The 72,089-nt window shown below is 36.7% G+C and overlaps 1 long non-coding RNA gene across 1 annotated transcript; it reads right to left on the bottom strand.

The window, feature by feature from the left end:
* Nucleotides 1–25,921: 25,921 nt before the first annotated feature.
* On the bottom strand, nucleotides 25,922–51,716 carry LOC141555624 (uncharacterized). The gene is made up of 3 exons (XR_012486289.1): nucleotides 51,438–51,716; nucleotides 49,901–49,970; nucleotides 25,922–26,300 (listed from the first exon to the last, which is right to left on the bottom strand). It is a non-coding gene; the product is annotated as an uncharacterized LOC141555624 (long non-coding RNA).
* Between the last annotated feature and the right edge of the window lie 20,373 nt (nucleotides 51,717–72,089).

Below are 72,089 nucleotides of genomic sequence, written 5' to 3'. Positions count from 1 at the left end.
TTGGTTTGCTTTTAGCCAAGGTATTTTCTAAGAAGGTGTAATAAGAACAATTGATATTAATAAAAATTATTGGTATTATCACAAAAGCCTGAAATATATTCTACCACAAATACACAAAGGACCATGGGAAATATAGGCTCAAACTTAGTATAAAATGCATAGTAAGGCATATTTGTTGAATTCATGTGGGACAAAAGGTCACATAGTAACCCAGTAAGTTCTCTTTCCCTTCAAATGAGATATTTATAATGTGCTTAGCACAGAATCTGGCACATAATAGATACTGAATAAATGTTTGTTTTCCTCCACTCTCATAGAATCCTCACAGAGATTCCTTTGAATGTGGCTCTCTCCTTGGAGAGCCACTCAACTGGGCTCCAAGGATTTGATTTGCTCCTTTCTTGAGCTCTTGTCTTGCCTTCTCTCTTCCCTCAAGGGATCTTTTCCCTGGAGTTGTCTTCTTCCTTGGATGAAAGATTCCCAGGAGAGTTTATCTTTGTACAGGGGATTTTGCCACTTATTTGGGAAACAATGGAGGAGAATATGAGCATACTCAACTCTTTTCTCAAGCTTCTTGTCTTATATACAAAGATACAAAGTTTTTACTTTGTATCTTCCCCAATACTTAATATTGTGCTCCACAGTGGTTTAAGTTTGTTATTGTTACTAAAAATTGATGTTTCTTTTCTTAGGGTGGTGAGAACAGAAGCCATGCTTCAGATAGTTGAGGAATGAGTAGTTCATGAAGCCACAGAAGAGTATAGACTCATTGAAGTTTTATGCGAACTAGGATGATATTTAAAGAGAAGACATTTTTAAGATGAGGGGGTCTGATCATGTTTTAAGCATAAAGGAAGAAAGAAGAGATTGAATATGATGGTAGTGGGAGCTACAAATAGACCCAGAGTTTAGAAGACCATGAAGAGGATGGTAGCAAGGACATAGATTAGCTTTAGCAAGAAGGACCACTTCCTAACTCAAATTGCTAGTGGATGGACTAGAGTCCATCAATGGGGATCTGTGAATTTTCTTTTCCAGCATAGCATGCTCTATTATAATTGTTTCTCTCATAGGATATTCAGGGCCCTTTCAGTAATCCATGCTGTCTCCAGGAATTGTACTCTCAGAACTTTCTCCACGCCCACTTAAAACCACATAATACTCTGAATCCATCTGGGACTATCTACCTGTGCAAACAGTTACTATCCAGGTCACCAGGGCAAACACCAGTAAAATTACCTTAGAGAGTTGCTTATTAACAAATATGACAATGGTCAAAAGCTTAGATAGGAAAAATGTAATCCCACCTTCAATATGGTCCAACAGTAGACCAACCTGCATTTTGTCTGTACCAGAACATGCTCCTTTAGAAGCTAAGAACAGGACAACTGGTGAGCTTTGAGATTTCTATGCCAAACTGGCAAATAGGATTACATTCTGGTCACACAGATGGCACAGCAGCAAGGGGGGAGAGGCACTGAGGGAGAACAGCAAGAGGAGAGGAAATGAGAACTGAGTCCTATTAATCAGGTCCCGGTGACAGTAATAGATGTGCATTCTGGAGTGACCAATGTGTTACTATAATTAAAGCTCTAACAAATACACTGAAGACTCTGAGAGCTGAAGGCACCACCGGCTTAAGCTGCTGATTCTGCAGTGAGGGCCGCCCTTCAGAACAGTAAAGGGACCTGAAAGGAAAGGAAGGATCTTACCTGTAACATTTGAGCTCCTTCAATAATTTCATAATATTTATGCAATAAAGTATATAGTCTGAATCTATCTAATCGAAACAAGTCAACTTTTCAGAGTAGAGATAATTAAACTTATTTACAATTGTTTAAACCAATTCATCACTTACATATTTTGAAATAAATTTCTCTTGGCTAGTAATCACATCCTTCTTCCAAAAATTCTGTCCTGAACCTCCAACATTAGGCTTCATTTACTTCAAGGAGCCAGTCCAGTACCAAAGACATTTGGCTCCAAGATCTCACTTAAAGAAAAGCTTTGGGATTGTAGAAAGTGTACTGGTACTAAATTCAGAAGAGCTGGTTTCAAATATTGCCTCTGATACTATCAATAACATTGAACAAATCACCATGACTCTTTCCACATCTGTAAAATGGGATAGGAGATGGTATAGTAGAGCATTTCCCCTCCTCCTCCCCCCCAAAGAAAACCTTGGAATCAGGAAGTCTGGAGGTCAAATCCAGTATCAGACAGTTACTACACATCTGACACTGGGCAAATCACTTAACCTCTATTTGCCTCGGTTTCCCCTACTGTAAAATGGGGATAATAATAATAGCACCTACCTTACAGGATTATTGTGAGGTTCTCTAGAGATAATATTTATAAAAGTACTTAACACAGTGCCTGACACATAGTGGGCAGCATATAAATGTTTATCCCTCTCTCTTCCCTAGTTAGACTCAGTTACTCAGTAACTTTAAAAGCCAGCCTGAAATTACCCATATTAATTCCAGAATATAAAACACTTTTTCTTCCTCTCAATGAAAAAACCAGAGCAGGGGAAGAGGATGGGGAAAGGGAGGAGGGGGCAATATAAGGAGAATTTTGATGCCTGAGGCAAAATATGCTGACAGAGTCAGTGGCTTTATTAGGCAGTTCAATTTGATTTTATGACAAGAGGGTTCTAGGTATGGGAAGGGTATATCAGGAAAAGAATATGAGGTAAAAAACATGAAGACATCAAAAAATTACTTTTAAAATCCAGGCAAAGAAGTTTGCTTTCCTGTGTCCTAATATATCAAGTCTCTAAAACATTTTTGAGAAGGATCAGGAAGGAGGAAGGGTTAGTATAACAGAGCTATGCAAGATAGATGAGAGATCAAAAGAACCTAAAAGTAGAAATACCCATCAGGACAATGCTGCAATAATGAGGCCCCAGATAACAGAGGTGGACCGAAGCAGGAGTACTTGAAATAGAGAGGGAGGAAGGAATTGGAGACATTCATCAGCAAGAATTGGCAAGAATAGGGATAATGAAAAAATGGAGTGAATCAAAGGCATTAAGAACAATGACTAGAAAAGGTGGTGTCATTAATAGAGATAGGGAAGTTGGAAAGAGGAGCAGCTTTCAAGCTAAGTTTTGGATATGCTGAGTTTCAGTTGATGGCAAAGACATCCAAATGGAAATGTTTAATGTGTACTTGGAGATAGGAAACTACCTGGGTAGAGAACAGATCTGGAAATATACATTTGGCAATCATCAGCAGAGAGTTAATAACTGAAGTCAGTAATAATGATAGTGATGATGATGATATAATGATAATTCCCTTTTGATTTATGAATACAATTTGTAATGTAACTTTCTCTCCCCCTCCTTTTCCTCCTCCCCATTAAGCAGGTTTTACCTATCTCTGTTAGCAAGTTCTCCCCAAACTTACTAAAGTTCAGATATATCAAATCTATGATGTCTCCTTGACCTACCAGATTAGTAGAGTTTTTTTAAAATACTTTTTAAAATTGGGTTAATTATGTGAAGTTGCTTGCCTTCTCAGTGAGGGGGAGGGGAAGGAAAGAAATAATTTAGAACTAAAAACTTCTTTTAAAAAATGAATGTTAATATTTAACATGTATTGGTCAACCTGCCATCTGGGGGGAAAGGAGGGGAAAAATTAGAACAAAAGGTTTGGCAATTGTCAATGCTGTCAAATTACCCATGCATATATCTGGTAAATTAAAACTATAAATAAATAAATAAAATTAAGAAATGAATATTAAAAAATTTTACATGTAATTGGGAAAGTATTTTAATGTAAAGGGTTACTATTTGGAAGAGAAAAGAAAAAGAAAAAAATGGGTGAACCAGAAAGAATTCTATCACAGGATATTTAGACTCAATAAGAAAATTTTGAAGCCTTCATTGGATTTTTAAGTATGAAAAATGACAAATGGTAATACAAAAAAAATCCATATTAGCTTAGAATTAAAAATCTACAATGGGGGTGTGTTTGAAATAAGACTATAGCAATAATAAAATAAGTAAATATTAGGCTCCCAATGTGGACTCGGGGCTCCTCTCTCTCTCTCTCTCTCTCTCTCTCTCTCTCTCTCTCTCTCTCTCTCTCTCTCTCTCTCTCTCTCCTTCTCTCTCTCTCTCTCTCCTTCACCTCTCTCTCTCTCTCTCTCTCTCTCCTTCACCTCTATCTCTCTCTCCCTCCCTTTCCCCCTTTCTCTGTCTCTTTCTTTCTTTATCTCTGTCTCTCTCTGTGTTTCTGTTTCTCTCTGTCACTGTTTCTGTCTCTTTGTCTCTGTCTCTCTGTTTCTCTCCCTCCCTCCCTCCTTCCTTCCCTCTATCTCTCCCTTATTTCTCCCTCCTTTCTTCTCTTCCTCTCTCCCTCTCACTCTTCTCCTTAAAAAGGAAACAGCCTCACAAGCAAAAATAATCTGCTAATGTCAGGGGCAGAGTTTGGGGCAAACAGGCTAACTATGACATAAACATCAAATAAAACTTATGGAGGAAAAAGTAGCCCCCAAAATGGTAAGATTTGGTCAGGACACAATCTTGGTGTTTAAATTCAGAGTGTCCCAAAAGTCTGTTAAAGCTAGAGAAGCTTACAATTGCACTAAGACTTTGGGGATACATTGTATGTGAAAGGCTGTTAAATGAAAGAAGAATCATATTCTTCTGGACCCCAGAAGCAGATCTAAGAAGAATGGATAGATGGTGAAGAGGAGCAGATTTTATACTCTGTAAAGAAAAAAGAAATTCTTAACAATCAAAGCAATCCGAAATTAAAATAGGCTTTGGGAAGCAACATGAAGACCCCTCCACTAGAGGTTTTACAGTGAAGACTGGATGACAATTTGTTGGAATATTGCATTGGAGGTTCCTGCACAGGTAAAGGGTAAACTCTGGGGGATCAGAATGAATTACACATCAAAAGATAAAAGTGATATTACCTACCAGATGATTATTAATTTGAGTTTGAGAGAAGAAAGAACAGCTCATTTCATTTTTCTACAGATTTTTCATTTGAAAATATTAAGGACGTCCTTAGAGGGCCTGCTATTTTAAACAGGCTGGTTTAAATGGGCCATCTTGTTTCAGAGAAAATACTAGTAAGAAGAAACAATGAGGTTTGCACTGGCCTGAGGTTTGTGTTACTGGCAAAGATACAAAATAAAAGCAGTATGTGGAAAGGAGGAAAGCTTGTTATTATTCCTATTCAATTGTATTTAAGTTATCAGTTAAAGGAGATCTCAGAATTAAGGAAGAGCTTCATTGCCCTTGCTTTTACAGAGATCCTTTTAGTTTTGGCAAAATAGTATTCCCATTAGGAAGAAGTTGCAACTTCTTAAACTTAAACTATATAGTTATCTGGACACATGAATTTTGAATTAGCATTAGACAGAGACAATCAAAAGAATATACTAGCTTAGCCTGTGTTACTCTTGAGTGGCTTTTGTTAGCAGCCCTTAGCTGGGTGTAGTGGCCCATAGTCTCAACTATGATAAGTAAAGAGCTATTAATCTTTACTTATAAAGAGAGGCTTTCTAATCATTGTATCTTAACAGCTAAGAGTAAAGAATCCAACAGAAAACTGAAAAGCTGCCGATCAAAAGATGGTAGCAGAAAAAATCTCAGTGTTAACTAGGCCAGCAGCAACACCCAATAGAAATAATATGATCTAGTAAAAAGTAGAGATAGCTAAGAGCAGAATAGCAGAATGACTCTCAGAGAAGAGCACTATATCACTGAAGGCATAGATGGACTAAACACATACACATACGTGTATGTATATGTGTGTATATATACAGATATAGTATATATATATGTATATATATATAATTTTTTGTGTGTATACACACACAATCAGAGAGGTCTCATAGACTCCTCACATGTGCTACTTTGAGCACACGTGTTCTCTATGTATGTTTTCTCCTCCCGGTATGAGAGAGTGTACCCCATGTGTTCATGGGAAAGGAATCTTTCCTAATGACTTTACCTGCTACACTAGTTGATAAAAAATTAACTGTTTTCAACCAATGTATTCTTTGTCTGGTTGATAAAAATAAACATATCGGGGAAAACTGTTAATTATGCCTTTGAATAGGTAGAGATCCAGAAAGTGATTCAAATCTGGGAAAGTTGTTCTGGAGACCCACATATGAGAGGAGATGCTTCACAGGTTAGATTACAAGAATATTGTACTATTTTGTAGCTTCACTTGTCAGGCATAATGAATGCTATGTCAATGTACAAAGACAAATCATTGGGTCCTTTGCTCAGTTCCAAAAGAGGAGAAGGCAAGTAAATAGAGAAACTACCATATATCTTAAAGCAGTCTTGAAGATGAACTTAAAAACTCAATTATTTTGTAAAGCATTTATGCCAGCATATCACATTTCCCCAGTGTTTCCTATGCTTTCTGCATTCTGGTACTGCGTTTAATGGTAATGAACACCAGAAGATGAGAAAAGGCCAGTACCAGTATTTTCCCATTTTGTATTATGATGCCCATTTGCTCACAGTCTGTTTTCATTTAAAGCCTGGCTGATTTCTTTCAAGCTTTGCACTTAGGGGCCCATGCTAATTTAAACAACTATTTTAAAGAAAGTCCCAAATTGGTTTTCCTCTTCAGAATTCTTTAATTCTATGCTTGAGACAGGGAAGACTTCTTATCTAAAAGCAGACTCCTAATTTTTTTAGATTTTAAGAGATAATTTCAGTTCAAGAGGTACTTTCTAATGTCCTCCCTCCTTTTAGCCTTTGAATAAAAATAGGAGTTCTAGATTTTTTTAAATTTTTGGTTGCTAATATTCATGTTCATAGGGATAAAATTTTGAATTCAATTCAATAGGTACTTACTTTACATATATTATTCTGAGAAATGATTATTAATAACCAATTCTTGTCAGACCTGCCCAAATTCTTCCAAAGTCTGACTTTAAGCCATTTCTCTTGAAGCACATAATGTATAATGCATATTGCATTGACTCTCCTCATCTTGGCCTTTGCAAGGAACTTGCAAGGAATTTAATCTAGAATGGGGAAGCCCACTGTGTTTTGCTCAGGCTTGGGTGAAGAATACATTCTTTGAATTGATAGCCTAAAACTATAGATCGTATGCTATATAGTAGGGCTTCTTAAACTTTTCCCACTTGGGATCCTTTTTGCCTGAGAAATTTTTACTTTTATGCAACCCTGGATAGATAGATATATAAAATATGTATACATATCAAAACTTACTGAGAAGAAATCATAATTTTCAGCCTCCACATGCAGTTATGAAACCTTGGTGGGATCACAAACCATAATTTAAGAAGCTGAGGTATTGAGATAACTTCCCTCTCTAAGATCCATCTATCCCTATCCTACAGCTCTTCATTTTAATTTAGCCCAGAATGTGTAATCACTTAACCAATTAGATTTGACTGCTGTTTGATGGACTACCTACTGTTTTAAAGGGTGTATAAATTAGGAGTCCTAGCTGCTGTCTTTGGTCCAAGAGAGATGGCCAAATGACCATCCTTTTATTAATAACCTGAGTGCCTCAATCAAATTGAGACCTGTTAAAGACCTTATCTTTAAAAGGCCATGGTTTCCATTTCATCCAAGGCCATCTCTAGTTCTCCTGATCTATATCTGGCCACTGAACCATATGGCTCTGGAGGAGAAAGTGAGATAGCCTTCCCTCACTTAAAGCCAATTCACTTGCATATCATAGCATCACCTCCCTGACATCATAGTAGTCTTTGAGTATGAAGAACAAATAGCAACAGCTCAATTTACTAATAAAATGATTAAATTATCCAGAAATTATTTAATTGTCACACTATACATTAGGACTAAATATATAAAGACAAAGCAAAACAGTCCCAGACCTCAGAAGCTAACATTCTCTGGGGGAGAATGCAGTGTATGGGTATGACAATATCAAATTTAAGTAAATGTAAAACATATGCAAACTATAAGTTAATAAAGTGCTGGACCTGGAGTAAGGAAAAATAGGTCAAATCCAGACACTTAGGAACCTGGGCGAATCATTTGATTTCTATTTGCTTCAGTTTCCTCTTCAATGAAACAGAAATAATAAGAGCACCTATCTCCCAACTTTGTTGTGAGGATCAAATGAGATATTTGTAAAATATTTACTTCCTGGTACATACTGAATACTTTTACATTCTTGTTCCATTTTCTTCCTTTTCCCTTACTTAGAATATGAAAATACAAAAGAAATGGTAGTCATTATGATTATGATAAATATAAGGTATTAAGACATTTTCCTGAAACCCACAATATGTGAAGCAATTCTTAATGAATTTGAGTAGATTACAGGGGGTTAGCTGTTGGACAGGTGTGACTGATCACCCAAGGATGATATGAATGAGTATCTTGTGGTTGTCAGAGAGAATCAACCACACTACTTGGACCTAAAATAAATAAGCCACTCAACAGATGAGGAGTTTTAATTTGAGTTTTGAAGATATACCCAAGAACAGTAAGGAGGAGAGAATGTTTTCTTCCTCACTTTCCATCAGTTATCTCTTTAGAACTATTGGTCTAGTGGAAGGTACATCATCCAGTTGGGAGCAAAGACAATCACCCAAAGACAGGACCACAGAGAAATATTCAACTCAGGGAGAAAGCTACTTCAGGAAACATGATCCTTCCCAGCAGAAGGGAAAGCTGATGGATTCAAGAAAGCAGCAAACCCTGGAGGCTTAGCTGAGTGGCCTGCCCAGAAAAAATGCTGAATTCACAAGGAGCTTCATAAGGACTCTATGAAGAAAGAAACAACAATGCCATTTCTAGTTGTCGTGATCTATATCTGGCCACTGGACCCAGATGGCTCTGGAAGGAAAAGTGAGGCAGGTGACCTTGCACAGCTCTTCCTCACTTCAATCCAATTCACTTGCAAGTCGTGGCATCAGCTCTCTGATAAAGTTTAGAAGGACTTCTAAACTACAGTACTAGGAATTATTAGTTATCATTGTTCCATGTGAATCTTGCCCTCATTATAATTGTATTCTGAATTTGAGCCCACTTTCCCCTAGAAACTGTGTGTATTCAGGAAAAGTATGCTTCAGGTTTATGTGAAAAAAAAGGTTTGTTTTTTTTTCTTTTTTTAGCCTTCATTCATATTCTTCAAACTGAGTACATTGACTGATGTAGTAAGTGCTTAATAAATGCTTGTTGACTGATTGACAATACTTACCATAGAATTACAGAAGATATCTTTACTAAGAATTGCTTAATTTTACTATCACTGTGTACACTGTGTACACTATACTGAAGTACACTGATGGGGACTTGTGAGCTACAGTAGTAGTCACCCACAAGACTGTGCCTAAAATCCAAAGTAACAAACAGCCTTTGAGAACTCAACCTTTAAGTGCAAATTAGAAAAATTATTCAAAGGAAGTGTTATACCTTTTTTATGTATGTGTCATCCCCTCCTTTAAAATGTGCTTGGCACAGTGACTGAAACATAGTAAGCACTTAATAAATGCTTGGTGATTTGTTAAAAGTGACAAATATCCTCCCTAATGACATACTCAAAACTTATTTTCTCTTAATAAATCATGGATTTATTTAACTTAGACACTTTTAGAATGTATTTGTATTCACCTCTTGGAGTTACAGATTCATAAATTTCCTTGCTTATTCTGTAATAAATACTTTAGAGAATTAGCTTGGGAACAGTGGAAAACAATAGATTTGTAGTCAGAATTGGATTTGAACATCAACTCTATTCATTATTGAAACTGGGAGCAACATCTTCCCCTATGAATATTGGTTGACCAACAAAGGAGAGAATTGAACTAAATGATCTCTGATTTTACAGGTATAGTAGAAAGAGCACTGTTTCTCTGCCATTAACCTGCTATCTGAGACTGGACAACTTAATTGTTTTTGGTCTCTCTTTTTCCATCCATAAAAGGAGGGAATTTATATATATATATATATTCTAACACATGGTCACTCTGAGAATCAAAGGATATAATGGATAGGAAAAGCCTTTGAAAAGCATAAAATGCTACATATGTGACATTTTTACTTCTTTTTATTCGTACTAAATTTGTCTCTTTTGAATTTAAAAGGGTTTTTTTTGTAGTTCTCATATAAAGGGTTAGTGAACAAAATCTCTTTACATACCCTCATTTTTTTCATATCTTTAAACATTAAAGATTTTATTCATTTTTTTCTTGGTCTTAATCTTATAATTAACAAAAGATAAAAGGATCCCTTCTGAAATTTTTCCAGAGGGATTAGGGAGTGAGATACAAATTTAAATGTAGATAACCATCATCTAATCTGCTTAGGTCATGCTGACTTCGATAAACCCAAGATGATAATTCAAAGAAGGACAATTCCAGGACTCATTGAACTATAAATCTATCAACTAAACTGAAAACTCTAGCCCCTTGGTACCAGACACATTTTTCAATCAATTAGGTTAGACATTTTTTGAAAGAATATTCTAAAGCTAATGAATTGTCTTCATCTATTACATTCTATTTTAATCACTACTTCTTAATACCATTTCCATTTTATAGATGGGCAAAATGAATCTCCAAAACTAAAAGAGTATCCTTAAAAGTTCTTAAAACAAAGACAGAACTAAAAAATAGAACTCAGGAGGCAGGCTCCTAGGATCTGATTTAATCCTATTTACCCTTATTTGGAGATAAATGCTAAACCCAAAAACCTTGTCTCCCTATTAGTATGTTTACAAAGTATTTTTTGGATGAAAAATCACCACAAATGTAATTTCATTAATTATTAAATAATAAAATGAATTGGATTATTTATCTCAGGCATCTTTCCATTTTTAAGAACAATGAGTTCAAAAAAGGACAGGGAACAGTACAGATAAAGTACACACTCAGCTGGCCTGGGAGATAGGGACCAGAAAGGGGTTTGCTGACAGTTTTCCCCTCAACCTCTGGCAACCTACCCAGCCTGGAATCATGCATCAAGAGAACAACAACGCCATCTGGTGAATTGATCTGTTGTTGAAAAAAATTCAACAGAGAGCAAATGGAGAAAGACAATTGTATCCAGAGATGTAGTTTAAATACTGACAAAGATAAGATGCAATGTAACAGACACATTGACCACAATGCTAGAAAGTTACACAGATAAATCCAAAAATTAACCAAAAAGAGTTTACCAATTAGGTCTCCCAGACACTTTGTTAATTAATAGGGTTACAAAGGCAACAATGAAACATTTATTCCCTGTTCTCAAGGAGTTGATCTTCTTAAGGGGGAGAAAACAAGTATATAAGAATTAGAGGGCTTTGGGGACACTAGCAATTAAATCAAAGGAAGTAAAGAATTCTAAAACAGAAGTGAAGAGGCAGTGCCTTCCAGGCCTGGGGGCAGCCAGGCTACAGGCAGAGAGCAGAAGATGAAAAATGCCCTGAGTGGTGGAAAGCCAGAAGACCAGTTTGGCTGGATTGGAGAGTGTGGGAAAGCAAAGTAAGGTATAATGAGACCAGAAAAGGAGGTTATGTCTTGAAGGGCTTCAAATGCTAAAGAAAGGAGTTTACATTTTATTTTCCAGGGTAATAAAGAACCACTAGAGAGAAGTTTTAGCAGTCATAGATGACCCAAGCTTGTCTAAGACTTCATGGCTGGTTCAAATTCTATGTTTGCTATTTATTAGCTTTGAGACCTTGATCTAGTCATTTAATCTGTATGCCTTCATTTCTACATTTGAAAAATGAGTGAGTGGGACTAGATTATCTTTATAATATTTTCCAGCTCTCAATCCTGTGAATAAACTAGGATCCAGAGAAGTTAAATGACCTGTGTGCTCAGGGCTATATAGCAAATTGTTGCAAGGCCAGTACTAGAATCCCAGGTCCCTTGACTCCTGACAAATATCATCAAATGAAATAATATCTATAAAGCACTTAGCATAATGCCTGGTCCTTGGCAAGTGTTTGGTAAGTGCCTGGTCCTTCCTGTCCTCCCCTTCTCCCTTTACCTCTTAGCTCATAGCAACTAGAAATTATGGGGATCCCATGTAGATTCTTTTTGTGGAATAGCATTAACAAGTAGACATAGCGTGCTATTCCAAACTCAATATCTCCATATAACTCTAGCCTTCTAAGGCAAGGCTACAGGATACTGCTTGAGTAAATAGAAGACAAATTGGTTTAAAGTGATGAATCCTTCCTCTCTGCCTCTCTCATCTTTATAAAATGCCCAGAGATCCCCCAGCTACTAAAAGTGCTAAACCCCTGCCTGGCAACCATGTTAATAACACTAGGTAAATAATTCTACATAGTTGATGATAGATGGCTCAATACACACACACACACACACACACACACACACACACACATATATATATGTGTGTGTGTGTGTATGTGTGTGTATGTGCCCATATATATGTCTATATGAGTAAACACATATGTATACAGAATAAGCAATAAGTACTGTGCTTGATGGTTAAATATACATGCACATATATGTGTATATATAGATGCCTGCATACACACACATGTGTATATTTACTTTGGACCAAAAGTCAAGCTCTGAGGAATCCTCATATAGATCCTGCCCCAAATTTACTATATGCAGAGTCTCCATAGGTTTCATTTATTGTGGGCAATAAAAATACCAATCCTACCTCCTTCACAGGATTACTATAAAAATTAAAAGAGTTAATGGATATTAAAGTTCTCCATAAAAGTATAATGGGCTCCAAAACATTGTTATTACTAACAACAATGACAAAATTGGGACCATTCTGATGATGGTGATTATAATTATGATGTTTCTCACCGCAATAAAAAATGCTTCATCCCAAATGGCGGTCTGAATTTCCCGGATTCATGGGAGAGAGGGTGCTATTGAATTATTAGGGTCAACAAAGCTTGGCCTCTGATTTCCTGTAGCAAGGACTATCCCCAAGGAGCAAGGAAATGATTGCTACCTTCTTGTAGTCAAGCTATAGAAAGAGTCCTAGAATTTCTTGTGCTATAGTTATGAAGGCAAACTGAGGGAAGAAAGTTACACATGAATTAGAAGCGGTTGCATAAGAAGGTGCTTAGAGAATCAAGAATCCTTGATCATTTCAGCTGAAAATAGTCTCTTCCCTCAATAAAATTCTTTAAGAGAATTTTGTTCTCAAGATTCCCTTATAAGGGTCTACTCTTTTTTTTAAATAGTTTTTATTTACCAGATATTTGTATGGGTAATTTTACAACGTTGTTCCAATTTTTCCCCTCCTTCCCCCCCCCCAGATGGCAGGTCGACCAATACATGTTAAATATGTTAGAATATAAATTAAATACAATATATGTATAGATGATGGTCTGCCCTTTAGATCACCACCCTGACACTCCCAGCTTAGGTACCAACTCATTCATGCTGCCTTTCTTGACTTCCCCTAACTGAAACTGTTCCTTCCTTCCTCTCTTCTTTTCTTCCCTCCCTCTTTCTCTCCCCCGCCTTCCCTCTCCTTCTCCCCTTTTCTCTCTCTCTCTTCTTTCCTCCCTTCCCCCTCTCTCATTTTGTCCTGATTTTTCAATCTCACCCTATCTACCAAACTTGTATCTTACATGTATATGTAATGGGGGCCTGATGGTGTCTTAATGTGAAGGATGCTAGGGAGTTGCTTCTGGGAGAATCATGAGGACATGTAAGGAAAGGGCCTTGGAGAGGCTGAGAAGCATGTGTAAACTTGTGTAACTGGTTCTGATTTCTGGCTGGCTAACCACATGGTTGGGAGGATCCTTTATCAATTGGCTATATAATGAGACTTGTCAGTATCTTCCAAAGATTATGAGTCAGCTGCTTTGGTTTCTTTTTGCTCTATTCATGCTGAGGAAGCATGGTGACTCCTACACTCAAAAGGTTCAATGCTATAGTGAGGTCTCAGGCCTTTCTTCCCCTCTGAGGCAATATGATCCCCAAGAAATAGAGCCGTATGGGCCTTTTTATTCATTCTCTTCCATTCTAGGGACAGAGAACGGAGTTTCTGACTATAGGGATTTCAGAATTGAAGTCCAGACCAGACTGCATCCAGCCCAGCAATGATGCCCTGGGTAGGAAGGAACAATCTTTGAAGTAATATTTGGGACCTCAGTCTAGCAGAAGGCTTGTCCAGCCATGATATCACATTGGGACATAAACTTGGTAGAATCAATGCTATGTCAGAGTGAAACTTAGTTAAGAGTCTAATCTAACCACTCCCAGCACTGGGTGATATGTGGGGGATGGGGGAGTACTTATACTTATTCTTTCATATCTGTGAATTAAATATCCTTTTGTAAAAACTAAATGTAGCTAAATAGAACTAGGATATCAGTAACTTCACCCCTAACAAATGAAAGTGAGCTAGACAGTGGGAGCTTGTGCCAATGGCAGTAGAGGAAAAAATACTTCGAATCCCCTCGGAATCCATAAAAATCTTGTGGGGACATTAATAGACCTAGCCCTGAGAGAGTAGGGCCAGAATACATTTATGTAAACTCCTGGAAGGTGAAGAGTAAAGGATCTTTTACCTCTTTGTAATACCAAATATAAGGTCCTGCACACAGCAATCATTTAAAGAATATTTGTTGAATTTGTTTTTAAATGTTGCAATTCTTAATACAATGCTTCCTCATATGTGTGTACACGTGTATGTATGTGTGAGTATGTATAATGGGGAGAGAGAGAGAGAGAGAGAGAGAGAGAGAGAGAGAGAGAGAGAGAGAGAGCAGGCAGAGGCTTCTTTAATAGCTTTGAGGGTTCTGCAGTGCAACACAAAATCCAAAACTATATAGTAAACTACCCCAGCATTACATTCCTGTCCAAGATCCTCATATCCAGATTAATCCTTTAAAATCCCCTAGCCTGATTAGGCTCATTATTCACAATGTCCTGTGGGCATCCCTGGAACTACACAGAAGGAGCCTAGTATGGAAGCATAAAGAAAAGGGGCCCTGCATCTTCCCTCTCTGAACATGAATGACTCCATCTTTAACCTACTCTTTATCTTAGTGTTAATGAGCAGTCACATCCACCACCAAACCTTTGTATTTAGGTTTTCTCTCTACCCCAGATCCTGTTCAAAGCTAATCAAAGAGAAAATCAGAGTCTTCCATTCTGAGCACCTGAGGGCTGTTTTTGTGTGTTTTCCACTATCGAAGTCTTAGTTCCTTTTCCATGAACACAACATACTGCTTCGTCCCAGGGCTAGATTAAGGCAACTTGTAATTGAGACTATTTTATTCTTTTTTTGTTCATACTCTATATTCTGATGAGAAATGGACCATGTGGAAATCCTACTTAGTACTCTCTCTTTAGTCACCTGGTTGGTCTCCTTGCCACATGCAATACCATGCAATATCAACATTTTTAAATTATAGCTTTTTATTTACAAGATATATGCATGGGTAATTTTTCAGCATTGACCCTTGCAAAATCTTCTGTTCCAACTTTTCCCCTCATTCCTCCCACCCCCCCCCAGATGGCAGATAGGCCAATACATGTTAAATATGTTAAAGTATATGTTAAATATTATATATGTATACATATCCATACGGTTATTTTGCTACACAAGAAAAATTGGACATAGAAATAAGGTAAAAATAACCTGAGAAGGAAATAAAAAATGCAAGTGGACAAAAACAAAGGGAATGGAAATGCTATGTTATGGTTCATACTCATTTCTCAGAGTTCTTTAGCTAGATATAGCTGGTTCTCTTCATTATTGAACAAATGGAACTGATTTGGTTCATCTCATTGATCAACAACATTTATTAGTGTTCTTTTTAACCCTGACACTAGATAAAACTGAAATATGACAGATACAAAGAACTCTTTGGTCAGATGGATCTTGAGGAGGAGGAATGGAAATAGCAAAGTGGAATCCTCCTGGGAATCACAAGTCTCACTTTAAAAGCCTTTCACAGCCTTTCATAATCACAATCATTCAACAGATTTTCCAGGATGAAAAACCCTCACCACACACACACACACACACACACACACACACACACACACACACACACACACACACACTATCGCTTCAGGAAGAAGTATAGATCTAACATTCAACTATCACCAAGTACAGACAAACCTCCTTATAATGATGTTGTTAACAGTATGTAAGAAAAAGGTCTGTCTTTACTGTTTCTCTGTTATTTGTTAGTAAAATATATTCAAAATTTGGGGAAATTTTTACTTTTCTTAGGAGTGAGGGATGTATGCATATGAAAAGAGTTTCACTTAACCTCTACTTTCTTCAGTTTCCTCAATTATAAAATGGGACTCATAACAGCACCCACCCCCTCCTCATAATTTGTGAGTATTAAAAAATTAGTATTTGTAAATTAGCATATTGCTTGGAACATAGTAGATTTCTTGTCTGCTTCCTTATTTCCTACAGTTTATAAGGCTTTGTTTGGACTCTGTTCACATTAATTAGAGATGAATTAATTGGCTCAGATTGTTGAAGGTTAAAAAATAATCCTTTGGACTGAACCTACAAAGAATCATACTTTTTTGCCCATTTTTCCCCTTTTCTGAGCACAAGTCGAAAACCAAAAATCTGAGAATCTATTTGTGGGGTTAACAATATGGGAGGAGATTTTTACATTTTAGGCACCCACCAACCATCTCAATGCAAGGGGCCAGATGACAACACATAGGACAGCTGTGAAGAATTGAGAATTCAGGAATTCTGCATACCTCAACCTAAAACTGGAGAAGCAATATCAGAGACACATGACAACTATGTATTCTCAACTATATGGTTCTATGATAAGGGAAACACAAGGTCAAGTAGTGAGAGTTCCCTAATCCCAGTCCTCTAAAGAGAGAAAAGGGAATTCCTAGGCAGCACTAGTCTCTTAAAAGGAAATAGCATTGAATGCATGGTCCACAGAGAGTTTCAAAGGACTAAAGCTACAACAAGGAAGCAAAAGATCTGGACTTTGTCCAACAATAAATATTACTCTGCCTTATCTAAAAAGCATGGGTCCAATGGAAACCTCCAAATCAATTTCTCTTCTTTGGAAATCAAGCCTTTTGGGTTAGTAACATAAAGTATGATGCCCCCAAAATCCCTGGAATGAAAGCTTAACTCACCAGAATATGGGGGTACCTGTCTTTGCAACCCTAAGTTTGCAAGTCAAATTTTTCAGATGAAGAAAACAAAGCTGTCTACAATTATATATCTTATGATGAAAAATGCTATCTATCGCCAAAAAAAGAACTGATGAAGTCTGAATATAGATCGAAGCAAACTTTTTAAATTTTATTTTTCTGGGGTTGTTTTTTTTTTGTTTTTGTTTGTGGTCTGTGTTTTCTTTTACAACATGAGTAATATATAAATATGTTTTGCATGATTGCACATACATAACTTGTATCAAATTGCTTGTCTTCTTAATGAAGGGGAGGATGGGCAAAAGGGAGAGAATCGGAACTCAATTTTTTTGGAATAAGATTTTATTTTTTACTCAATTACATATTAAGACTCTTTAAACATTCATCTTAAAAAATTTTGAGATCCAAATTTTCTCCTTCTCTTCCTCCTCTCTCTCTCCCTGAGATGGTAAGCAATTTGAGATAGGTATACATGTTCAATCATGAAAACATATCATATGAGTCATTTGAAAGATGATACAAACCCAAAGAGGGGAAAAATCACGCAGAAAATAGTAAAGTGAAAAATAGCATTCTTTAATCTTTATTCAGACTTTATAGTTGTTTTTTTCTGGACATGGACATTATTCATGATAAGTTTAATGTAATTATCTTGGCTTATTGTATTGCTGAGAAGAGCTGTCATTCACAATTATATTATATATATTATGTCTAGTATTGCTGTTACTATGTATAATGTTCTCTTGATTCTGTTCACTTTATAGCAATTCATGTTGTCTTTCTATGTTTTTCTGAAATCAGCCTACCGATCATTTCTTTTAATACAGTTATAGTCCATTATAGTCACATACCACAAGTTGTTCAGCCATCTCTCATTTCATGAGCATCCAGTCAATTTCTAATAATGTGCTTTGATCTACATTCAAAGTCTATAATTCTCTCTCTGGAATCAGATAGCATTTTTCATCATGAGTCCTTTGGAAATATCTTTAATCACTGTATTGCTGAGAATAGTTGTCATTTGCAGTTGATCATTATATAGTATTGCTGTTACTATGTACAATTTTCTCCTGGTTCTATTCACTTCACTTTGCAGCAATTCATATTAAGTCTTTTCAAGTTCTTCTGAAATTGGCCTGCTCATCATTTCTTATAATACAGTATTATTCCATTACAATTATATACCACAACTTATTCAGTCATCCCCCAATTGGTGATTATCCCCCCAATTTTCAATTCTTTGACACTAGAAAAAGAGCTTCTATAAATATTTTTTCAAAAATAAGTCCTTCTTCTCTCTCCCATTTTTTATAAATATCTTGATGATACAGACCTAGTAGAGGTATGGCCAGATTAAAAGATATGCACAGTTTTATAGCCCTTTGGGCATAGTGGAACTCAAAAAATTTTAAATGAATATTAAAAATTGTTTCCATTTCATTGAAAAAAATAACATTTAGAAAAAATTTAAAAGAGAAGCCAAATAACAGGGTGATGGTATAAGTTTATGGAATTATAACAGATCCTGAGGAAGATAAGACTTTCAAGAGATGATAGAGAATTGTATTGATTGTTTTGTACTCTTGATATTGTTCTTAATGTATATGAAATAAAGGCTAAACTGTTTCCTGTACCTGATATACATTGTTACCCAATATGCCTGCATGAGAGCTGAAGACCTATGGAAATCTAGACATTACTTACAAAAGGGTTACGGGGGGCGGCAAAATGATCCAAAGACTTATGACTTGTGGAGTGTACTCCAAGACTGAAACTAGTCTGTGAAAGTCCAGAGACTAGGGCCCTGAGCCATGGGTTACATTTAACTCTTATTTTAAAGACTTAATACATTTCCCCCCTATAGAAATCCTCTTTCCTTTCAGATGATCTGGGAAGTACAAGTACTTATTAAAAAACTACTCTCTTTAGGATACCATTCTGGGTAAAAGGAGAAATACAAAATTTACATAAGACAAAGGAACTTGCTCTCAAGTTTACAGTATGGTAGGACAGCTAAATGGCACAGAATGCTAGGCCTAGAGTCAGGAAGACCTGAGTTCAAATACAACCTCAGAGCTGTATGATCCTGGTTAAGTTACCTAACCCTGTTTGCCTTGGTTTCGTCATCTGTCAAAGGAGCTGGAGAAGGAAATGACAAACTAGTTCAGTATCTTTGCAAGAAAACTCCAAATGATGCCTCCACAACAACAGAGATATGACACCCAACTACAAATAATACAAAAAATTGCACTAGTACAGTAAAGGACTACAGAACAAAACACAGTGAGACAGATCATTATCAAGTTGGGAACAGAAATCAAGATAAAGGTCCCAGAGATGACATTTGAACTATGTTTTAAAAACTGGTCAGGAATTCAACAGGCAAAGTGGGATGGAGACAGGAAGAATTTTGACAAATGGCTTTTTAGAGCAGATGTACCCATGATATAATTTTACGTTTAATCTGCATTATTAACATTTTATCCATAACTTTCTTACGTCTAGAAAAGCAACCATAAATAATATATCAACCTTGATTGATAGTATTTGCTTATTTCAGAGGTGTAAAGACTCATACTGAAAATTTGATTATCCACTCTCCAGAGCCTGTTTGAGCTGGCTCCAGCATATTCCTGGATAAAGGATATTCAAGACATCATAATGTGAGCAAAAACACAAAGGTGAGCATAGCACATGTCCATGGGGGAAGACCTGTCCACTTTAATTCCAACATAAAATGCATAAAAAGAAAATAGAAATTAAGGTTGGTAAAGAAATTATCATAATATCATTTATTGGGGGAGAAATGTATTTCACTAAGATGAAAAACAACAAACAAACACAGAAATCAAGTGAGAAGTGTGTTAACAGCATCCTCCGAAGCAACTTTACTTTCATAAGTGATGACCAAAATTGCCACCAGATGTCAGCACTGCCTCAGGAAACTCATGAGCACAAAATGTTTATAAAGGTAGTGTTGATGGATTTGCCTGGACTAATAAATAGATCAATGTGTTGTCGAGGAACATCTGGAGACATGTTGCCCTGACTCATGACAGGCCAAGGAAGAGAAAGACTCAAGGAAAAATGGGCCAATAGATTTTAGCAGCACAGGATAGATCGAATCTATGCACTTTATGGAGACACTTTTACCACTTACCACCTATGGGGGCTCAAGAGCAATCAAAGAATAACAGCCAAAAACAAACCAAATTCATTCCTAGGCAACATTATTAGAAATATGATAGGTAGAATGAGGAAAGTAATAGCCTTAGCTAATATATTATATTCAAGTCTAGATACCATATTTTAGGAAGGACGAGGACAAATTGGGAAGCAATTGGTAGAATGCAACCAGGATAGTGAAAGAAGGTGAAATCATTGCACTCAAGAATCATATTAAGAATTTGGAGATATTATTTTAGCCTGGAAAGAGAAAACTCAGTAGGGCATGATCTCTATCTTCAATATTTGAAATATTGTCTTATGGAAAGAATAATAACAACCATGCTAATATGTGTCAGACACTGTGTTAAATTCCAAATAATAACTCATTTGGCTCTCAGAACAGCTCTGTTAGATAGGTGCTATTATTATTTGTACTTCACAGTTAAGGAAACTGAGATAAGAAGAAGTTAAGTAACTAGTCCAGGATCATATAAGATCTAGTGGAATCACTTGTACATGTCTGAAGCTGGATTTAAATTCAGGTCTTCTTGATTCCAGATGTGGCACTCTGTACACCAAGAAGAAAGGAAGAGAGAAAGAAAAAAGGAAGGGAGAAAAGGAGGAAAAAAGAAAGGGAGGAAAGAATAGAGTAAGTAAGGAAGGGAGGGAGAAAGGAAGGTAGGTAGGAAGAAAGAATTTAGTGTTTCCTATATACCAGGCACTATATTAAGCACTTAAGTACACAAGTATTATCTTATTTGATCCTTGAAACAATCTTGGGAAATGGGTGGAATTATGATCCTCATTTTACAAAACTGGGACACAGAGATTAAATGACTTACTCAGGATCAAACAACTACTATGTATTTAAAATGATATTTAACGCCATCTAGGGAGAGGGTTAGGGAAGGGGGGATTAGAACACAAGGTTTTGCAAGGATTAATGTTGAAAATTTATCCATACATATGTTTTGAAAATAAAAAACTTTAATTAAAAAAGTGATATTTAAACTCATGGAAGAATAGATAATTCTTTGGCACCAGAGAGAAAGAGACAGAGATGTGCATCAATGAGCAGGAATTACCCAAAAGCAAATTTCAAATAAATATAAAGAGATATTGCCTAATAATTTAAGATTTGCAAAAGTGGAATGGATGACTATAAAAGGGAATGGATTCCTCTTGTTGAGATTGTAGAAGAAATTCATAAGGTAGATGAGATGACCTCTGAGGTCCTACTTACAACTTAAGAGTCAGACTCACTAAAAAGAAAACCATGCTCATTTTTCAATTTTTTTTCATACATGAGAAGTGAACTATACTGGTCTGAATCCCCTGTAACTATGTCTAGTAGACTGATATCCAATCTGCCTGATATAGAAATACCTTTACCTTTTTTATTTACATGATAGAAAAGAAAAAATTAGGAAAAGACAAAAGGATTCCTGTGGAAATATTAAATGGTAGCTATCCGAAGAAGAAGAATTTCCTATAATCCAAAAGGAAAACCACACACAAGGTGTATTGGGGCTAACTCATAAACATTTTCAGTGTGAGCCTTCACCCCTCAGAAATCAGCAAGTACCACAAATCAAGGCCTTATCGCTTTGTTGAATGTCTAGAAAAATAATGAATAGCAATGTATTATTATATTATATGTAGTATATTATGCCAATGTATCTATCAGATATAATACATAATGTGTTCATTATAGCATTAATAATGCAATAATGAATGTAAAAGTATCTATTTCATGCAAGCCATTCTTCTGTATATGAGGAACAACAGGAAAGGTGATTTGGGTACATCACCAAATACTTGAAAGGGGGCTAAAGACTAAACTTGGGATTTCAGTGGTATGGGGAACTTCTAGACAAGGAAACTCCCTCTACTAAGGCAGGTCAGCACCTTCTCTACAATGAATAATTTTAAAGAGTTGTCTAATGTTTTACATAAGTTCACATGTGATTTCTTAATGGGGGTGGGAGTAGAGATAAGGGAGAGAATCTGGAACTCAAAAGTTTTAAAAAATAATTGGTAAAAAAAAAAGTTGTTTTAAATGTAACTGGGGAAAATATTAAATAAATAGATTTAAAATTTGAAAAAAAACATATCAGAGTTGTCTAAAGCCCTGAGAGTTTCAATGACTTGCCCAAGGGTCATTGCACCTGTCAGAAGGGGGAATGGAATCCAGGTCTTCCTGACTCCATGATCAATCCTTTATGTAATATGGGAAGAAGAGTGTAATTGTCATTTAGTTTATTTAGTTGTGTCTGAGTCTTCATGGCTCCATTTGGGGTTTTCTTGGCAAAGATACTGAAGTGGTTTGCCATTTCCTCCTCCAGATAATTTTACAGATGAGGAAACTGAGGCAAAGAGAGTGAAGTGACTTGTCCAGGATCACACAGCTAGTAGTATTTTAGACCAGATTGGAACTCAGAACCTCCTGACTCCAGGGCTGCTCTACCTAGCTACCCAAGATCATAGAGACCACAATTCTAGAGCTGAAAAAGACTTCAAAGTTCATCCAGTACAGCCTACTCATTTTACTATGAGTAAATAGTAAAATTTACACATAAATTTTATGTGTAAAAAAATACATATAAAATGTATGTGTATTTTACACATGGGGAAACTGAGACCCCGGAAAGCTAAATAACTGTTCAAAAGCACCTAGGTAGTAAGTATCAGAAGCAAGGTATGAACCCAAGACTCTGACTCCGTAGTCATGATCCTCCCATTATACCACATCTTCCCCGTGACTTGGACCCTATCCTGTTCTCTCCTGGTTTTGATTTTCTCTCTATCTTCCTTTGACACATGCTGGCTGTGACCCAGGGCAAGCTACTTAACCTGTCTTACAACAGGTTATTTTTGTTATTAGGGCTGGAAAAAATTAGATTGAACCTTGAGGTTTAAAAAGGGCTTTAAATACAAAAGAGAGGAAATTGCATTTGATCCTAGAGATAATAGAAAAGTTTAATGAATAAGGGAAGTGACATGAACTGAACTGCACTTCAGGGGCAATCACTTTGGCCACCTGTGGACACTTGGAATCGGGGAAAAGAATTAAGGCAGAGACCCATTAGGAAGCTGCTGTTATAATAGCCCAGATGTGTGAGGGCCTAAGAGAGTGATTTTCAAATGAAGAGAAGGGAACAGATGTGAAAAGATGTTGTAAGGACCCAATGGCTGAAGGAGCCCATGTGGGAAGAGTAATTATAGTCATTATTCTTATCTTTAGTGTAGATGTAGCTGGCCTTTGCTCAAACTTTCCACGAAACATTTACCCCAAAATGGAATTAGTGCAACTGTAGTTACTAGTGTAATTCAGGACCCAGGATTCCTCCAAGACTGGGCTCATATGGACCCATGTTCACTATTGGGTTCTTAACCCCACAAATGATCTCATTATTTAACTTTGATTCATTAACAATTAACATTGACACTAGAATTACTCCATGAACACATCCAAAAGAAAACTCAGGTGTAATTTACATCAAAGTTTCCCCAAATCTAAGTAAGAGTCCCAGCTCTAAATACAGGTATTTAAGATACCAACCTAGTAGCCAGCACAGGACATCTTTTATTTTAACCCACTAAAAAATATAGAAGACTTAAAGGACTCATAAGAGCCCATAAACTTATATCATATGATAGTCATCAACTCCAGCCCATCAGATTCTTTCAGAAGGGAACTGAATAACATTCAGTGAGTCACTCTTTGCCAGAGTCTTTAACATTTGTTCCAAGACTCATAGTGTCACCCTGTGGTTTCCACCTACCTCTCCTCCTCCAGAAGGCAAGCAAACTTAGGGTTGCTGAACAAGAAATCTATTTCCTGTAGACCTGCAGTGTCTGAGTAATTTCCAGTAATAACTTTGGGTCAGTCCCTTGAAATAACTAGCATCTCACATGTATTCATAAGCTGTGGTCAAATACATATAATTTTCATACGCCTCTGCTCTGAGGTTCCTTGTAAGAAGAAGCTTTGCATGGGCAAAGGATTATAAGGTCAAAGATTTAGAACTGTTAAAGGCCTAGGTTTCATTAAAGACAATTTACTACAGATGAGGAAACTGAGGCCCAGGAAGTTTAAACAACGTTGACCAGATTCACAAAGGACAATAAGTTGGAGTAAAAAGATTTGAACTCAGCTCTTCTGATTCCAAAGTCAAATGCTTTCTATTGTAGAAAGATTGTGTGGCATTATATTGATGCTTTCCCACACACACACCCATGAAGAAAAGAAGGAAGGAAGGAAGGAAGGAAGGAAGGAAGGAAGGAAGGAAGGAAGGAAGGAAGGAAGGAAGGAAGGAAGGAAGGAAGGAAGGGAGGGAGGAAGGAAGGAAGGAAGGAAGGGAGGGAGGGAGGGAGGGAGGGAGGGAGGGAGGGAGGGAGGGAGATGTTGGAGGGTAGGAGTAATCATTTTTTAAGTACCAATATGGTGTTAAGCACTTTACAAATATTATCTCATTTGATCTTCACAATAACTGTGGGGTGTAGAGTCTATTATTTTATAGTCCAGGAATTTGAAGCAAACAGAGATTAAATGACTTGTACAGGGTCACACAATTAATCAGTGCTTAAGGTCAGATTTGAACTCTAGCCTGACTCTAGCCCAGCCCAGCATTTTCTGTATTGCACCATCTAGCTAAAAGGCATTAAAAGGTCTTTTCTGTGTATCACTGGTAAAGAGAAGGAGAAATGGAAATTAGATAGAGGCTACTATTAATTCCATTCAGTTAAATAAACATATTGTTATTAGATAGTATTAAAAACCTATTAGAGGGGCAGCTAGATGGCACAGTGGATAGAGCACCAGCCTTGAATTCAGGAGGACCCGAGTTCAAATCTGGTCTCAGACACTTAACACTTCCTAGCTGTGTGACCCTGGGCAAGTCACTTAACCCCAGCCTCATTTAAAAAAAAAAAAAGAGAGAGAGAGAGAGAGAGAGAGAGAGAGAGAGAGAGAGAGAGAGAGAGAGAGAGAGAGAGAGAGAGAGAGAGAGAGAAACCTATTAGAAAGTAGTTTCTGTTTTTCCTGCCCCAATCCCAAAACCATAATTAAGACAATCAGCTGAGAAGAGTGAGGAAGACAAGAATGCTAAGGCTATTGTTGGGGAAGTCAACACACACCTCCAATGCCACTGATTTGCAATGTTCCATACAGCATGGCACTAGCATTATAGTATTTTGGGGGTCATCCAGCCTAGCCAGGGACAATCTAGAATGGTGTGGGAAAAGGCAGAACCTGGATAAGGGATATAATAATGATATAGCACCCTCAGATAGGGGTAGCTTTAGTCAGACAAGGGTAGGAGTCATCATTGCTGGAAATCAGGCATCTCATGGAAGACCGTCAAAGCCCCCAGTTTCTCCTGCCCTAGTGATGGTACCACCTAATGTTCTTTTCATCCTTCTGCAAATGCAAAACCCTTCCAAAGACTTGAAGTAACTGTCCCTAAGCTTTGATTTCAGCAATATTTTATTGTTGTTTCATGCACTCCTGCTTTTCTCTGACATCTAAGTAGGAGGAAGAAAGGGAAACAAAATGATACTTGGCTAAAAATATGACTAGCCTAGTTTTCATATCCACATACATGAGGCACAAATAATACCAAACATGTGTAGAATGCTTTGCATTTGATAAAAATACTTGCCCCTTGCTCATGTTCTAATTGGGTCTTAAGGAATTCTATTCAATACTTACTCCCATTCCTTCCTCTTGGCTTGTGGAGTACTGTGGATTTTGTGGGCTTGGTGAGCCAAGATGATATCCCGATGGTCCACCACACCACCTCGACGCTTGAAAGAGGGTCCGTCTTGGCTCTCATTCATCTGATGGTAGTGCATGTCTTGCAGGTTTCTGGGCTTGCCCAAAAAAGGACAGTCCAAGCCAGAGAGTCCAGAATCTTGTTCTTGTAGAATATCATAATAACTTGGTGGAGACAGCATTGGGGCTTGGTCCATGTGGGGCTTTGCCATCCATATGTCTTTGGGAAGGAGGTCCAAAATCTTCTGCCCCCACTATTCTGAGGGTAAAACTATAATGATAAGAAAAATTGTAAAAAGATAAAGAGATTATGGAACATCATATAATGTCAGAGGTGATAAGAAGAAGAGGACCAAACTATGCTGGATTTTTGAGTGTGGAGAATGGAAGAAGGGGTTCTAAGAGCAAGAAAATCTGAGTACAAATCCAGACTCTGATATTTATTACTTGAGTAGTTTTAGGCAAGTCATTTCCTGTTTCTTAAACCAGTTTCCTCACCTACAAAATTAGAAGGTTGGACAGATCAGTGTTGTCAGACTTAAAAAAGAAATGAGGGTCACTAAGCTATATATAAGGATCCTGCAAGCTGCACATAGACTTAGAAAAATCACATGTTATCTATGTTTCATTATATTTCTATTTATTTTGTTAAATGTTTTCCAGCTACAATCCAGAATTCTGGAATGTTCTGGGCTACATGGAACCTGCAGGCTATGTCTGATATCTTTGGATCAAATGGTTTTCAAGATCCCTTTCAGTTCTAAAATTCTTTGGTCTTTCTTGAGATCCCATACTCTTTTCCTTCTAGCTTCATGGAATATAGAATCATGAACCATCCATAGCTCAGGAACAGCTTGTCCCTTAGTGATTCATATTACTGAAACATAATTCCTAAGAGCTGCTCATCAAAAGAAGTATTGTAAACTAGTAGAAATAAGACGAAGGAACAAATTAAGAGACCTAAGATATTAAGCCCACTTCCATCACATTGGGCAGCATCAAATGAAGATTTAGTTTCTCTGCATATTAGTTTTCCCTTCTGCAAAATGGGTGTTCTGATTACTGGTCTTCTTTCCAGGCAAAAGCTTTGGAGAGGACATGAGTATTGACAAGAAAATGTAAGCAAATTACTATGTTCTCTTTAGAAGAAATGAACTATTAAAGCTACAGTTTTATTAAGCTTCATTTAAGTTACTTGAGGGAAGGATCTGTTTTGTTTTTGTCTTGGTATCTATTAATATCCAGTATTGTACTTTGAACACAATAGTGAGTGCTTAACAATTGTTACATAAAATTATGGTTCTTCTGATCCAATCATTCTAGAAAGCAATTTGGAACTATGCATCCAAAGCTACAAACTATATAATATATAATATATATGTATATATGTTACACACACACACACACATATATATATGATATACAAAACTCTGACCCAGAGACAACACTACTAGTCAATGTTCTAAAGAGATAAAAGAAAGAAGGAAAATACAAAAATATGCAAAAATATTTAAGGCAATTCTTTTTGTGGTAGCAAAAATTGCTAATGGCCAGGGACGGGGTAGGAGTCTATTGACTGGAGAATGATTGAACAAGTGTTGTTCTGTGTATGTGATGGAAAACCTGAGAAGAGAGAATTGTATGTACTGATACCAAGTGAAGTAAGTAGAACCAGGAGAAGTCATGTAATAACAATATTATAAACACAAACAACTTTGAAAGACTTAAGAATCCTGATCAAAATAATAACCAACCACATTCTAAAAAACTTAAGATGAAATTCCTAATAGAGAGGTGGAAGATTCGAAATCTAGATTAAAACATAGGAGGCATATGAGGCTTTTTTCTTTTGTTTGTTTGGCAAGGCTTCTTTTTAACAAAGATTTTGTTTTTGTTTTCTGTTTTGGTGAGGTGTTGCTTTCTCAGTTGGGAGAGTGGGAAGGGAGAGGTGGCAGATCTGAAAACGGAAGGGGAGAGCACCTTCATCAGTGAAAATTTTATCAAGCATCCCCTGTGTTCAATATGGGTTTCCTATCCACAATGAATGTGAAGGAGGGTAGTGCTATTTACTTATAACTGCATCAAATGCTGAACTAAAGACTGTTCTTCCTAAATGTACAAATTATTCAGGCAAATTCCTTGACTAGAAAAAGTGGAATAGTTTATAATTGCCTATATAAAAATTGTGAGAAGTAGTGTACATGGTAGATAGAGACCTGGCCTTGCCGTCAAGGAAACTTGCTACATCTGATATATATTACCTGCAAGACTACAGACATGTCACTTACCTTTCAGTAACCAAGCAACTAATTAAAACTATAATTTGAAGAAAAATTACCAAGCAGCAAGGGGAAAGAAAATTTCTATATTAAAATTTCTTCATATCATGATAGTATAGTTCCTGATTAATAATGATTTTTTAAAAGTCTGGAAGGTCTGGGGATTACTAGAAATGGTTCTACAACCTCTCTGGGGCTGTACTTCTCTCCTGTTTAAATAAGTGCATTTTTCTTGAATGTTTTGAGAAATTTTATTGTGCACCACTGGAGAAAAATGAAAAAAATCTACATGTAAATTTTTTCCAAATTGAGTTTTCAAATTTATGGAAGTTCACAGCTAGAAAATATTTGGGGTCATCTTGTCCAATTTATGCTTGAACAAAACTCCCATCTATTAGCTTATGTTTATATATCAGTCAGTCAACAAACTATTATTAAGTGCCTTCTATGTGTCAAGCACTGTACTGAATGCCAGGGACACAAAACCAGAAGAAATTTCCTGTTCTCAAAGAGCTCACAATTTAATAGGTGAAGTGACATGAAAACAAACTATGTACAAACAAGATATGTGCAGAATAAATTGAAAATGTTCAACAGAGAGAGCACTAGAATTAAAAGAGATCTTAGAAAGTCTATTTCAAAAATAAAAAGTGATATTTTAGCTCCCAGATTCTTAAACTGTGTTTTAGGTCCCTATATGGGATCTCATAACTGAATGTGCGGATCACAAAATTATGATTATCAGTAAATATTTTATATATCTACATACCTGGGATCATATAAAAATTTCTTGGATAAAAAGGATCACAAATGAAAAAGGTTTAAGAAGCCCTGGGCTGATATTTAAAGGAAGTCAGGAAAGGGGCAGCTAGGTGGCACAGAGGATAGAGCACCAGCCTTGATTTCAGGAGGACCCGAGTTCAAATGTGATCTCAGACACTTAACACTTCCTAGCTGTGTGACCCTGGGCAAGTAGGGGGTGTAGGATGTAAAATGATGGAAAGGTTGGTATTGGGGATGAGACTATGAGGATTGCATATTTGATCCTGGAAATATTAGGGAAACACTAGAGTTTATTGAATGAGAGGGTTACAAAATCAGACTTTCACTTTAAGAAGATTACTTCCTGAGCCTGTACCTGGATGATGGCAGTATCAAAGGAGAGAAAGGAACTTATTCCAGAGATGTGGTAAAGATGAAATTGACTGGTGTTGGCAACAGATTGCATATGGTGAGTGAGAGATAGTTTTGAGATAAGGATGATATCTAGGCTGAAAGACTGAGGGATTCGGAGAATGATGGTGCTTTCAACAGTTTTTTGGGGGGAGGGCTCTGTGTGAAAGATAATGAGTTCAATTTTGGATGTATTGAATTTCAGATGTCTAAAGACCATCCAGTTGGAGGTGTCTGAAAGACACTCAAGATTTACAAAGGATTTTGCATACATTATCACACTTAATCCTTAAGTAACCCTGTGAAGGAAGCGCCAATGTTTTTCTTATTTCACATATGAAGAAACTGAGGCAGAAAGTGGTGATTTTCTCAGAGGCACTCAGACAGTAAAGTTCTGAGGTAAAATTCTAAATTGTATCTCTCTAACTCTAAATCTATCCCCTTTGTCCACTACACTTGACAATGAACTCCCTGTGTTCCAAAACAATAAACCTCTTCAGTCCCCAAAGTATAGGTAAATTAATCATTTCAGAATTTTAAGCCTCATAACAACTTCTTTAGTGTGAAGCCCTTTTATTCTGGAGGAGGAAGGAGGGAAGAAAACTGGGAAAGTAGAAGCTGAAGGTTCAGATTTGTGATTTCATCAATAGAGACAACTTTCTGATGTGGAAACTCCTTTCATTAATATATATTAAACAAATTGTCTACAATTTATAGCATTAGAAAATTCCCTTGGGATGCTGAGGAGTTATAACTTGCCCATGATCACAAACTTTATATTATCAAGGACAGAAATTGAATCCAGGTCTTCTTGATTCCACTATTGGCCCTTCCATCTATCTTACAAGATACTTTTTTATACTCAAGAAAGATGAGCCTTTTTAGATGTTAGCCTGAACCAATCCTAATTAGAAAAATAAATGGAATGCAAAAAATTATAATGCATTTTTAAAACCCAATGATATAACTAAATAAGTTCTGCCAGTGCAGCTGCTTAGGAATACAAACCAGTTTGAGAATGTGGGAAGGCAGGATTTTACTCTTAATTCATTTTCTCTAAAATTATCTTAAGAACCCAAACTAAAGAGACTCTCCTTACTTCCCTGATGGGATCAATTTAATATTCAGTATAACTAATGAGGTTTAACAGGTCTATTAGATATTCAGCTTCAATTTTTTACTGCCAAATTTCATTCTCTCTAACTCCTACAATCACACATTTATATTTGGAGTCCTTTATGTTTGGTAAATTGCTTTATGGTTTTTATTTAAATCTATTATTTCTTACAACCATTCCTAAAAGGAAAGCACTACCTTCCTCCTTCTCTTTTATAAATGAGAAAAGCAAAACCCGAGAATGTCCTTCTACAATCTCTGTCAGGGACCCTAAATCCCACAGGACCACAGAGGATGCAAATCCAATTCTAAGTTCTTTCCACAGCACCATAGTTTATATATTGAGAAAGAATACTTTTTGCATGTCCAGTAGATAAACTCAATATGTCCCAAACTGAATTCATTATCTTTTCCTCTAACTACACTCCATTCCAAGCTTCCCTGTTAATGCTTAGGGTACCACCATCCTTTTAGTCCCCCAGACTTGCAATCTAGTTGTCATGCTCAATTCTTCCTTCCTCTATCTCGCCCCATTCCACCATATGCAATCTTTGCCACAGCTTGCTATTTAACCTTTGAATGTATCTCAAATAGTCCCCTTTGTCTCTTTTGATACTGCTGCTACCTTGGCATCATCTCATACCTGGACTATTGCAATAGCCTACTAATTAATCTGCCTGCCACAAATATCTCTTAACTCCAGCCCATTCTCAATTCAGCCGCCAAAGTAATTTTTCTAAAGCATAGGACTGACCGTGTCACACCTCTATTCAATTAACTCCAAAATAAAATATAAAAGCCTCTGTTTGCCTTTCAGAGCTCTTTATAATCTATCAGTCTCCCCACTTCCCACCCTTCCATTCTTCTTACTCCTTTATTACCATGAACCCTACGTGCCCTTCCTTCTAGAGACACTGATTTCTTTGCTATTCCATGAACAAAACACTAGCTCTGTGTATTGTCACTAATTATCCCCACCTCTGGAAAACTTTCCTTCTCTCCACCTCTTTTCTTCCCTTGACTTCTTTCAAGTCCCAGCTAAAATTTCACCTTCCACAGGAAGACTTTCCCTCTTTATCCTAATTCCCTCTCTCTTCCCCCCCCCCCAATTGATCCTGTATATAACTTACTTGTACATAGTTGCTTTCCTGTTGTCTCCCTCATTAGACTGTGAACTCTTTAAGAACAAGGGTTGTCTTTTGCCTTTCTTTATATCCAGGAGCTTATCATAGTGTTTGGTACAGGAAGGCACATAAATAAATGTTTACTGACTGGCTGCCCAGGATAGCATCTTTTCCAGTACTAATACCACACAAACCAAGCTGGAGTGAATCTCCTCAGAAGAATAAGTACTACATACCAGATTTCCAAGGAAAGCTGAGGAAGTTCCCCTGAACAATTCCACAAGTCTGAAAAGTAGCCCAGAATGCTCTTCCCACTGGTGGACAAAATCTTAGAAGGCAATCAGAAGGGATATTCCTGGGAATGAGGCTACCTAGGTGTTTTTTATATCTTGAGCTGAGTGACTTTGGATTGATTCTGTTTCCCCAGATATTTTCCAAAGTGTATGATCCAGGAAGGGAGGAGAAAATTCAGGAGGGATAGCAACCATAGAGTAGGGGAAATAGAACAGCTGCTCCTGGCGAGGTGATCAGAGGGAAACAAAACAAAGGGCTCTGAGATGAGACATTAACAAACAGTTTTTACAGAGACACAGCTGCCAGATAGGAGTCATATGTGTACACCTGAAAAGCAAACATGTCAACAGACTGCTGAGTTACCCTAACAATGTATCTGTCCTCAAAAAGGGTGGCCACAATGCATGTGTATATATGTACATAGGATATAGATATATAGATACATAGATGTATATATGTATACCTATGTCATCAATAATTGTCATAAAAATATACCTGTGATTAAAAGAACGCATTTTTCAGAGAGTGACCAGAGTCTATGAGAATAAACATCCATTATCAACAGTGAAATGCAGAGGAAGAAAAAGGAAGAAACCATTAAATAGACTGAAAGGAAGAAATCTGGATTAAGTCATTGAAAGAAGATAATTTAACAATAATGTGTATGGGGCATATTTACATAGCTGATAGATGAAGTGATAATAGATGGCAGTTGGACGATAGATTGATAGATAGATAATTAGATGAATAAATGATAGATACACAGAAAAAAAATGAGCAATGAAGGGGTTAGAGGCCTAGGGACCTTTGGCTAGCTCTAAAGTAGCATGTTTGGCCTTTGCCTTCTTGGCAGTTTCAGTTAAGGCCAAGAGGGGTCAGTAAAGTATTCATTCCAAAAGGACATAATGACCAGGCTCCCCATTGTAAAACAGAAGGGACAAAAAACACCCAGAAAAGAAAGCATAAAAAACGAGAAGAGCCCAAGATGACAACACAGTACAAGAAAAGAATGAGTTTAGGTCCATCTACAATACTTAGTCATTGACCAGAAGAGGAATTCCAATAGAAATATGGTATGGGGACAGATGAGTCTGTCCTTCACTTTAGTTTCCACCCCCAGTCCTTTCTACCCCCAATACTTGCCATCCTTCTAGACTTCTAGAAGTTCATATTCAGGTGTCAGTCACTGACAAATACTAATTCTCTCCTGAGTTTATATATATATATTGAAAGACTTAAAGAGGAAGAACAAATCCCATATTGTGAAGAGCAATTGGTAATAAATAAATAAACAAACAAACAAACAAACAAATGAATAAATAAATAATAAACGAATGAATGAATGATGGCAATAATAATGAGATAGAATTTATACAATGCTTTAAGACTTACAAAGCAGCTTATAAATATTATTTCATTTTATCCAGTTAAGTTATTTTGATTATAATAAGCAGGTACTAGTATTATCTTCATGTTACAAATAGGCAAATAGGTTAACTGATTTGCCCATTTAGCAAATATCTAAAACTGGATTTGAACTAAAGTTTTGCTGACTCCAGGTCTGGTGCTCTATCCCCGTACCACCTAGCTGGTAAAACAAGAAGTTGGAAGAGGGAAAAGAGGGCATGTTATGATATCGTATTGACATAAAATCTGCAGCATGATATAATCACTACAGACTGACTCTGGTCCCTCATCATGACATATAAACATATATAAATCACAGATTCTAAAAGACTATTCCAGTGACATTCAAGCTCTAGCAGTTCTTACCAAGCTGAAGAGGTTTAGTAGGCCTGTGTCTACACACCATCTGTACATTAGCCCAGCTAAGTAAGGAAAGGTTGATTGCCACAAGTTTGGTCATCAGGTTGGCAAGGATTTCAGCCATAGTAACTCATCTACTAAGGTACAGCTGAGCCACAATCTGGACTGTTGGAGAAGAGTGCCCATACTGACAAAAATCAAAGTAAGTTGAAGCATAATTAAAGCAGCAGAAATAGAAATGTAGGACTGTGCTAGAGCTAGCTTAAGAGAATCACAAGAGCCGAATGTTAAATTCTTAGTGGGAATAATTATACCTTGGAAATTGACAAATGCTACAATTGACTTATAATTTTATTGATTGTCTAAATTAAGGAAACTTATAGAGAAAATGTTAATAATGTAAATTTAACTTAAAAGTATACCAAGACTACATTTTTGGGAGAGCCATTTGTTTAAAATAAAATTACCAGTAGAGGCAGCTATTTGGTGTAGTGGATAGAGCACCAAGCCTGAAGTCAGGAGGATCTGAGTTTAAATGTGACCTCAGAAATACTTTCTGGCTGTGTGACCCTGACAAGTCACTTAATCCCAGTTACCTCAACAAAAAGAAAAAAAAATTACCAGTGTACCCTTGCATGTTACTACTAAATAATAAAGGAGGTGAACAAAATATTCCATCTATATTTGCAAAGGGCAATGCAAGTCCATGAAGCTTGAATAAACATGTCCAGGTGTTTAAAGTAAAGCTTCTTTTTTCTTTTTCTTTTTTTCTCAATATATTTTATTTTTTGAATTACATAGAAAGATAATTTTTAACATTCATTTTAGTAGGATTTTGAGTTCTGAATTTTTCTCCTTCCCTCCCTTATTTCCCTCTTCCCCAAGATAGCAAGCAATCCAATATAGGTTATATATGTCCATCTAGAGCAATGCTTCCTAAACTGTGAGTCCATACTCAATATGGGATAGTGTCACATAACTAAATGTGGGGGTCACAGGAAAACTTGGCAACAGTAAAAGGTTTCTGTCCTACAGAATCAAAATTTAATTTTTATGTAAAAATAAATAAGCACATCCATCTGTTTAATATGCAAATTTACTTTCAGCTTTAATAAATGGTAAAATTATATTTAAATTTTTTAAAATAAATTTATAATTGATTATCAGAAAAGGTTGATTCATATATCTATTTTATATACCTATATACCCAAGATTATGTAAAAATTTCTCTGTGAAAAAGGGTCCCAGGAGGAGAAAGTTTAAGAAGCCTAGGACTAGTGGAAAACATGGGTGATGGAATGGTAATGCTGTATCTCCAAATCCCTAGACTCCATGGGAAGTACAAACAGGGGTGAGAAATGGAGCCAAAGTGGTAGAGGTACAGAAGTTTAATGAGATTGCAACCCTGAACAGGGCTGAAGATAAAGGTTTTATTAAATAGTGCAAGAAGACAGTGTTCTCATAGCAACTAGAGAGAAATTCTGCATAAAAAGGGAGGGGTTATGGGACTCAGGTGTACAAAAACTGATTTTAGAAAGAAGGCCCTAAAGTTGGCTCCAAATATATTTTTGAGCAATATACACACCCATCTTCATGACATACAAAGAACCCTGGGGTTCTTAGACTACCCCAGAAAAATTCAAGCTCTAGAAGTCGCTACCAATCTGGACCAAAGTCCAGAGGAATTGTTCTATGTAGTCTAGCTGCTATAAAATTGGTCCTCTGGATTAGGAAGAAAATATATTGGAGAATGGCAAGACTGCAGAAGTCAGCAAAACAATATGGTGACACTGAGTTACAAAAGGTAAAGTTGCTATAATGCTGGGAGCTAAACTATAGGAAGACAACACGATTTGGGGTGAGGGTGAAGAGGGGAGGGGACAATCTAAAAGCCAGTGAACAGGCAGGGAGAATACCACAGGGCCAATGAAGGGACCTCAGAAGGGAACAATAAAACCCAGGGTAAAAAGCCTGGTTTCCCATCTTCCCAGTTAGAGAAATACCATGTCCCATGGACTGTATAAGTGGAAAGAAGGGAAGGAGCCCCTGGTAGGGGCTTCTTGACACTGTAAGCCCAAATGCAAATGTAAAAGGGGGAATTTATCAGTAGATGATTTATTTACTCCACCAGTGTATAATCCCAAATGACAAGGAGTTAACATCTTCTGGTCCCTCTCTACACATCTTTTTCTGATTGACTTGCTCATCTTTGGCTAGGAGAAAAGTTGGCCATATTCTGGAGACTTCTAAATAACTAAGCCTCCAGGCCTTGGAGCTCAGGTAAGACAAGAGCTGCTTTGTAGAGGAGATCTGTAACCTATGGCAGTGACCAGTAAGGAACAAAGAGGAAATTTTCTCTCCTTCCTCACAAGCAGTGAAAGGCATCTTGTAGCACAAGTATTCAAGCAAGAGGATTCAACATTCTTCCCTCTCTCCAGCAATGCAAGAATTCAGTTTAAGAGAATTTGAGGCACAGTTAAAGATACAAAGATACATTTTCTAGTGAGACATAGATATAGAGTAGGAAGCAAGAAAACAGCCTCAAGAAGTGTTATCTCTGGCAGCAACGAAGAAAACCAACATAATTTCAAGAACCAGCCCTGGCAATTAAGAGGTAAAATACACACAGAGGTGCGACACTTGGAGACACTCAGGGACCAGCATAAAGATTCCAAGAGGGCAGAAAAGACATTGAAGTCTCACCATATCTTTAACCATGGCTATGTATATACCTCACTAGCATTGTACTTTAAGTCTACATTCTCTCCTCCCATGAATGATATAGGTGATAAAGTGGATCTCAGGTTGAGGGGAAGAATGTTTTATAGATATCTAAGTTGAGGAAGCCAAGAAGGAGATACTCCATAATTTTTTTCTATATCCAATAATCTGAAAAATAGCTTTTTTATATTTTGAGTTTTGTGGGCCTAAGGGCTTATGATAGTGGGATTAAATAATGAAAGAACTTGTATCTCAAAGAGATCATAAAAAAGGGAAAAGGACCATGTATGAAAAAAAATGTTTGTAGCAGCCCTTTTTGTTGGCAAGGAACTGGAAACTGAATAGATGCCAAACAGTGGGGGAAACTATAGGAAGACAAGATGATTTGGGGGTGATAGTGAAGTGGGGAGGGGACAATCTAAAAACCAGGGAACAGGTAGGGAGAATGCCACAGGGCAATGAAGGAACCTCAGAAGGGAGCAATAAATAACTGAATAAGTTATGGTATATGAATGTTATGGAATAATTTTGTTGTATAAGAAACTATCAGCAGGATGATTTCAGAAAGTCCTGGAGAGACTTACCTGAATTGATACTAAGTGAAGTGAAGTGAAAAAACATTGTACACAGCAACAACAAAATTATGTGTCCAATTCTCTGTTAGACATGGCTCTTTTCAACAACAATGTGATGCAGGCCAATTGCAATAGACTTGTGATGGAGAGAGCCATTACATCCAGAGAGAGGACTATGGAGACTGAATGTGGATCATAACATAGTATTTTCACCCTTTTTTGTTGTTCTTTGCTTGCTTTTTTTTCTTTCTAATTTTTTTCCTTTTTGATCTGATTTTTCTTGTGTAGCATGATAAATGTATAGTGGAATTGTACATATTTAATATATATTGGATTACTTTCAATCTAGAGGTGGATTGAGATGAAGGGAAGGAGAAAAAAATTGTAACACAAGGTTTTGCAATGTTAAATATTGAAAACTCTCTTTGTATGTATTTTAAAAACAAAAGGCTATTATTAAAAAGAATGAAAGAAACATAATTCTAAGCCCAAAGTGTCTGTAGGTAAATTATACTAGGAAGAAGCCCCTGACACGAAGCTTGGAGAAACTCAACTCCACAAAGTGATGGAGGATTAGGCCACAGCAATCTACCAAGGCAAGGAGGGAGTACAATGTCTGCCATTAGAGGAAGCACCCATATCAATGAAATTACAGATTTTGGAAGTAAATATGAGCAAGATATCAGACTAAGTGTTGTACTCAATAAAATTAACTCTTCATTGTAGGGTTTCATAAGCTTTAGAAATTGCAAAATCCCATAAGATATATTTTACTTTACAAATAAATTAACACCTGGCAAAGGGAAAGGAGTTTTCAGACATACTAATAGGGAGAAAACAACCAAAAAATCATTTCTATATTTTTATAGTAATGCATGACTATATGCATCCATTCATTCAGCAAATATATCCTAAGTATCACCTAAGTACCAGGAAGTATAAATAAAAAGTAATAGCAACATTTTCCTTTCCAAATTATCTTTCACTTAGGCCAATATTAAAATCAGTTTGGAGCCCCTAAGAACCAACCAGCTGAACAGCTGGCCACAGCAATCTGAAAGGCAGGCCAGCAGTTATAAATTGGCTCAGTTTGGAGTATATTGTTCTATTTAATGGCCCTGGTGAATAATCTGGACAATCTTTCAGTAAAGCCACACAGCACCACCTTGTGGTGTCCAAATGCCGCATGGCTAGACTCTCCAAAGCAGCCTAGTAAGTCAGCCTCTCTTTCCCTCCTTCCCTCTTTCCCCTGCCTCTGTTTCTCTCTCTCTTTCTCTCTTTCTTTCCCCTCCCTCTTTCCATCCCCCCTCTTTCTCCACCCCCCCCTCTCTCTCTCACACACACACACACACACACACACACACACACACACACACACACAATGTCTTTTGCTCACAGAGAGTAAACCATGGAGAAAGGACTCCCATTTTACAGGATCAATGTAAATTCCATTTAGGTTATTTTATAATATTTTGACATTATTAGTATTAGTACTTCAGTAGCCAGAATGTCAGGGGCACTAAAGTGTTAATTATAAAAAAGCTAAAAATAAAAACCTTCCACACATGACAGGCCAGCCCTAAGCAAACCTCTCAGCTCTGCTCTCCCTTCTTTAGGGCCCTCTCCTCCTTTCCATAGTCTTGTTTCTCTTGTGTTAATCTGTTCTCTCCTTTCAAGGTCATTCTGCTCCTCACTCCCACTTAGTTTTCTTTTTAAAAAATGTAAAATTTTAATAAAATGAAAATTTTAAAAATATAAATATATTTGAGTCATTAACAAAAATAAGCACAAGTCAAAAATTTTCCCTTAGCATCTAATAAAAGAGCCAAATTTGGTATCAAACTAAACAAATGTTTTGTTTTGTGCCCCTTGCCAGGAGTCTTGAAGTTTCACAACCTTGATGTTGTTTTCTTTCTTTCAGACAGAGTCAACATATATACAGTTATGATTTTGCTGGTCCTGAATTATGCCATTTTGCTTAGTTCTCTTCAGATTCCTTGTATGCTTCATATTTATTATTTCCATAGCATAAAAAGCAGCATGGTATAGTGAACAGAAATTTGAACTTGTACTTAGAAGACCTAGATTCTGAAACACCAGGCAAATCTTTTAACTTCTCTATGACCTGGCTAATCCTTTTAGACTCCAAATTATAGAGCAAGTTAGAAGCAATTTGTATGGATTAGAATATCTTCATGAGGAAGAAATCATAGGGCAGGACTCTTCCCTCAGAGCAATGGTCTTCAATTTTTTTGGATTATACACATCTATCAACAAAAATGTCTTGAGCACATAGCCCCATATTCTCTATCCCACTGAATATGTTATAAAATTTACACAAAAATAGAAATTAGAAAATGATGAAATAAAAAAATAAAATGATACAAGATCCTAGAGTCAGCTGGAAGCCAGTGGCATTTATAGAGTAGTAGAGGGACACACACTTTGGGAAAATTACTTTGTCGAATGTGTGGTGGATAGATGTGAAAGGGGAGAAATTAGGCTGGGAGGCCAATTAGAACTACTGCAATAATCCAGGTGATAAGGGATTGTGGTGATAGCTCTGTGAAAGAAAGAAGGGGTCAGATGTAGGAGACTATGAAGATAGTAATGGTGGGGTTTGACAACTGATTGGATGTGGAGATTTGTGAATGGTGGTACCTTTAAAGGTAATAAAGACATTGAAAGAGTTTAGAGACAAAGATAAGGTAATGAAATCTTTGATCTAGAACACAATCCACCCATGCCTGCTCATCCTTTGTGACTCACTCTGTTTCTGTGAAAACAGTAACGAGGGAGAAGAGGGAGGATGTACCTATTACTCATAGACCACTGTCCTGGAGCATAGAGTCTGCTCTGGGCATCTGCCATAATCATGAGATGATGGGAGAGGGAAGAAATAAGGTATGGTGGAGGGAGAAAGCAGAAAGATAGAATATTTTGCCTCTACAGCTGCTGAAGTTACCAGTTAGGTTATAATCATCCTGAGGGAATGATTCTGCAGATTAGGACAATTGTAGGACTATGTAGAATGGAATTATATTGAGTGATACTGAGTGAAGTGGGGGTGGCAGAAGTACTTATGTTAGAGATGAGCCCATGATTGGTTATCATGGAGTGAGATGTGACTCATATTTCCATCTCTTAAATTAGTTGATGATGGCCCCTTGAGGGTGTATAACCTTCACTCTACATACTACTATTGAATCATAATATTCTATGACATTGATTAGATCATATTTTATTTATCCATTTTCTAACCAAGTAGACAAGTAGAAGTAGAGCAGTTATGAATATTTGTGTACAGATTGGGTCCTTTTTGATATTTTAGCATAAAATTCTAGCAATAGAAGTGCTGAATCAAAAGTCATCATAACTTTATGACTTATTGAATTTTGTCATTGGATTGTACTGATGAACCACATATTCTAGAGCTATTCTCCACTCCCAAAGGCTGCCTACTTCTCCCCTTCCAGGTCTAGAAGTAACCTAAAGGAGTTATTGTTGATGAGTCATTTTTCAACTTTGTTCAACTCTTTGTGATCCCATTTGAGGTTTTCTTGGAAAATATACTGACTAAAATGGTTTGCCCTTTCCAGCTCCAGTTCATTTTACATATAAAGAAATTGAGGCAAAAAAAGGTTGTGACTTGCCCACAGTCACACAGTTAATAAATATCTAAGGCCAGATTTAGATGAGTCTTCTTGAATCCAGGTCAGGCACTCTATCCACTTCACTACCTATCTGTCCCAGAGGAGTTAGGGATTGGGATTTCCCCCCCTAATTTTATAACTCAGAAGCCCCCCTTATTATTCTTCCCCAGTCATTATCAGTTCATGTCAATTAGTCAGTCAGACTTAATTAGCTTTTAGAAAGAAATGTTTCAACGTGACAAATATGGAAATATGTTTAGAAAGATTGTACATGTTTGACCTATATTGGATTACTTGCTGTTCTATGGGGAGGGGAGGGAGGGAGAGAGAAAAAATTTGAAACACAAAATCTTATGGAAATGAATGTTGAAAACTATCTTTACATTTATTTTGGAAAATAAAAAACTACTGAGAAAAAAGAAAGGAGTATTTACTCAAGTATTATAGTAAGAACAGAGGGAATAAAACATCCTCAATTTGTACAGAGTCCAGGAAAACGTAGCTTAGAGAACACTTGTGGAAAAGAGGTTGCTGTTTGCCAAAAGTCCTTTTCTTCCTTTTATGAGAATTTTCATGAAGTTCTCCTGAGGCATAGTCTAGCTTCCTGCTGAGCTTGTAGCATCATGAAGCTGCTTTTCCTCAGGGTGTCTAGCTTGTCCTCAGCTCTGGAGCAGACATTACTGCCAACCAGCACTATTCTGAGAACACTGCTAGGACATCAGTAAATCCAAATTCTCAAACTCTCCAAAATTTATAATTTCCTCTTCTGGTCAACAGGGATGGGGGAGATTAAAGAGACTTTCTCTTCTTTTCCTCCTTCATAAAAGCTTAGCTAGAATTAATTTCTTCTCTCTTCACTGAAGTCTAGAGTTACAAATTAAGTTAATTATTTTATAGACATTCCCAAAAAATGTGATTGAGAATGCTCAACCTATATCAATATACCTTCTACTCAGTGTCACTGCATTTTATCCAATGGTTTTCATTAATTGATTCAATGGAGATATTCTCATCTGGGTTTGTGTAGTTCGTTTTTTTAAGTGGGGTAGAATTATGATTGATTGATTCAATGGCACATCTAGAACCCTGTTTATACCTAGTTCATATCTCTGACTACTTAATTCATAAAGTTGTCTTGACTTGCATCTTCAGATTATTAGAGAATTTAAGCATTTTTAATGTGGTTATTAACAGTTTGTATTTCTTCCTTCAAAAATTATTCTTAACACTTATTCCACCAGGGAGTACATATTATTCCATTATGGATTTCTAACCCAATCTTGAGCAAAGGATGAGATAGATTCATAGAATTAAAAGGGATAATAATAACAATCATATTGTCCAGTACCTTGACTTTACAGATACAGATACTGAGGTCCAGACAAGCCAGATGATTTCTGGTGTCAGGTTATATAGAAGCTAGTGCTGGGAAGACTTTAGACAGTCTGTAGTTCAAACCCTTTGTTTTATAAGTGGAGAAAACTGAGAACTATGGAGAAGTGAAAATGAGGAAGATCTGAGTTCAAATCCAACCTCAATCAATAGCAGTATGACACTGGGCAAATCATTTAACTCTGCCTCAGTTTCCTCTCTGTAAAATGAGCTGGAGAAGGAAATGGCAAACCACTCAGATATCTTTATCAAAGAGGTCACAAAGAATCAGACATGACTGAAACGGCCAAAAAACACCCTGACCTAGAGAGGTAAAAAGACTTCCCTAATGTCACACAAATACAAAGTAGCCCAGTCAGCATTGGAACTTGGATTTTCTAATCCCAAATCTGCTGAAGTCCAGGAGAAATGATTTCTCTCTCCCTCTGATTAAGGATAAAATTTAACATGAAAATTATCAGGCATGAATTGTGTAGTCATTTATCTTTCCCCACACTCCTGAAGAGGCATAAGATTGGGGTAATGAAAATGTTATTTATATTGGGCCTTGGAATAAATTATGATGGAGGTGATGGAGGGGGAAAGAGACATGCAGTGCAGATTAATCTTCCTAATTATGTTTTGTTTAGTCTGGTATTAAAATTAGTTTGCATCCCCTGAGAGCATATATGGCAGGGCATTAAGGAAAGTGGCCAGGAATATGATGAGTGTTGACAGCCTACCCAGGATTCAAAACTTACCTGGAGAAGACCTCAAACTGACATTCTTCAGGAAGAAAATTAAGTTATTAGTTCTCATACAGCTTTCATTTTACTAGCTCCTGTGTGGATAGTGATAGTGCCCAAGGGAGGGTTAAGCTTGGGGTATAATTCAAGTGATGCACTTTCCATGGTGCTGTTCGGCTCCCTGATGATCTGGCTGAAGCAGTGAGCCTAAACTGACCCCAACATGGTTATCTGTCTTGTAAATAAGCAAAATAGATTCTTGCATTCAAATTAACTAGCAGCAAGGTTAAACCAAGCTAAAGTGAGACCCAGAGTCACGGTTTTCACTGTGCTAAATTTGCTTGGGGGAAAAAAACTCCAGAACTGCCCCACATACATAAGAACAAAACTAAATGAAATTTCAGAGCATATGGCAGAGCCTATGTGCTGGGTCACGATAGGGAAGACAAATTTGCAAGCAACCCAAAATGCAGCTAGAACTGATTACTTCCTAGTGAGAATAAACCATGTCACAGCTGGTCTCTTTCCCAGCCTGTGCTTTCTATAACCCCTGACTACCAATCTCATAGAGGTTGTTGTTATTTGTCCTTCTTTCTTGAATAGAACCATGACATCACAGAACCATAGATTTAGAGGCAATGGATATCAGAGCTTATTTAGTTGTGGATGATAAAACTGAGGTTTCAAAATTTGCCTTAAGACCAAAAGGGAAGAGAATGTACTCTGTAGACAATGAACTTGACTTCAATTCTTGACAAATTCTGGAATGTATCATTAAAAGGAATGGTTAGTGAACAACTAGACAAGGAAACAATGAGTATGGGGAGCAAGGATGGCTTCATCTAAGGTTCTCCATCATCCCCAGTTCTGAACCTATCATTCTATGATCAAGCAGAGGGTGGGCCAGACTCACCACTTTTCATTACTGACCATATCTAGTAGTACAAGATTATGTCATGCATATTATTTACTTAGACATTAACAAACTATTTGATAAAATCTCTCATGCTTTTCTAGCAGGGAAATTTTTTTTAAAAAATTGGTGAGGTAGCATTGTGTAATGGAAATCAATTAACCTTGGTTTCTTCACCTATATAATGGGAATGCTAATACCTCAGATGATTGTTTGTGAGTATCAAATGAGACAATGTCTGTAAAGATTTTCCAAACCTTAAAATGATATATAAATATCAGCAATCATCATCATCATCATTTTTACTATAATTATTATGCTTCTGATGACCTATGATTCTGAGATTCCAAGTACAATGTTCTTTTCATTACACAATGGCATCTTTATTACCTAGAATAATTTTCTGGTTTTTATCTAAAGTTAGATGAGTCAAACTGGGATAAATGACTTGCCCAAGGTACAGCTAGTAAGTGTCTGAGGCTGGGTTTGATCTCAAGACTTCAGGCTTAGGGCTCTATCCACTGTACCATCTAATTGTCCTAGAGCCATAGCTATCTCATCTGTGAAATGAGTATATTTAACTAGATATGCAGGGGTATGTCAGTAAATGTTTAACAACCAGCTCAAAAAAAAAGAACCTAGATGATATTCTTTTGAGTTTAATCTGTAATATTAACACTTTGACTTTCTTAAATATAGACAGTCAAGAAAATCACAAATCAAATCCTGATTTACTGATTTCCCAGGTGTAAATGCTCACCAAATATTTAATAATTGGCTCTGGAAGGTCGTCTAGCATACTCCTGCTTCTAAGATTCCTTCTAACTCAAAACTCATTCTATCTGACTTGAATAAAGGCATAGATCAAATCACATTGAATTTCTGAGGGATAGCTAAGATGTTAAAATTGGGAGCCAAAAAGGAACGATTTTGAAGTTTTGACCTAATATAATAAAATGAATTATGTTCAGAACAAGAGAAGTGATAAAATCCCATTGTACTTTGTCTTGATCAGACCACCTCTGGAGTTTATTGTGTCCAATTCTGAGCTTCACATTTTGGAAAGGACATGAATAATCTGGAAAATGTATAAAGGAAAGTGACCAGGATGATAGGGAGATAGGTCACACCATATGAGAACTAATCAAAAGAACCAGAGATGGGTAACCTGAAGCAGACTTAGTAGGGTCATAATAGTTGTCTTCATGTATTTAAAAAGCTGATGTATAGAAGAGAAATTAATTTTTGTCATGCTAAATTCCAGAGGTCAAAACTGTTAGGAGCAAAGGGTGAGAGCTATAAAGGAATGTAGAATCATGGAATATGTGAGAACTTAAAGGATGTCTGGTCTAATGCTTCTACAGCATCCCCTACAAGAAAAGAATGAAATTTAAAGAGAGAAAGACAGCATTCAATTATGCAAATTGTCTTCTGGATATTATGCCCTATAAGTAATAATCAAATTATGTTGACTTTTAAGATGATGTCAGGGGCAAGAATAAGGTCAAAGGGACTCTTATGCTCCATCACTAGGTCATAGGACTAAAAGATTTGAGAACCAGAGGATCAGAGTTACAAAGGATCCCTACCCCTTTATTTTACAGATGAGGAAACTGAGGCTTAGGGAATATGCAACTTTCCCAAGACCACACTAAGTGAAGGGCAACTAAACAAATTTAACTAGATGTTTTTTTATTACAAGATCTACTCTACCTCATAAACAGTTTCACAAAGAAATCTCATTTTCCACTTTGTATTTTCTGTCAAATGATTTAACCAAGATAGTCAGTAATCTTCAGAGACAAAATTTAAACCCAAGTTTTCCCACTCCCAAGCTAATGTTCTTTCCACTGTGCTATTAAAAAAGACCTGCATTTTGTTGCCATGAAAGACAGAGTTGCCATGAAAGGAGAGTTCATGGACAATGCTCCTCAATCCCAACCTCCTAGTTAGAGGGGGAAATGCTCTAGACTTTAAAATGCTGGAATCTGGCCTTCTAATCAACAAAGAACATGTTTTGGGCAGGCTTAGGGGTTTCCTCAAAAGCCACTCTAAATTCAGGACTATGGAACAGAAGCTTCTAGAGAAAGGAAGGGAATTTCCTGAATGGTTTATATTTTGGAGAAAGAAGAGGATTGGCCACATATAATCTATTACAGCTAGAAAGCAAAACTCCCAAGGGGGTGGGGAAGGAGGAGTATAATATGCACTTTGCATCCACAGCTATTACAATGAATTATCCAGACAGTACAGATCTGATGGAAAGGAGGTTGGCTGCTTAGCAACTCTAAAGTAAGCTTGCCTACCAGGTGGAGTCTCAACACATGGGCACTGCCATAGGCAGGCACAGATTATGGGTCAGGTGTGCCAGCCCACCCTGGGGAAGCATTTCTATTGGTCCTTCTTTATTCCCTGAGGGAATTCTTCTCCAGAGTGACACATATGACCTATTCTTTACACATGCCCAAGAGCACCATATGATGGGATGGGGGATGGGTAGGGTCATGTTGGAGAGCTAGGAATTCATGGGCATGTCAAAAGGTTGCCCAGAAAGCAATCCCAAATTCAGTTCTGTTAAGAAGAGAAATTCCTTTGGTTAGCTTCTATATTTCCCCATTTCTTTATGGACTCCTGTGACTCTTTAGTATCTTCGGCATTTTCGTGGAGTAAAATAAATATACCTAAAATGTTTTGATTGAGAAGCAAAGAACCCTTGTTATCCATATATGTGAAACTTTAGATAGTAGTTTATTTGGAGATTTCTCAGAGAAAACTCTGGATGAGAGCATAATAAACTAAAGAGAAAGAGTTATGGTTCAAGTTAGACCCAGGTATCCATGTATATCCAGAGTTGTGGGTTCCATATCTAGAACTGAACCCATTATTATAGATATGGTCTGAAAAGAGCTGAAGACAAGAGGGCTAACACATTTCCCTTGTTCTAAACACCTTTCATTAGTAAGTTAAGACTATGAAACAGAAAATAGAATGCTGACCATTGAATGAAAATACTTGAATTCAATCTATTATTTCTGGCAGTCACTAGCTGTGTCCTCCTGTATAAGTCACATAATGAAGCTAAGGAAATCAGAGATCTTTGGTGTTCTCATAAAATTACATTGTTCTTGCAATGTACTAAAACCCTCAAGTCTTTCAAACAAATTATCATGGAGCCACATTCCCCCAACTCACCTTTCCTAGTATTTGTGGAACTGATTATTTTCCAACCCTCATATAAGATTTGCCTTTATCAAATACAATCTTTTCAAAGGACCATGCTAGGGACCAAAAGGGAATCAAAGGTTCTATTAGACTATCTTGATAATTATAATATATAAATATCTAGAACACTGGCTCTGGAGTCAAGAAAACTTGAGTTCAAAATCAACTTCAGACTTGCTGTGTGACCCTGGACTTAATCGTGTTTACCTCAGTTTTCTCATCTGTCAAATGAACTGGAAAAGGAAATGGAAAACCACTATAGTATCTTTGCCAAGAAAACCCCAAAAGGGGACAGGAAGAATTAGACATTATAGAGGGCCAGGAGGTAAGACTCCATTCCAGGTTTTCAGCTCAAAACCTGGAATGGAGTCTTACCTCCTGGCCCTCTACAAGACATGACTGAAAAACAAACAAACAAACAACAACAACAACAACCAAAAAAAAAAAAACCTGAACAAATAAGAGCAGATTTGCCAAAAAAAGAGTTATGAAAAGATACCTCTCTCCACCCCCTTTGTGCTAATATGGGATATGGTAGTAGTGGAATACTTCATATAACACTAGATTAAAAATGTGATTCTTTTTGCCGAACTGTTTCCTTTCTTCCTCTTCCCCTAACCCCAGCATGTGATATGGTGGATAGAGCACTGACTAAGGTCAGATACTAACAGGATATGTGACTTTGGGCAAGTCACTTCAGCTCTATATCTGCCTCAGTTTCCTCAACATAAAAATTACAGAGAGATAGCATTAACATTAAGGGAGTTGTGGAAAGGCTTCTTATAGATTTTAGTTGGAATCTGAAAGAAGTCAGAGAAGCTAAACAGCAGAGACTAGGAAGGAGAGAATTCCATCCATGGGGGAAAGCAAGTGAAAATGCCAAGTAGGGTTTAATATGACAGGAAAGGGGCTAGAATGGGCTTTAAAAACTAGAGTCTCTTCTCTTTGGTCCTGGAGGTAATAGGGAATCACTAGAATTTAGTGAGTAGTGAGGTGATATGGTCAGACCCACACTTCAGGAGCCAGCTGAATGGAACATGGACTGGAATGGGGAAATACTTATGACAGAGAGACCCACCTGAATGCTATTACAGTACTCCAGATTGCTGTTCTTGGAGAGGATCATGACATCAGGGAGGTGATGCCATGACATGCAAGTGAATTAAATTTAAGTGAGGGAGGGCTGTGCAAAATCACCTGCCTCACTTTCCCCTCCAGAGTCATCTTGGTTCAGTGGCCAGATATAGATCAGTACTAAAGCAAAACCACTCTGATTCTCATTGACTGGCCACCAATAGGTTCCAGGCCAAACCCAATTTGATCAATGTTTGGGTACTAATTGAGTCAGATTGAATGTAAATAACAATCATTTATGCTTTGGCCAGAAATCCTGAGGATCTTCCCCTCCCAGTATTTTTTTGTTGTTTATTTAGATTTTTTGACTAAGTGAAAGAGAAGATTCTTTGCCTCAATTGCTACCTAGCAAATCACTGGATAGGTTCAGCCTCAGTCAAATTGAGATGTGTTGAAGACCTTAGCTTAAAAAGGCCAATGTCTCCTATTGCTTCCAAAGTCCTGTTTCCAATAGTACTGATCCCTATCTGGCCACTGAACCCAGATGTCTCTGGAGGGGAAAGTAAGGCAAGTGACTTTGCACAACCCTCCCTCACTTAAATCTAATTCACTTGCATGTCATGACATTTTTCTCTGATGTCATGATCCTATTCCAGAACTAAGGACAAACAACAATGTCTGTTGGTTCTCCAAGTGTGAAATGATAAATGTCTACACAAATGAGCCTTTATAACATAGATGTTCTGAAGGTAAAAAGCCAAACCTGTTGTCACCAAGATGCTGCTGGGTGGACCTTGGCTTAACCAGAGCCTTATTAGTGTCTCTTTACATGCCTAGGATTACATAAGTAATAGGATGGCATAGGCAAGCTTTGAACTCTAATCCTATGGTTTGAAATTCAGGGCTCTTTGCTCTTTCCCCATTACCTTGAAAAGAAGATTTATATGAAATGGGTTCAGCTATTTCTAGAGATTTAAACTTACTTTGCTGAGATAGCATAGGAGCTCTCCAGGGTCTGAAAAAAGAGTCTTCCCAGAGATTCCATTTAACATCCAAATGGTGTAAAGGGATTATGAGTCACTGGCTGAGATGCAGTGTTTAAATAAGACATTTCCCCTTCTCTTTGACAGTTTACCAATGAGTAGAATGAAGAACCAGTCTCTAGATATAGCCAGGGGTGGTTGTGCTGGAGCCAGCTCTAACTAGTTTAAGAATAAACTGTTCAATTTTTAAGGTGGGCATTTACATCTCAGAAATAAGTCATTAAATAGGGCTTGATTTATTGAGTGTTTTTTTCTTGGTTTTTGCTTTGTTTTGTTTAGACTGAAATATTAATAATATTGGGGAAGCTGGATGCTACAATGGATAGAACCTCCTTGACCTGAAGTCAGAAAAACCTGAGTTCATATCCAGCCTCAGACACTTACTAGTGAGGCAAATAGTTTAGGTCTGTTTGCCTCAGTTTCCATTAAAAAAAATATGGGTTGGAGAAGGAAATGGCAAATCGTTCAGTATCTTTGCCAAGAAAATCCCAATTGGGTTCACTAAGATTGGACCCTACTGAAACAGCTAAATAATAATAAAATAACTAATTCAGCTTAAACTGAAAAGTATGTATGCATATAAGTTTTTACAGGAGATCTAGCTTATTGTGCACCCCTGAATTGTTCGTAAATCTTTCTCGAGCTGAGCAGGAATAATATAGAAGGCTTAAGGAAAGAAGCCATCATAAAACTGGAAAATACCACCATCATCACCACCACCACCAACAACAACAGAACAACAACAGCAACAGGCATCTTCAGTACTTCAAGGTTTGCAAATTTGAATTTGAGGCTCATACCACTCCTGCTTTAGGCTCTCTTCAGTCTTTTGCTTCTTTGAAGATTGGGGTCATGATGTAGAGTAGATTCCTAGAAACCACGCAGAAAGGGGACCAGTTTAAATTATAGAAATAACTGGAACCCTGAATGCCCACAATAACATTGAAATGATTTCTGAGTGGTGAGAATCTCTGCTTTTTGTCACGTAGCTCCTAAATCATTCTTTACAAAAATCTTTTTTAAATCTCTAGAAATAATTGAACCTTTTCATGTCAAACTTTCCCTCAAGGTATCATGGAAAGACTATTCAACCTTGAGTGATAGGACCTAAGTTCAAATCCTGACTACTACCTGTATGACATTAGGCAAATCACCCAATTTTTCTGAGTCTCAGTTTCCCCATCTACAAAATGATAATGTCAGACTAAATGATCTTTAAGATTTCTCCAAGTTCTATATTGATAACTCTATGAATTAAGAAACTATGATCAATTCTTCAGGGGGGGAAAATGGAGAGGTATCAACTCATGTCAGCTCAGCTGAAACCACTGTCAGAACAAAGATGCCTTGGGCTCATACTTCTTCTACCCTTGCTCCTTTCTCTACTGACAGTTTCTCACCCTCAGGCCAACATGCAAAACCTGGAAAAGACAGTCTGGGAATGTTTATGTTTTCACTCTATGCCTCCTAAAAGCATCTGTTCTATGAAGCCATCAGGAAAGGAGAAGGGCTCTACAATCTCTCATTCTGGTTTTTTAATACCTTTCTAAAATCTGAGACAAAAATATTATATATCCTGGAAGGAGAATTCTGTACCAAAATAAATTAGTAGAAAGGAGGCATAAAGACTTTTAATATCCCTTATTTTGAGTGGGATACAGAAGAAGATAAAAAATAAAAGCACTAAATATTAAGTGGAAGAAATGGTTCCTAAGTTGTAATTATCCCCAATAGTGTGAATCACATCTGCCAATCATCTGCCTTTCACTAATGCATATATACTGCATTTTATCCATAAAACAAAAGCCCAGACCAGAATGTCTAAGAACTTGATAGATACTTAAAGCTTCTGACCATGATGGGACAATGAGCTACCAAACTAAACCCAAGTAATTTGCTAAGGATGATCTTGCTGCCTAGATGTTGAAGTGAGAAAGACAGAGTGAGTTCTTGAAGTGGAAGAAATTTAACAAAAGGAAATTAACTGTGGTCAGAAATCATACTGGTACCTGGAACATCATGTCAACAGTCAGTTCTTGCCCAATTCAGATAAAGAACTTATCAGATGTTGGACTAAAGTTAAATATAGATGGAAGGAAGTAGCTTTTTAAAATGAAAATTCCAAACAAATATGTGATAAGCTTGAATTTGCCCTCCCTTTATAGAAATAATAGAAATGAGAGAAGGAAAGGAACATTTCTACTTTCATTTCTGCCTATCAACCTGATGTAGCAACACAAAATGAAAGATAACTACTCTCCTGGTAACAGCCTTCATTACCTGACTTCTTTCCCCCACAAGCTCCCAATTCCACCCTTCTTTCCATTATGTACTCACCTGTATTTTATTAGATTCTTGGGGGAAAAGCAAAGTAGCTAGTGAGCGAAGGGTTAATGGATCCAGCTGCGCTGAGTATCCCACATCTTCTTTTTTGGTCTGCCCATCCCTTCTGAAGGCCAAGAATCCATTTCCAACATAACTGGGGAGGGGTGTCAAAAAAGAGGCAAGAGATCTGGAGGGGTTCTAAAGTAGCTGGGAGAGGTGGGAAGATCAGCTCTGTTCACAGCTTCATGCTTCCCATTAAAAGCAACAACAGCAGAAGAAAGCTGATGTGCCAGTTGCCAGAGTCCTGGCTGCTGGAGGGGAGGGAAAGGAGGAGGAGAGGGGGGGAGGAGGAGGAGGAGGACAAGCAGGAGGAGGAGAAAAAGAAGAAGAGAGGGGAGGAGGAGGAGAGGAGAGGTTTCCCTTATGCTAGAAGGAAGGGAAAGAAGCAGGAAAGCAAGAGAACTAGTCATCCAACCCAGCTCATCATCAGCTTGAAGTATTTCAAGGGGACACGGCTTGGAGACAGGAACCTGGCCAAGTGTATTTCACACTACCAACTTCCCAGACAAAATGTAGTCTTTTGTCTCCCTTTAAATAGTACACTAACTTCTCTAATATTTAGTCATTTTCAAGAATAATGGTAGTTCTCTCACCAGCTCCTTTCTGCTTTCTGCTTTCTTTAATAACAATCAACATCACCAACAAGGGATGAAGGGGGGAGGGGATGCACCTGCCACCCCAGACCAGGTAGAGAACATTTCCTCCACAGCCAACTAGCAGAGAAGAAGTCAGAACAAGGGGGGTGAGGGTGGGGTTGTAAAATAAAAGAGAAAATAATCGGGGTTTTAGGGGCTGATTTTTTTGGCCTTTTATTTCCCTTACATCTCCACTAACTCACATCCCAAGTCATTTCTGTTTCCTGTCACCTTGCTATAGTTATCAACCAATTAAAATAGATTAAAACCAAATGCAGTTAAATTATTTATGCCTTTAAAAAAAAAGGATTAAAAACAGTTCCAAATCTTCCCCTTGGGCTGTTTTGTTCATTCCTATCCCAATTAACTCTAAATTACCTTCTCTACCTCTTCCTTGGATTAAGAACTATATTATTAGAAAGGAGGAAGGAGAGGAGAAGAAAGGGAATTCAGCCAAATTCAATCAGAATCATTTTGTTTCTTAAGTACCAAGACTCAGTTGTACTGGCTTTGATGTCTGGAATTTTTTTTAATACACCAAGATAAAACAAATAAAAACCCCAGAAAACATTTTGTCTCTTTGTTGTAAGATGTATCTGGGGAAATAATTTTCACCTTTTTCTTAAAGTAGGATCAAGGAAGGGAGAAGAAAGTAGCTATCCCATGGGATTGGATTAGATGAGCCCAAGCTGGGAATCCTTCTTACCCCATTGACTAAATCATGTGTCAGCTACATAATAGGAGTTGGACTCTGTAAGAGACACTGTCCTTAAGAATCAGGGCTGAGTTCCAAAGCAAAAAGGAAAACCTGGGTTGGATTCTAACAAAGCTCATGTAATCTCTCCCCTTTAAGAAGCAAAGGGAAATTTCCCAGTTTTGAATAACCATTTTTAATTGTACTCTTCTTCAACTTTCTCCATCATACAATGAAATAGTGTTTGTGGTTTGTGGTGTGTGCTTGAAATGAATGTGTGTATATGTGTGTGTACAGTTTACCATGAGTGCTTAAACCACACTGATTATATGAGTCACCTAAGGAACAGAGTGACCAGACCCTGGGTTGGAAAAAATAATTTATCTTGTTTCTTCTAACTTTTGTTCAGTGACTTAAAAGTCACTTTAAAATAGCAATATTATTTCATTTTTTCCATCTGGAAATGTCCACAACAAAATAATGCTGCATTGGGAGCCAGGGGCCTGAATTCAAATCCTAGTTACCTGTGTAATTGTAGAGAACATTTTCTCCACAGTCAACTAGCAGAAGAGGTCATAATAAGTGGATGGGGTGGGGGTGGGGTTGTAGAAGAAAAGAGAAAATAGTTGAGGTTTTAGGGGGGTGGGAAATCAGTTATTTCCCTTACTATCTTTACTAACTCACATCCCAAGTCATTTCTCCTTCCTGTTACCTTTCAAGTCACTTAACCTCTCTAGGGTTTCAATTTCATCAAGTATAAAATGAAAACATTGGGTTGGATGACTTCTAGGGTCCCTTCTAGTCCTGAATCTATAATTCTAGGATTAATCCATTTTCTTATACTAGAATATAGTGCCCAAGAAAGGGAATAGAAGTCCTGTTTTTGTTGTGCAGTCATGTCTAACTCTTATATCTTTATAGACTATTACAGAAGTCCCTTCTAGTATCTACATCTCCCTAAATTTGACCAATCTTATGTTCATAGCTTCCATGACACTCTCTATTCATCTCATTTTCTATCATCCCCTTCTCCTTCTGCCTTCAATCTTTTCCATCACTGGGGTCTTTTCCAATAAGTCCTGTCTTCTCATTATGGGGTCTGAGTTTTAAGCTTCAGCTTCAGCATTTGATCTTTCAATGAATAGTTTGAATGAATTAATAAGTCTTCAGCACCACAAGATGAAAGTGAAAAAAACCACAGCTTTGACTACACTGACCTTTGTCAACAATGTGATTTGTCATAATTTTCTTTCCAAGGAGCAAACATCTTTTAATTTCATATTGTAGTTGCCATCTGCAGTGATCTTTGAATCCAAAAATATAAAGTCAGATGATGCTTTCATTTCTTCCTCTTTACCAGGAAGTGATAGAACCAGTTATCAAGATCTTGATGTTTTATTTGCTTTATGTTAAGCCTCAAGCCACTTTTACACTCTCTTCATTCACCCTCATCAAGAGATTTCTTAATTCTCTTCATTTTCCACCAACATAGTGGTATTGTCTATCCACCTGAAATTATTGTTATTTCTTCCAGAAATCTTAATTCTGACTTTTAATTATTCCAGATTGGTATCTTACATAATGTATTCTGCATATAAGTTAAATGAATAAGGTGACAAGGTATATAGCTTTGTCATACTCTTTTTCCAATCTTAAACCAATAAGTTGTTCCATGTTCTAACTGTTGCTTCTTGCCTCTCAGGAAGGTTCCTCATGATGAGGTTTGTATCCCCTCAATTCCTGGTGGTTATGAGGTTAGTGACAATAAGAAAGCTGTTTAAATCCCCTTTTAATCAGCTACAGGTTTAAAGTAAAAGAATTCACTTATTCCCAAATTATTAATTGCAAAATAAAAATTTATTGTTGGATAGAAACTAGTTTGCTAAGAGACTGACTTCTATAGTGGCAGAGTCCTATTGGGGAAATGGAATCTTACACTGAGAATGCTCAGTGGGCAGGATCCCAGGAAATTGCTAAGCCTTCTGCAAGGAATTGAGCTGAAAGAAGCTTGTCATATGGGCTTGACATATGGTAGGGGCCTGGGACAGCCTAAGCTGTCATGGAAATCATAGCATATCAGTGCTATGATGGGTCTGATCTGTACCTTGAAACATATTCTATAAAAGTTGAGCAGAAGCCCTCTTTGTAGTGGCCAGAAACTGGAAACTGAGTGAATGCCCATCAATTGGAGAATGGCTGAATGAATTGTGGTATATGAATGTTATGGAATATTATTGTTCTGTAAGAAATGACCAGCAGGATGATTTCAGAAAGGCCTGGAGAGACTTACATGAACTGCTGCTGAGTGAAATGAGCAGAACCAGGAGATCAGTATGTATTTCAACAACAGTACTGTATGATGACCAATTCTAATGGAGGAGGCCCTCTCCAACAATGAAATGAGCCAAATCAGTTCCAAGAGAGCAGTAATGAACTGAACCAGCTATACCCAGCGAAAGAACTCTGGGAGTTGACTATGAATCACTACATAGAATTCCCAATCCCTATATTTTTGTCTGCCTGCATTTTTTACTTCCTTCATAGGCTAATTGTACACTGTTTCAAAGTCCAATTTTTTTGTATAGTAAAAATAACTGTTTGGACATGTACATATATATTGTATTTAACTTATACTTTCACATATTTAACATGTATTGGTTAACCTGCCATCTGGGGGAAGGGGGGGAAGGAGGGGAAAAGTTGGAACAAAAGGTTTTGCAATTGTCAATGCTGGAAAATTACCTATGCATAAAATTTTTGTTAAAAAAATAATAATAATAAGTTGAGCAGAAAGATTGGAACAAAGATCAAAGATAAGAAAGGAATGAACTTGAACCAATAGGGAAGGGAAACATTTTGTTCCTTTAGCCTTCCTCAATCTCATAGATGACAATAGCTGAAAGCATTGTAAAGCACTGAAAACTCATAGACTCAGCCTCCAAAAGAGAATAAGACTTCCACTCAAATTATTGAACCAAGTCTCCTAGATAGAAGAGTACTGTCCACAATGTAAAAAAGCAAGCCTAGACCTCCAATATGTTTACAGGTTATTTGGAATGGGCAGATCTAATGGTGTTGATTCTCTAGCAACTCTAAATGTATTTCTTTTTTCTGGATGGGGAGAAAACAGCCATAGTGACACTATTGGTATATATAGAAGCTGTGCTTCTATAAGAAGCCCATTCTGTGCTCTATGCACACCCATGCTTTCTACTAAGTCCAATGGGATTTACAGTTCTATTGATCTCAGATGGGTTTCCTTTTAGGGGAGCTTCAATCACAGAAGAGTTCTATAAGTCTGGAGGATAGAAGGGATCCCTGAAGTGGGATTCACCAAATGAATAGGTCCAGAATAAAGCCTTGGGATAATGATGGAATCAATGATGTTCAATGTATGACCAACCAGAGTGAATTCAAAATGGGGGAAAGGTAAAGTTTACAGCTAATTAGTAGAAAATTGGATATATTCCACGCAATTCTAATAAGTTTCCAATTCTTCCTATGTATGGCACTCAAAACCAGACTTTCAAAAAAGCACTGATCAGAGCAAGGAACTGATAAAGAGAACTGATACAAATAAGAGATTTCTCATCTCTGTAACCCAATACCTGTGTCCAGTCTGAAGTAGCTACCTGAATCCTTCCGTATTGGTGACCCTTTTGTGCCTAGATTTCACAAAATAATATTGAAGTAACAGAATGCCAAGCTAAGCAGAAATTTAGAAATCCTCCATGCCACAACACTCATTTTTTCTTGGCTGGAATTGCTCTCTTCTCTAAGCTGCCAGAAGGTTGAAGACCAGGTTCCAAACTGGCTTGCTGTTTTATAGAGGATACATGGCATAATAAGGTGAACATTAATTCAATGTCTTTGATTCAATAGAGATGTTCTTAATCTGATAAAGATACCCAGGCCAGTGTATTTTTTTAACTTTAGGTAGAATGACATGACTAATTGACTCATTGACCTCCTTTCCTTACAGTTTTACCAAGTGATTTCAAGAGGGGAAAAGGGTGATTGACTAAAAGGATCAGGAAAAGCCTTATAACACATTCCCTAGGTAAAAAGTAATGCATTCTAAACATGAGGGGCCACCTGTATAAGAGAGCCTCATAGACATGGGACAGAATGGCATGTTTGACCACAGAAATTTGCTCAGGTTCACTGGAATAGAGAATATGTGTAGGGGAATCAGTCAAAAATGAACTGGAAATGTAGATGAGATATTTTATCTTATAAGCATTAGAAATATGAAGATTTTTTTCATAGGAGAGTGTCATGGTCAGACCTATGATTTAGAAATAACAGTTTGGTGGCTCTGTGGAGCAGGGATTGGAAGAAGCAAGAAGGCAAATTAGAAAGCTATTTATCAAGTACTTACTCTGTGCCAGAGTCTATTAGATGCTAGGATTACAAATAAAAGTATGAAGTACTCCCTCCTCTCAAGGAGGTTATGATCAAAGGTGTAATAAATAAATAAATAGGTAGATAAATAGAAAGATATGAAAATAACAGCTATGAGAATTATATATTTATCAAAATATTTTCATGTAGGAGAATATGTTGATTTTCATATGTGAAAATAAATGTTTACATATATATGAGCATACTATATATGATAATGAATGTATTTATTAATCTATTTTCATATATAAGAACAAGTATATTTTCATATATTTATTAATGCATTCTCATATGTGAGAATAAAAATATATTAATATCCTCATTTATATGAAAATAAATATAATATAGTTAAATACAAGGATATTTAAGAAAGAAAGTGTTGGTATTTGAGGAGATCAGGAGAGGCTTCTTGTAGAAGCTATGGCTTGAAGTCTGTCTTAAAAGAAAAGTGGGCATCTATGAGGAGGATTCTATGTGTAATTACAAACAGCAGGGACTAGTATAAAGGTTTGAGATGGAAGATGGAGTGTTCTATGTGAGGAACAGAGAGAAGTCTAATTTGGATGGATCATAGAGTGTGGAAGGGGAATTAATGTACAATAGGGCTAGGAAAATAGTTTGGAGTCAGGTTGTAAAAGGCTTTGAAAGCTAAAATACAAGTTTATATTTTATCTTAGAGGCAAGAAAAAGACACTGGAATTTACTGAATGGGAAACGACACAATCAGATCTGTCTTCCAGGAAATTCACTTTGGAAGCAGTGTATAGGATATACTAGAATGGGGAGATACCAGATGCATGGAGGTCAGTTAGGATGAGAGGAATGAGAGTCAGAACTAAAGTAGTAGATCTGTGAATGAAGAGAAGGGGTCAGATGAGAGATAGAAACAGGATTTGGCAACTGATATCCAAGGCAAGGAAGAATGAGCAGTCAAGGATGAATACCTACAAGGTTATAAACCTAAAAAACTGAAAAAATGAAATTGCTTTTTTCTCAATAGTATTTTATTTTTCCAAATACATGTAAAGATAGTTTTCAACATTTATTTTTGTAAAACTATGTGTTCCAAATTTTTCTCCTTTCTTCCCTTCCCTTCCTCCTCCCCAAGACAGTAAGCAATCTAATATAAGGTTAAACATGTGCAATTCTTTTAAACATATTTCCATATTTGTCATGTTGTGCAAGAAAAATAAGACCAAAAGAGAAAAAAACTATGAGAAAAAGAGCAAACACAAAAAAAGGTAAAAATAATATGTTTTGATAGGCATTCAGTCTCCATAGTTTTCTCTCTGGGTACAAGTGGTATTTTCTATCTCAAGTCTATTGGAACTGTCTTGAATTAAATCGAATTGCTTTTGACATAAATAGGAAGGTTGGAAGAAAAAGAGAATGATCTATGTTTTGTGCATGTTAGTTTTGAGATTTCTTGGAGATAATCAGTTTGAAATATCCAATAAACAATTAGTGATGAGGCTTTAGGAGATTGAAACTGGATGTATAGCTCTGGGAATTAGCTATGTAGAAATTATCATGAGATTCATAAGAGAAGAAAAGAGGAAAGGAGGGAAGAGAGAGGAGCAGCTGAGAGAGCAGGGGAAGGGAAGAGAGAGGAAAGAAGAAATCCAAAAAAGGCAATGGGGGCCAGACTTAGGGGAAAGGCTATGTGAGTAGAGAGAAAGGTACAGATGGTATAGAGGTAAAATCAACAAGATTTGGCAAATGACTGGATGTTAAAAATATGTGACCATAGATTTATGTATATTGATGACCAGGTTAGACTAGACATTACAGTCTCCAGAACCACAAAATGAGTATGAATACTGAATCCTATGAAATGGTTGCATTATTCCCATTTGCACTACTTGTTTCTTTTAAGCTGGAACCAATTTTTACATATTTTACATAATTATAATTTGGAATAGTGTGAATTAAAATACATATGACCACTTCACAGGATTTATTATATTCACATTAATCAGGACTTGGCAGTTCTATTTCATCCCTCATGAATTTCAAATCCATAAGGATATTTTCCCACTGAAGGCAGCTAGGTGGTGCAGTGGATAGAGCACTAGCCCTGAATTCAGGAGGACCCAAGTTCAAATCTGGTCTCAGACACTTAACACCTCCTAGCTGTGTGACCCTGGGCAAGTCACTTAACCCCAGCCTTAGGGAGAAAAAAAAAAAGAAGAAAGAAAAAAAAAAGATATTTTCCCACCCTTTCTTTTTCTTGTACCTTTTCATCTACCCTCCTCTTTGATCTTTAATCTCCATAGTTTCCCTTTTTTTTTTTTTTTTTTTTCTCCTCTCTGAATGTCCTTTCCCTTTATGAAAACCTGGAAGCTTCTGGCTTTGGAGCTGAGGTATGAACATGCTACATATCCTTGGGCCCCTTAAAGTGTTCTAAGGGACTTCACAGGCCCCGCAGATAGGATACTGTTGCCTCTTTAGAGCAACCTTAAACCTGAATTCCCTAAACTCCTTCTCTTTTTCCTACATCATTCCTAGACTATCTTCAAGAACATTAGGGAAAGAAAGCCATGTAAAGTATATTAAGCCTATCATGTTTACTAATATTGCTTTCACTATTAATCAAAAGCACCATGAGAGACCAGTCATTCTATGGAACTTGGAATTCAGCCAGGAACACAAGAGAAAATCCCAAAACCAGGACCAGGAAAAAAGGGAGGCCCAGGATATAGAAAATACACATTTTCTACAGTTATTTCCTGAATCAACACCTAATTAAAGCTAATATAACTTCTCAATTCTGTGTTATTTGAAGTAGTTTGGTTGCTGGCTAGATAATCCTCTGAATATTTGAATATTTCTAAAAGAAGACTAAAGTTAACTATGTTCCTACAGTTCCAATGAAACTTCCAAAGCTATTGTCTCTCGATGTGCACAGCTATTCCTTTATCCTTATTAATTAATTATTAAAGGAAGAGAAGAATGAGGAATTCCAGGAATGAGAAATGACAAATTGAAACTGGGGACTGGTTTGGGGACAGCTAGGTAATGCAATGGAGATAGTACTGCCTCTGAAGTCAGGAAGACCCACATGCAAATAAGGCTTCAGATACTTACTAGCTGTGTGATCCTTGACAAGTCATTTAATCCAGTTTGCCTCAGTTTCCTTCTCTGTAAAATAAGCTGGAGCAAGAAATGGCAAATCACTCAAGAATCTTTGCCAAGAAAATCAGATGGGGTCACAAAGTATAATTTGTGACAGAAAATGACTGAACAACAACTATACTTCCTACAGTGTGAGCTCCTTGGGAACAGAAACTATCTTTTCATTTTCTTTGTAATTCCAGCAATTAGCACAGTGCCTGGAACATAGTAGATGATTAATAAATATTTATTGATTTACTATTCTAAACCTTCTCCTGTTCCCTTAAGTTCCCAATGACATCCATATCACCCTCTTTTTCAGCAGATAAATTCCCCTCCCTCTTTACTGTAGTAACCAAGTTTTTCTTTTGTGAACTCACCAATGTCCTTTTTACCATGATTTTAAAACTCTTTCTGTCAGGGTTCTTATCTTTTTTGTGTGTCAAAGTCTGACTTTGGTAATCTGGTGAAGCCTATTGATCCTTTCTGAGAATAATGTTTTCAAATACATAAAATGAAATATATAGCATCACAAATAAAGCCAATTATATTGAAATAAAGATGCAATTTTTCCCAAGTTCATGGAACTCTTGAAATCTATCTTCAGACTCCTTGGAGGTCCATGAACCTCAGACTGACAGTCCTTGCTCTATGTCTTCATTTATCTCCTCCTTTGTTCTAGTCTCAGGGAGTGAGGTGATACTCCTTTCCAACACCATCCTGTCTACTTGAGCTCTCATTTCTATCCCGTCCTGGTTCCTTCATCAGCTGGCTCATAGGTCATTCCTTTTCTCTGCTTTGTCTTTAATCTAGTATCCGATGTGCTGCCCTTTTTCCTGATGCCTACAAATAAAATCTCTCCTGATTATTTTATCTTTCTCAACATCTCAGTCTCTTCTGTCTATTGTCCATCTCCCATATCCTAAGCTTGGTTGCCCCTCAACGCTAAGACCTGGACCCTTTTCTCTTCTTAATACTCTTTATCCTGGCAATGATCACCAAAATGTACATATTTCACCCCGATCCTTCTCCTTAAACTATAGTTCCACATCTCCAATTGCCTATTTATTGATCATCTTCTTTAAGAAATATTTCCAGCATCTCAAACTCAAAATATGGAAACAGAATTATCTTCTCTCTCTAAACTTATTCCTCTTTAAAATCTCCCTATTTAAGATACTACTTAAAATAACTAGCATTTATATAGTGTTTTAAAGTTTGCAAGATACTTTATAAATATTGTCTAATTTTATCATCACAATTACCCCAGGAGGTAAATGCTTATCTTAACTTCATTGTACATATGAAAAAACCGAGGCAGACGAGGTAAAATTACACAGGATTACATTGTTAGTACCATTTTCTTCCCAGTGATTCAGATTCATAACCTCAGACAACTTCCTTATCCCCTCCATATCTAATCAGCTGCCAAGTCATGTCCTATCTCACATCGATCTTATTCTCTCCATTCACACCAGCCACCACTCTGGTTCAGGCCCTCATCACTTTCCTCAACTGCAAATAGCCTCCAAATTGATCTCCATACCACTAGCCTCTTCCTTAATCAATCCAACCATCACATAGCAGGTAAAATAAGGTACAGGGTCATTAAAAGTAATGTACAATTTCCCAATTTAATCCAGTCCATTCTCATCCTCCCGTTCACTTCTGGAACTAGTATATGTCCAAAATATGGATAATTACAAATCTACTCCATAGATACCCATATGTATATCACAAGAACAAAAGGCATTCTTCATCTACTTGTTTCAATTCAGATAACAAACACTTATTAAACATCTATTATATGTCAACACTGACCTCTCTTATAAGTTCCAGTCGTTGGTTTTAAGCTATAGGATATCATTTAACAAAAATAATACACATCAATCTTTCTGTATAATAGTAAATATAAATTATATATATATATATGTAAATTTATATATAAATAATGTATTAAAATAAATACAAATTTTTATATAAATAAATATAAATATAATAGTAAACTCCATCAGGAAGAAATGGAAATGAACGATGAATGAATGAAACAGAGCATTTATTACATATTACATATCCCCTAAGTTTGAGGGATTTAAAAACAAAACCAAATTTAGTCTCTGCCCTCAAGGAGTTTACATTCTATTGGGAGATGCAAAATATTATAGTGGCTGTGCTAGGGTATTTGGGTTTGGAAAGTTGTCAGATTAGTGAGTAGAGCCATAGGAGAATAAATTTTCTTTTCTAACCATAGTAACACTATCAGTTTGATTATGGTTCTATAACTAGAAAGGCAGAACAGGGAGAGAGAAATAAGGGTACATATGGTAACAAAGCAATTGGCAAGATGAGAGCAGATTAAAGTAAAGCAAGGATAGTGTTGGGATCAAAAAGGTTCAAGAGACATAATATCTGGGTAAGCACATTTATTAATAAAGGGATGATCATTCGGTCATCTCTCTTAGACCAAAGACAATCATGGCAGTGTGCTCATGGCTTATATATCCTTCAAAAAGTAGGTATTCCCCAAAGTGAGAATCAACCTAGTTGTTTAACAATTAATTATTGTTTATTAAATATCATTTCTGAAACCATAGGCTTCAGGAGATGTTTACCAATTAGACAAGCAGGGGCTCCACAATTGGAATTCCAGAGATTGAAAGATTAGTTCTTCAGGGCTTGTTTCCAACTAGGCAGAAACAATACAATATATTAAATTGGGGATGTAGTTACTGAAATGCATACAAGAACTGTATTAATATAACTACAAAATACACTTTACAAAAATAAAGACAGACACATATGAGAGAGATTAATTGCTCATGATTATACCATGTTAATATAATAAAAATTATAATAATACTTAACTTAATTTGCATATTCAGTGCCATACAAATAAACTACCAAAGCAGTACTTTAGAAAACTAGAAATGAGAAGAGGGCCCAAGACAGAACATTGCAGGCACTCAAAATTAGTGGATATGAAACAAATGGGGAAAAAATCAACAAAGGAGTAATGGTCATACAGGAGAACCAAGGAGAAGAATCACGAATATCTAGGTGGAAAAGGTGATCAACAGTGGCAAAAACTATAAAGTCAAGAATGATGAATATGGGGAAAATACCATTAGATTTAGCAATTAATAGATGCTTAGAAATTTAGAAAGGGTGGGTTTAGATGAATGAAGAGGTAAGAAATCAGACTGTGAAGAGTTTAGAAGTGAATAAAAGGAAGTAAAGGCACCTAGTATAGGGAGCTTTCTCAAATGCAGAGTGCTCCCTGGCTTAGGCTCTAAGAGTCTGAATGTCTTGAGTTCCCTAAATAGCATGTGATGCATAATGGCAATATCAAGCTTCTCAATAGAAGGGATATGCAGAACTTTCTCCTTGGTTGAGCTAAAATCTTATCTCACTTCCAGATGAAGAACCATTTGCTCTTGTGTATTCTTCTTCCTCCTACTCTCCAAAAAAGTGGACCAGATTATAGATCATATCTCTGTATATGCTACCCATGAGCCTTGTCTACATATATTTAGACAATCCCACATATATATATAATATACATAAAAATGAGTCATCATCCATTAGTCAAAGGATATAAACAAACAGCTCTCAAAAGAAGAAATGCAATCTGTCAGCAAATATATGAAAATGCTCCAAATTACTAATAATAGAAATGTAAATTTAAATTACTGTGAGTTTCTACTTCCAACCCATCAAATCGACAAAGATGACAAAAATGGGAAATTACAATTGTTGGCAGGGATGTGAGAGGACAGGCACACCAATGTTGGTAGAATCCCAAATTGGTCTAGCCTATCTGGAAAGCAATTCCAAACTATACCCAAAAAGTCACTAAACTATATCAGTGATGGTACCACTAGGCATAGACACTTCCCCCTATCCTCCCGCCAAAGAGATCAATGCCCTCAAAATTGTGTAAAATACTGCATGGATCTCTTCTTATGTGGTTGGTCTAATTTTACTTCTCTTCCCATCATTGTTTTTTGTAGTGTTATTTCTACTTCCTTGTATGGAATATTAGAGATTAATATTTAAGTCAAAATACAGTGATTCCATTGTTACTGATACAGAGAAAAATGTTTACAATAATCTTAACAGATCCTGTCTATTTTTCTTCTATTTGTTGCTCTTTCTGTTTCATCCTTGAAAGCTCTTGAAATGATCTGGGTTATTTTTTTTCTGTAAACTTCCTTTTCCTTCTACCTAGTCTTAATAGATTATTCAAAATTCAATTCATCTCCTGTAGGGAGGTACATTTAAAGGTTTCAAGCTAAGGTACTGATCAAGCCAAAAATATCTTTTACAAAAGGAACAATAGATAGAATTGTCATTACTTATTGATTAAACCTAATGCAGCCTGTGTAAATGGCAATGTCATTACAGGATTTAGAAAGAAACTGCAACAAACTTAACAAGCATAGCCCCCATTTCTTCCTCTATATTCTGAATGAGAGGAGAGTCTAATAAATGTTCAGCATAACCATAAGTTTCCAAGTTTCAGAGAAACACATTTGTTCAAGATCAATATAGTGAATTAAACAAAATTTACTAAGCACCTATTAATTATTTACACAGCACATATGCTGAGTCACTCTATGAAAGAAAATGGTAAAACTGAATATAATCAGTCTACAAATATTTACTAAATGTCTTTTAAAAATCACTAAACTATGGAAATAAATAATGTGTACAAAAATATTTTAGCAATTTTTTGTTGTACCTAATAATTGGAAACCAATTGGGTGGCCATGAACTAATGAGTGCTGAACAAAGCGCGGCATGTGGATGTAATAGAACATTACTGTGCCATAAGAAGAACAAATATGACAAATTCAGATGAAGTAGGGAAGTCTTATATGAGCTGATGCAAGTAAAGTGAACAGAAGCAGAAAAACAATTTATATAATATATTTAAAATAATATTATATAATATATTTACATTGCATATTGCAACATAATGTAAAAGAAAACAACTTTGAAAGACTAATCAATGCAGTGACAAATCATAATTTCTGAATACTGATCATGAAGCAGGCCACCTTCTCTTCAGGAAGGAGATGATAGACCACAGGTATAGAATGACACCTAGGTTTCCACATATGGCCTTTGTGTTATTTGTTTTGTTTGATTATATTTATTAACTACAAGGGACAACATCTATTGGGCAATGAAGGAATCGTGTGTAAATATGGGTGAATAGTAGAAAAAAGGAAAGAAAAAAGAGAGAAACAAAGAGAGAGAAAAGGGAAGAATGAAGGGAAGAAGGAAGGGAGAGAAAAAGAAAAAAGGAAGGAAGGAAGGAAGGAAGGAAGGAAGGAAGGAAGGAAGGAAGGAAGGAAGGAAGGAAGGAAGGAAGGAAGGAAGGAAGGAAGGAAGGAAGGAAGGAAGGAAGGAAGGAAGGAAGGAAGGAAGGAAGGAAGGAAGGAAGGAAGAAAAAGAGAAGGAGGGAGGGAGGGAAGGAGGGAAGAGAAAAAAGGAAAGAAAGAAAAGAGAAAGGGAAAAGGGGGAGGAATGAAGAAAGAAAGGGAAGAAAGAAGGAACATCAATAAAATATTTTAATAAACCAATATAGAAAAGAAAAATAAATTTAGAAGGACGTGCAAAGAGCAAGTTTGCTACTTTTAAAATTGAATATGTACCGGTTTTTAAAAAAATTGGTTTACAAAAAACTAGGTAACAAGTTTGCAGTTTCATATAACCTTTTTGGTTCTTTGCATAATGAAACATTAATGTTTATTGATAATCATTTCATAATGAAAAAAATTTCCTAAGAATAAAATAAATGTCCATACTATACCCAGTACTTTGTTAGGTACAAAATACACCTCTACATGAGCAAATTTAATAAAATGACAAGTTCAAAGCACCTTAAGAGGTGTTTCCCAGAAGTGCTTTATTTAAACTATAACCATCCACCTTCTTCATGAGAAGAACACAGAATTGTGTGTTCTTGAGCATTAGAAACATTCCAATCTGGTAGGAATTAAACTGAATAGTGAAATCTCCCTTGTTTTATAGACACACACACACACACACACACACACACACACACACACACACGCTCATCAGCTCCAGGTAGAAAACAACAATAATGAAAGCAAGAGATTCTAACACTAAAGCCAACTATTGTTACCTTAGCAGATGTTGACAATAGAAAAATCACATTATAGAAAATGCCAAAATTTAGTTTTGGTGGAATACTAATGAATATGGTACTATTTGATGTTAAAAAATGGTTGTTAGTCTGATGGTTTTTAGAAGGAAAATTATTATTTGGTGAAAAGCAACCATTATGGGAGAATGAGTGCCAGGATAAAGCTGAGGGCACAGCCCTCAATTCTGTGCCCTCAAGACAAGCACTGACCTTCCTTTGGGTGTTTCAAGGTTCCTAGAAGCAAGAAGCAGGGTCTTGGTCTCCCAACAGCCATGTGACTGACACAATTCATTAGCAATCTTTCCCTCTAGGCACAAGGACAAGAAACTAGCAGGCAGCAGGGCAGGGAAGCAGAATGATGATCTGGCAAAGTATGTCTGTAACCTAGCCTTTGATTCTACTATTCCACTGCCCAAGAGTGTAGGGAGAGGTGAACATCTTATTCTCCCCCTTGCCAGTAGCTTCATCCATAAGGCTTATCTCAGAGAAGGAGAAAGCCACAGCTTCACAGGCCAAGGCAATGCTGATAAAAAGATAAACCAATCTGCTTGCAGCCATTAGCATCTCCCGGCCCAATGTGCCATGGAAACCAGGTAGCTGCCTCTGTGGACCCAGCTCTACTGGTTTTGCTTATGGCTTTGTCCAGAGCAGCAGGAGACACAATTATGAACACTCTAGAACCAGCTTCTGAGACAAGTAGAACACCTTGTAGTCCGTTAATGAGTGGGTCTCCCAGAACCCCTGACCCTTGCTTCCCAAGGTTACTGAAGATGTGGAAGACTGATGGTCCCCTCAATCAGCAAGGCCACGTTCTTTGAGGCTCATGGAATGAAAAATTCTACCATGAGACTATCAATATCTGTGGCTTCATAGTGACCTGCTTCTATAGGTAATATGCAAGGATAATGAGACCCCCCCCCCAAACTCCAGAGTGTTGAGATATTTCTGGCCCATAAGCTCTCAAACCTCATCTTTATCATATCTCCACCATTTGGAGTTCCCAGAGAGATGGAAAAACCTCCTGACCAAACTTTCCTGAGTAGGAAAGCAGCCTTTTCTGCCTATGTATATTGTGAAGGTTATCCTTATTATCCTGTTATTGTTGTTATATTATTATCATCATTCATAATAATTCCTCAGCACATAAATTTTTAAGGTTTATAAAACACATTTCTTATAGTAATACTATAAGGTTGCCACTACATGTATTATTCTCATTTTATATCTATCACATGAGTAATTGGCCAATAGTGGGCATTCCTTTGAAAATGTGCAGATATTCTCTGTCTGTCTCTACCTTATGGAAGGAAGCTAGCCATGCCCTTGGATCATGTGATGGTGAAGAGTTCTCTAAATGGATGTTAAACCACAGCAACTGATATCTCAGGGAATATACAAGAGCAAGAAACTGGGCTCTTTAATTCTGTGAAGTAAGAGAAATATTTTAAACTGGTCCTGAGACCCAGGTTGGGTAGAGGTACCTCCTACCTGGTTTCTATGTGACAAGGAGACTATTTCTAACTCTATTGTATCTTTTTTACTGATCATGGACAAATAAGTATCCCAGAGTAGACATATCTAGGCTTGTGAGTTCTAAAAGACTGAAAAAAAATTCTGGGAGATTTGAGAATGTGGCAATTATAATTTTTGCCAGAGTGGTTGACAGAAGCTATAGTTATGACAATGATAGAAAGTGGGCTAAAAGCAATGGAAATATCCATGTCGAAGAAAGAGGCCATTGGAAAGATGATTGGTACAGCTTTGCTATTTTCCCTAGCAGACTGATGCCAAGAGTTGATCAGATAATGGCAAACTGAGATAAAATATAGCATGGTTAACTAGTAGTCTTTTAAACTGCTGTGTGTCTTCATAAGGCTTTAATATTAGCCTTTCAACCTGTTTTAATCCTGAATTCTGTTGTAGTCATTCTGTAATGTGTACTAACACCCATTCATGCTTAATATTCTTTTTTGCAAGGACACAAAAACTCCATCTCCTATACTCAGTTCATAGTGTACATTAGGTAAGTCTTTTATTACCAGTTTTGGGTAAATACAGACATGAGCTATAACTTAATCCAAGAGTAAATATATCAATAGGATGCCCAGATTGGGTTTGCTAATGATCTGAAGAATATCAGAAAAGTGAACTTAATACCCTTAATTAGAAGAAGCATTCCTTAGCTACTGTGAACCCAGATATGTAGAAAAATTACAGAAAAAAAAACCTCAAGACTTTAAATGAATCATCCATGATTATATGGCTAGTAGGCAGAGTCACCAAGCTAGTTAAGCAAGAGAGTCAAGACTCAAATCTAGGTCACTGGTTTCAAGTTCAATGTTCTTTCCACTATATCACTGTCAATTTCTTCTTCAGAAAAATGACATCCTTAACTTATTTAATAATTTATAACTTAGACAAGGCTAGAAAAGTATAAAGTGTTGTTGAATTAATATTGATTTCTTATCACCAGAAAGTGTGTAGTTAACTACTAAGTGATAAGTGTTTTGGGCCTAAACAACTCATAGATGCTATCTACTAAGACAAAGGGAGACTATGATCTATATCAATGAACAAAATATATACAACAATGAAAGCATGGCTCCAAACACTGAAGTAATGCTGAATTTCAGTATTCAGTAAAAGTGATCAAAAATTAAGCTTTTTTTCTCTAGGAGGATGAATACATATAAAGTGGAGAATGGACATTTGCTCATGAACTGAACTCTTTTTAAAGTTTATTTTGGCAACGAATTTAAGACATTTTTATAGCTATTCAAGATGTTTAGCAATGAGATACTGCATGTCATCCTTATGGACTTGTCATTCATAGTTTAGCACTTCTATATTTACAACTTTGTTTTTTATACCACAGTAGAAATGTTTATAGTTTTAGGATTTTTGATTTCATATTTAAAGTGTGTTTCTGACTTTCACACCTATGACCAGAGAACATCCTCCCCACAAGAAGCCTTTACTGTGGACTCATACTGGTCCAAATTTATTTGGAGGAAGAGAGGGAAGATGAAGGGGGAAAGAATGTCAGTATTCTCATGTTCCAATGCTACCACAAGGGTGCACCTGGAACCAATTGTTAATTTATCAAAATAAACATTTATTTCAGAAATAAATAAATTCTACAAATCAGAACTTAATTCATTGTTTTGATTATCTAGATATAAGAAATTGATGAAGAAAATGTTAATAATGAAATTTAAACTTAAAAGTATGTCATATATATGTATGTATATATATACATATATATATATATATTTGTTTGTTTGTTTTCAAAGAGCTAGCTGTTAAACATTTACCAGCATATCACTGCTCTTTCTCTACCCCAGAGTAGCATTCCAGTGATCTCTCACAAAACTTAGGCGTGGCTCATGTTTAGACTATTCCCAAAATGTGGATGTAGGTATTATATATAGGACAATTGTTTATTTCTTCCATCACTGAAAATATTTAAGATGAAAAAGACTTGTAGGTGAGAAATCAATCACAAGCCCGAAAAATGAACAAAAATCTCAAGTATTCATTATATACCCTCCCCCCCCATAAAAAAGGCAAAGACCCTTTGAGGGATGTCTGGGCAGATATTTCACATTCATTTTAGACCTAGACTGACATTTAACACACATAATAAGGTTCAGCATTCACAAGATCCATAGTTCCTGGCCAGTCAGAGTTAACCCTTTAGCTATGGGGAAATCTTCTAAGAAGCTCTCTGCTCTCCTGTTAGTTGATAGATGAATTTGAGACAGAAGTGAGGAGGAAGTACATTCCAGGCATAGGAGATAGCCAGAACAATGTATACAAGCTGAGGCACCTTGGAGGCAAAACACCAAGGCCATTCTGGCTCGAAGTGTGTGATGACGGGATCTGTGTGTAACCAAAACCAAGTCAACAATGGCCAAATTAAACGGCCTTTTCTCCATACTCATTCTTCTTGATCTTTTTGCAAACTTCAACACGGTCAGCCACTCTTTCTCATACTTTTTTCTCTACATTTTCTCTACATCATCTTCTTAGTCACCGAGGCTTGCCACATAGGTATCATTCTAACCTTCTCACTTCACCCCCCACATCCAATCTCTTGCCAAGTACAGACATATCCATCCTTAAGACATATCTGGCATTTGTCCCCTTCTCTCCTTTGATACTGCAAACTCCTAAATGCAGGTCCTGATCATCTCATGCCTGGATGATCACAATAGCCTAGTGGTTGGGCTCTCATGTCAAGACTCTCCTAACATCAATCCATCTTCCATTCAGCTACCATATTGATCTTCCAAAAATACAAAATCTGATCATGTCACTCCCTTATTTAGCAAACTCCAATGGCTTTTTTTACCTCTAAGATAAAATAAAAAATCCTTTTTGACATTTAAAGCCTTCTATCACCTGACTCCTGCTTACCTTTCCAGTCTTCTTACATTTTATATCCCCTCCTCCACACCTTACTTTGTACTTGGGGATCCAGTTATGGTGACCTTTTTAAATTTTTGATAGTATTTCATTTTTCTAAATACATATATATGGAAAAACATTCATTTTTGTAAGACTGTGTTTCAAATTTTTCTCCCTTCTTCCCTGAACTCTCCCTCTTCCCAAGACAGCAAACAATTTTATATAGGTTAAATAGATGCAATTCTTTTAAGTATTTTTCTGTATTTGTCTTGTTGTACACAAAAAAAAATAAATAAAACAAACAAAAAAAAACAAAGGGGAAAAAACCATGAGAATGAAAAAATCCCCCCCAAAAAGGTAAAAACAGTATGCTTCAATGTACATTCAGTCTCCATAGTTCTCTCTGAATTCGAACGGCATTTTCTATCCTTGAATCACCTAATTTTTAAGAAGAGTTAATTCTACCATGATTGACTACCACATAATCTTTTTGTTATTGTGTACAATGTTCTCTTGGTTCTTCTCACTTCATTCATCATCAATTCATATAATTTTTTCCAAGCTTTTCTGAAATCAGTTTGCTCATCATTTCTTATAGAGCAATAATATTCCACTACATGCATATACCATAACTTATGCAGCCAATTCCAATTTCTTGCCACTAATAAAAAAAAAGAGTTGGTACATTTTTGCAATTTTTCATTTTTCATGATCTCTTTGGGATATAGACTCAGTAGTGAGACTATTGGATCAAAGGGTATATACAGTTTTATACCGTTGGGGTATATATATTGATCTTCCTTATGTTCCTTTAAAACAACACTCCATCTTCTATACATTTTCACTGGTTGTACCTAATGCCTGGAATCCTCTCTTTTTTTACTTTCTAACTTCCTTGACTTCCATCAAGTCTCAGCTATAGTCCCATCTTCTGCAAGAAACCATTCCTAGATGGATGTCCATCAATGGGAGAATGGTTGGGTAAATTATGGTATATGAATGTTATAGAATGTTATTGTTCTGTAAGAAATGACCAACAGGAGGAATACAGAGAGGCTTGGAGAGACTTACGTCAACTGATGCTGAGTGAAATGAGCAGAACCAGAAGATCACTATACACTTCAACAACAATACTGTATGAGGATGTATTCTGATGGAAGTGGATATCTTCA

This window comes from Sminthopsis crassicaudata, chromosome 1 (genome assembly GCF_048593235.1).
Source record: "Sminthopsis crassicaudata isolate SCR6 chromosome 1, ASM4859323v1, whole genome shotgun sequence".
Classification (NCBI taxonomy): Eukaryota; Metazoa; Chordata; class Mammalia; order Dasyuromorphia; family Dasyuridae; genus Sminthopsis; species Sminthopsis crassicaudata.
The sequence above is the reverse complement of the archived record's forward strand: the minus strand, read 5'-3'. Positions and strand labels throughout refer to the sequence as shown.